We start from the raw sequence: 72,089 nt of genomic DNA, 5'->3' as shown, positions 1-72,089 counted from the left end.
ACAAACACACAAGGGGACGGTATGGCTTTAAACACATTATACAACACAATCAACATTAAAGTTTCAAACTAATTATTAATCAATTACGATTGATAAAGTTTGAATCTTTTTTATCCGAGAATTGATTTTTATTGAAAAATCAAATCTTTGATCGAGGTTAACTTGTAACCGGAAGTTAACCCGGATCACAGTTCTAGAACCTTGCAAAAGCGGCTTTGATACACTGTTGGGATTTTACAAAGCGAGAACTTTGATGCAATCAAAATCCCACCAATGATCCAATTGCAAAAGTTCAAGAAACCCAAAACACAACCATAGGGTGATTAGATGCCATACCTTAGGTTATGATGAATATCACAACTAATGAGTGCACTCGCCTTCGCAACGTGTTATCGATGCGTGAATGAAACAAAGCACACACCCAATCACCATCGGTTTCTCTGTCTATACCAAACAACGTCATCATGCGCTTCTTGTATTGCAACCTGCAAGCATGTGAAAATGGTTGAGAACTCTGTTTAACTATTTAAGCACAATAGACAAGTACGAAAACAATATGAGCTGACAGTTTTCTAAATTAACTAACTTGTCATGTCATGTTGCTTAAAAAGGCAAATGTTGACTGCTTGACCAAGTTCCTTTTGGCCCGATCTCGTAACGACCCTATCCCATGTTGACCCGATCACAGGTTGACATGATCGCCCGATAACCTGGTCCCATGTTGAAATTATCCCCGTTAACCCAATCACCTTGTGGCCCTAAAATCTCTTAAGAAAATAAAATAACAAAAAATTATAAACTTTTACAAGAAAATAACTAGCAGAGATGAATAAAAAGAACGAAAAGGAGACAAACCGTGATAATGACAACCCATATTCTGTAGACCCGAACACCTGATGAACCAAATCCTGTTGCCCCCGATTCCTGTTAACCATACAATCATTAAAATTAACCGTAAAGGTGCAATCATTTTTGCCAAAAACTAATTGCTTTAATAAGTTTTTAAAGATTTATTACCACGGAAGACTTTGTGTAGTCAAGAACGCCCTTCAGTAATCCTGATGCGATAACAAAAAAACTCAAAAGTCTATAGAAGTAAGAAACTTAATCTATAGACTGTGAATGTGTAATTTTTCATTTTTCCTTATTTCAGGGGTGTGTTCACCTACTTTTGTGTCAAAACGGGTTTCAAGCAAAGTTAGTTTGGGTCAAAACGGGCCATTTTGAGAAGGTATCAATTTATTCAAGTCAAACAAGTTAGGCCAAAATGGAATCCAGTTAAAAGTAGTTTTAGAAATATTATAAAACAATTATATGTTTAAATTCATGGAAATCCTGAATATCTTAGTTAATATAATCCTCAGATTATATTTGTTTATTCGGCTAAAAGCAGAGAGGCATGTCAAAACCTCTTTGGGACTGAATAAACCAAAACCGATCCTATCCAGAGCTGGTTTGGGAGAACCCGGTTTTAAACCGAACAAAACCGTCAGTTTGTAACCGATTTGGGAACTCCTCAGTTGAAACCAAACCGAACAGGATTCAATGTATCTAGTGTTTATTCGGCTAAAAGCAGAGAGGCATGTCAAAACCTCTTTGGGACTGAATAAACCAAAACCGATCCTATCCAGAGCTGGTTTGGGAGAACCCGGTTTTAAACCGAACAAAACCGTCAGTTTGTAACCGATTTGGGAACTCCTCAGTTGAAACCAAACCGAACAGGATTCAATGTATCTAGTGTGTAATCTCACATGGAATTCGAGATTGTTACCTGATTAGACGAATCAGAGATGAGGAACCGAGTGCTACTGTTTAATCGGCAGCTTCATTGTGTCACGGGGAGGTATTTCATGTAGAGTTCATGTCGGAAAGGTGTTTTAGAGCAGTAACGAATTGCCCTGAGCCTGCAAGAATGAAATATAATAGTCAGAATGAAATACAATAAAGGTAGCAAATGAACAGATTGAGCAGGTCGGGTAACACTTCAAAATGATCGGGTGAATATACTACTTAAATTAGTACATTACAAAACCATGTAAGTCATGTATCTAAAGCATTCAGTTTTATTTGAGTCCAACCACACATAACATAAACAACAAATAAACATTCAATAGTTTCAAATATTCAATTTTCAAAAGAAATGACCAAAATCCAAAACAGATTAATATTTCTTGGCCATCAATCAGAAGCACGGAGTTTAAACAGAATACCACACAAGGCAATCTATACATGAAGTTGATCTTGGAAGTTGAAATCTAGATCTTTAGTGGTGCTTTTATGATAGATAAGAAACATACGTAATTAGTAACTAATAACTTCTACAATTCAGATTACTCACTTTTGAGCAATATATGTACAAACTCACTCAAACAGATTACTACTTTTGAGTTCCAATGCAGGCATGATTAGGATCAATATCTTATTGGTTTATTTGGTTATCACTGCAAAAATTGAGGTGATATGATCATGAACCTATAACTTCTACAATTCAGATAGTCATAGTTGTCAATAGCGAATAGCGGTAAATAGCGACGGGTCACCTATATGCTACATAGCGAATAGCGGTAAATAGCGACCGCTATTTCATATTTAGCGATAAAGAAGTAGAATTTTTTAAGCAAATAATTAGGCTTTATATGCACAAAATAAGCTTTTACGGTGGAACTTGTTGAAGGTGCAGATGTTTGGTCGATAAACAAGCCTTAAAAATAGGTTTCTACAACTTTTTATATTAAAAAATAAAATAAAAATAAAATAAAAACCCTAAATACCGCTATAATCACGCTAAATGACCGATATTTAGTATATAGCGGCCTATAGCCGCATCGCTACATAGCGCGCTATAGCGCCCGCTATCACCGCTATTGACAACTATGCAGATAGTAAAGCAATTGTCACAGTAATTAATAGCGACAACAAAGCAAATAGATTCGATTCATATAATTAGTAGGAGAGATACCTGGCAAACTGCGAATGAACACTGAAGTGAGATCCGAGATTCGACTTAGTTACCACATCCCAGCAGCACTTTCTTTCTCTGATTCTGAAGCACATAAACAACGCAAAGAATATTAACTCACCTAGACGCGCATTAACTGAAAAAAAGAAAAGAAAAAACAAAAAAAGAAGCTAATTATAAAGTATTTGCAGGCTAAACCAAAGCAGCCTTCTGTTTGGAACCAAACGATTATAACCTGTTGTATTATTCAAAAGGTCTGCTCATCTCATTCTTTAACACCTTGTTGTCTTTTCCAGTTTTGTGTTGTATTCTCCTGCTAATCTGTCAAAAACATTTAAACAGATTAATTGCATAAAGATCCTAGTTTTTATTGTAACACTACGATAATTTTCATTGAATTTCAACAAAACAAAAGAGCTAATAATGCAACTTTCAAAAGAAGAAATGTACCAACCTCAAAGGCAAACAACCTCTCAACTGCGAAGAATATCACAACTAACAAGTACACACACCGTGGCAACGTCTTATCAAAAACCGTACAACTTCTTCACGTGTTTCTCGTATTGCAACCTTCAAGCACACTAGACAAAGCTTGACGATTAGTACAAACAAAATTAACTGTCAACTGCTTAAACAACATATCAAGACAGCTGATTAATAAAATAAGCCTATAAAATTGAATCTAATATCATCATGTGATTATAACATGAAAGTGACGTTAATCTAAGTGAATATGTAACTTCTCATTTTTCCTTATTTCAAAATTTTTAATTTTTCCTTATTTTAGGGGTGTGTCCACCTGGGTTTTGCATGTGGGTTCTAAGCAAAATGAATTCGGGTCAATCCAGGCCATTTTGAAAATGTATCAATTAATTCATGTCAAAACAGATTGGGCTAAAAGCAAAGGGGCATGTCAAAACCTCTCTGGGACTGCATAAACCGAAACCGATCCTATCCAAAAACCAATTTGGGAGAAACCGGTTTGAAAACGAACATAACCGTCAGTTTGTAACCGGTTTGAGAACTTCCAAGTTAAAACCAAACCAAACAGGATTCGATGTATCTTGTGTGTAATTTATTGGTAATCTCACATGGAATTCGAGATTGTTACCTAATTAGATAATTGGAGATGAACCGAGTGCTACTGTTTAATCGGCGGCTTCATTGTGTCACGTAGAGTTCATGTTTGAAAGCTGTTTTAGAGCAGTAACGAATTGCCCTGAACCTGCAAGTATGATAAAGAAAATGTACTTAAAAAAATGATTAGGATGAAATATATTAAAGGTAGCAAATGAGCTGGTTGAGCGGGTCGGGTAACACTTCATAATGATAGAGTGAATGTACTACTAAAAATTAGTACATTACAAAACCATGTAAATCATATATCTAATATAGTTCATTACCTAAAAATTAAACTAAAAACTAACTAATTTATTTTGAAATATTATATAGCAACTTTGTGTAAATTCACAAAGATCCTAATTATCTAAACTAACTTTATACTCAATTTTTAAATGTTTCCTGGGCTAAAAGCAAGTAGCTTCTTGGTGAAACCAAATCAAACCGGATTCGATGTATCAAGTGTGTAAATTGTTGGAAATATCAAATGGAACAAAATCATACTAACAGAATGTTTAATTTTGTTACCTGATTGGTTGAATCGAAGATGATAAACCGAGTGATTCAGTTTGATCATTGTGTCGCCCGGGAAGCGCTTCGTGTAGAACAGTAATGAATTGCCCTGAACCTGAAAGAATTGGAAAACTGAACAATAATGTAATCTCTCTAAAGGTTATGTTTTTATTTGAGTCCAACCACACAACATTCAATAGTTTTAAATTTTCAATTTTCAAAAGAAATGAGCAAATTATCCTAAACAAAAACTTTATATTTCTTGGCCATCAATCACAAGCATGGAGTTCAAACAGACTATCACACAAGGCAATCTATATATGAAGTTAATCTTGAAAGTTAAAATCTAGATCTTTAGTGGTGATTTCAAGATGATAAGAAACATAATTAGAACACACACAGATTCAAATATATGTACAAACTCACTCAAACAGAATACTACTTTTGAGTTCCCCTGCAGGCATGATTAATAAGTAATTACTACTAGCATCAATATCTTATTGGTTTATTCGTTATCACTGCAACAAATTGAGGAGATATGATCATTGGCCCATAACTTCTACTATTCAGATAGCAAAACGATGTTCACAGTAATTAATAGCAACAACAAAGCAAATAGATTCGATTAATATAACTAGTTGGAGAGATACCTGGCAAACGGCGATAGAAGTGAGAGATCCCAGATTCGACTTCCTTCTCTGATTCTGAAGCACATAAACAACGCAAAGAAAATTAACTCACCTAGACACGCATTAACTGAAAAAAAAAAGGCAATTATAAATTACCTGCAGGCTTCCCAAATCAGCCCTCTGTTTGGGACTAAACGACTAAAATTGTTGTGTTATTCAAAAGGTGTGCTCATCATGTTGTCTTTTCCAGTTTTGTGTTATATGCTCCTGTTTTCATGATTTCAAAATCCCTTTGGCTAATCTGTCAAAAACAAACAAACAGATTGATTGCATGAAGATCCTAGTTTTTGTTGTAACACTGCTACAATTTTCAGTAAATTTCAACAAAACAAAAGAGCTAAAAATGCAACTTTCAAAAGAAAAAATCTACCAACCTTGAAGGCAAAGTGGCAAACAACCCATCGACCGTGAAGAGCATGGCCATCCTCCACCGCTCCGATGTGTTCAAACCCGATACATGTTACAGAAACATGGCAATGCAGATTAAAATTTATCATTAGGAGCATTAACATAAAAGCGACCTTGAACTAAGTTAATGTGTTATTTTCGTCTAGTTTAATCAAAAATTAAACATCTTATCTATTCACATCAACTTTCTGTGTCATTTATCATGTTTTTGCAAATTTTATTCATATAATAATAGACATCACACTCAAAAGATATTAAGCAACCCACTTTCAAGATAAGGTAAGGATTCACCTTAACACACATGATGAACTATTTAATCACGAATATAAAGTGCTTGGTCGTGAGAGAACATAATAAAAATATTTTAAAAAAATGCCAAACTTTTTGTTTCTCCAAAATTTAATTTCTCTTATTTCTAAATCTTTTTCGAAACAATATCTTATTCACCATTTTTTAAGATACCTAAAATACTCTAGTCTATACGCAAGCAGAACAAAAGAGATCAAATTATCGTTAATTTAATATAAATAGATGATATACACGGTCTTTTCGACTATTTTTAAAGGTACACAAGATACTCTAGGTCTATGCGCAAGCATAACAGAAGATATCATGTTATCTTGTTTACTTTTAAAGATACACGAGATACTCTAGGTCTATGCGCAAGCATAACAGAAGAGATCAGGTTATCTTGTTTATTTTTAAAGATACGCAAGATACTCTAGGTCTATGCGCAAGCATAACAGAAGAGATCAGGTTATCTTGTTTATTTTTAAAGATACGCAAGATACTCTAGGTCTATGCGCAAGCATAACAGAAGACATCAGGTTATCTTGTTTATTTTTAGAGATACGCAAGATACTCTAGGTCTATGCGCAAGCATAACAGAAGAGATCAGGTTATCATGTTTATTTTTAAAGATACGCTAGATACTCTAGGTCTATGCGCAAGCATAACAGAAGAGATCAGGTTATCTTCTTTATTTTTAAAGATACGCAAGATACTCTAGGTCTATGCGCAAGCATAACAGAAGAGATCAGGTTATCTTGTTTATTTTTAGAGATACGCAAGATACTCTAGGTCTATGCGCAAGCATAACAGAAGAGATCAGGTTATCTTGTTAATTTAATATAAATAGATGATACACACGGTCTTTTCGACTATTTTTAAAGATACACAAGATACTCTAGGTCTATGCGCAAGCATAACAGAAGAGATCAGGTTATCTTCTTTATTTTTAAAGATACGCAAGATACTCTAGGTCTATGCGCAAGCATAACAGAAGAGATCAGGTTATCTTCTTTATTTTTAAAGATACGCAAGATACTCTAGGTCTATGCGCAAGCATAACAGAAGAGATCAGGTTATCTTGTTAATTTAATATAAATAGATGATATACACGGTCTTTTCGACTATTTTTAAAGATACGCAAGATACTCTAGGTCTATGCGCAAGCATAACAGAAGAGATCAGGTTATCTTGTTTATTTTTAAAGATACGCAAGATACTCTAGGTCTATGCGCAAGCATAACAGAAGAGATCAGGTTATCTTGTTAATTTAATATAAATAGATGATACACACGGTCTTTTCGACTATTTTTAAAGATACACAAGATACTCTAGGTCTATGCGCAAGCATAACAGAAGAGATCATGTTATCTTGTTTATTTTTAAAGATACGCAAGATACTTTAGGTCTATGCGCAAGCATAACAGAAGAGATCAGGTTATCTTGTTAATTTAATATAAATAGATGATACACACGGTCTTTTCGACTATTTTTAAAGATACACAAGATACTCTAGGTCTATGCGCAAGCATAACAGAAGAGATCATGTTATCTTGTTTATTTTTAAAGATACACGAGATACTCTAGGTCTATGCGCAAGCATAACAGAAGAGATCAGGTTATCTTGTTTATTTTTAAAGATACGCAAGATACTCTAGGTCTATGCGCAAGCATAACAGAAGAGATCAGGTTATCTTGTTTATTTTTAAAGATACGCGAGATACTCTAGGTCTATGCGCAAGCATAACAGAAGAGATCATGTTATCTTGTTTATTTTTAAAGATACACGAGATACTCTAGGTCTATGCGCAAGCATAACAGAAGAGATCACGTTAGCTTGTTTATTTTTAGAGATACGCAAGATACTCTAGGTCTATGCGCAAGCCTAACAGAAGAGATCAGGTTATCTTGTTTATTTAATATATAAATAGATGATATAAACAGTCTTTTCGACTATTTTTAAAGATACACAAGATATTCTAGGTCTATGCGCAAGCATAACAGAAGAGATCTTGTTATCTTGTTTAATTTTAATTATTTAATAAGATACTTTAGGTCTGTGCGCAAGCTTAACAGAAGAGATCAGGTTATCTTGTTAATTAAAAATAAATAGAGGATAAACACAGTCTTTTTGACTATTTTTAAAGATACACAAGATACTATGGGTCTATGAGCAAGCATGACAGTAGAGATCAGGTCATCTTGTTTATTAAAAACAAATAGATCTTGCATAAAGATCATCACTTTATATTCAATGATTAAATAGTGTGTGTACATGATCCACCTTACTTTACTTATAGGAAAAAGTAGCACATATTAATGACATCTTAACTATTCACAGAAAAATGTATATTTTCAGTCATAAGCTCATAAAGTATTGGGTAATGAGACATTTAATGGCAATACACACAAAAGAATTACCATGCAAAAGACAGTTGGTAAATAATTATTAGAAACTAAAGTTGGTATATGCAGAACAAAGAGTCAAAAGACAAATTTACCTTTTGAAGCAAGAACATGAAATTGACTTTGATCTATGTTTCGTTTGGCTTTCCACATTTGGTGTTGAAATGAATAATCTTTCACATTCAGACCTCCATGTGCGGTGTGTTCACCCATATGCAAGTAAAAAAGAAACTCGATTAACACGTATCAATACAATAAAGTATGCTGATTAATTGCACTAACTTAGCTGTTAAACACTTAAACCTTTAGGAACTATTTTTACGAAAATAATTTATGTTGTTTTTTCAAAGTTAAAATAGTTTTGTTTTATACTTTTTATGTTAAGATAAACATGAATTTAACTTCATATTATATTGTTTCTTAAGTATATATTTTACTAAAAAGTATATAAAACCTATAATAATAAAAATGAATAAACTGAAATTAAAATAAAATTATAAATGTTATTGTACTTATATATATAATATGTTACATATTGTAAGATTTATTATAGAACAAAAAGCTATTGCAAGAACATCAAAAAAAAACCTAAATCGTTTGATTTTGTATTAATGATTCATAATTTTTTTTTAAAAAATCATACATCTTAGATGCAAACACATATGTCATATGCATAAAAAAAATCATCACACTAACTCGCAAAAAATTGGTATAAAACAAATTAGTATAATGATTGTAAATATACATAACATACATATTTGCATGTATGAAGTAAGAAATTTCAAAAAAATTTATAAACCACTGATTGAAAATTAAACAATCTTGTTTGTTTTTTGTTCTTGCATTACTTAGTGTTCTATAATGAACCTCACAGTATATATATACAACTTCAAATACGGAACGGAATTTTGCAAAACTTAACATGATGAAATCAAATAGAAAGAGATGTTGCAGGGAAGAAAATAATAAATATTTTTCATAAAAAAATAAATGAAATAAAATAACTACTTTAGAGGCTTTCTCCTTTTGTATGAAATGGAAAATGATTAGGCAACAGGATGATATATACAAAAGATAGAAAATGGACTGGTTGAGAGGATCGGATAATGCTTTAAATTTAGTATATTACACAACCGGGTATCTCATATATAAGATAGGCTATGTTTTGTCTGTGTGTGTGTTAGACAGAGAAAAGGAGGGATAGAGGTATAACCTCATCAGGAGTCTGCTACTTTGTTCTTCGTCCAGAGATTGTCGATATTCGATTACCATCCTGGAAATGGAAATGCAGTTAATACTTCAAACCAAGACGAGATGATATCATGAAAGTTATGACATTGTTTTATCAACACAAAGTAGACATCTTACATCAATTCAAACTATTTTTCCCCAATCTCAGATCCATATATCCACCTAAAACTTAATATTCTATATAGAACGTTAAAAATAAGTCCCAAAAAGCCACTAGACAGCAAGGGCAGAGTAACTACATGTAGCCCAATACTTAGTATATACTTGTGACTTAGCAACAATCAATACTCTTAATGACCTAACGAGCTGAAACCTTTTGTGTATTATCCAGATTACTTATATTCCCCAACAAATTAAAACAATATCTATTTTCACATAAACTTTCAACACAAGTTAAGAACCGATATGAATCTCAAAACTCGTTAATTTGACACGTAACACTTCCAGAAAACTTAAACTGAATAGAAGAGATCCTTAACTCAGGCTTATATAACCTAGCGTTAGCAATTTGAGTCCAGCTCTATTCTACTTTATAGCATGAGAGTCAACATAAATCTCCAACTAGATATACCAACCTAACTTACTTGCCAAGTTCCTTTACAAACCTAACTCTTTAGCCAAGGCTTGATTCAAAAATCAGAATTCTAAATCAAGTTATTAATTATTTATAATGTGCAGAAACTAGAGAATGACCTCTTTAGACAACATCTATTATAAAAACTAGTGTATGTACATGATCCACCTATCTTGCTCTATGTAAATTTTCAATCATAAGCTTAGTTTTGAGTTATTGGCAATACACACAAAAGAACTACCATGCAAAAGACAGTTGGTAAACAATTAGAAACTAAAGTTGGTATATGCAGAACAAAGAGTCAAAAGACAAATTTACCTTTTGAAGCAAGAACATGAAATTGACTTTGATCTATGTTTCGTCTTGCTTTCCACAATGGCACCTCCAAGCGCGGGGTGTTCACCCATATGCAAGTAAAATAGGAAACTCGGTTAACATCGTATCAATACAATAAAGCAGGCTAATTAATTGCACTAACTTAGCTGTTATACCTTCAGGAACTGTTTTTACAAAATTATAATATATGTTGTTTTATCAAAATTAACTTAGTTTTGTTTTATGTTAAGATAAACATGAACTTAACTTCATAATATGTTGTTGCCTAAGTATAGATTTCACTAAAAAGTATATAAAATTTATAATAATAGAAAAAAGATATAACAAAAATTAAAATACAATTATAGATGTTATTGTAATTATATATATAATCGTGAGCTTTATCATACATCTATATAGTGAGATTTATTATAAACACAAAGTTATTGCAAGAACAAAAAAAAAATCTAAATCGTTCAATTTTGTACATCTTAGATGCAAACACATATGTTATATACATAAAAAAATCATTACACTAACTCGCAAAAAAATTGGTATAAACAAATTAGTAAAATGATTGTAAATATACATAACATACATATTTGCATGTATGATGTAAGAAATTTCAATAAAAATTATAAACCACTAATATAGAAATTAAACAATCTAATTGTTTTTTTTGTTTTCGCATTAATTTAGTAATCTATAATGAACCCTACAATATATCTATATATATTTACACACAACTATAATAAGGAACTGAATTTTGCAATACATAACACAATGAAATCAAATGGAAAGAGATTTTGTTTGGAGGAAAATAATAAATAGTGTTTCATTGAAAAAACCAACTTTAAAGGCTTTCTCCTTGTGTATGAAAAGAAAAATGATTAGGCAACAAAATGAATTATATATTAAAGGTAGAAAATGACTGGTTGAGAGGATCGGGTAACACTTTAAAAATATAGATGCTATTGTAATTATATATATAATTGTGAGGTTTAGTATATATAGTGAGGTATATTATAAACCACAAAGTTATTGCAAGAACAAAAAAAATCTAAATCGTTTAATTTTGTATTAATGATTCATATTTTTTTTTAAATCATACATCTTAGATGCAAACACGTATGTTATATACATAAAAAAAATCATTACACTAACTCGCAAAAAAATGGGTATAAAACAAATTAGTATAATGAATAAAAATATACTTAACATACATATTTGCATGTACGAAGTACAGAATTTTAAAAAAATTATGAACCACTAATTAAATTAAACAATTTAGTTTGTTTTTTGTTCTTGCATTAACTTAGTGTTGTTAATGAACCTCCCAATATATATACAAATTCAAATAAGGAACTGAATTTTGCAAAACTTAATATGCTGAAATCAAATAGAAAGAGATGTTGCGGGAGGAAAATAATAAATAGTTTGTAATAAAAAAAAGAAAGAAAGAAAATCTAGTTTGGAGACTTCCTCCTTTTGTATGAAACAGAAAATGGTTAGGCACAATGGACTGGCTGAGAGGATCGCGTAATGGTTTAAACATATATTACACAATCGAGTATGTCATATATAAGAAAGTTTAAATTTGTTTACCTCATCTATCAGGAGTCTGCTCTCTTCATCAGGAGGTTGTGGATACTTGATTACCATCCTGGAAATGCATCAAACCAAGACAAGCAGTTAATATTTCAAACCAAAACGAGACGATATCATGAAAGTAGAGATACTGTTTTATCAACACAAGGTAGAGATCTAACATCAATAAAAACTAATTAGTCCTAAAACTTAATACTCCATATAGAAGACAAAAAACTATGTCCCAAAAAGTCACTAGACAGTATATGTAGTCCAATACTTAGTATATACCTGAGACTTAGCAGCAATCAATACTCTTAATGACCGAACGAGCTGAAACTTCTAGTATGTTTTCCAGATTACTTAATTCCATACGCCTCCCCAATAAAATAAAATAATTAATTAAAAAAAGACTTCTGGTTAAGAATCAATTCCCTAACTCGGTTTATACAGCCTAGATAAATTTACATAAATTTAAACTAATTTTTGTCAATCATAGATCCATGTATCTATCTAAGACGTAATACTCTATATGAATGCCCCAAAAAGCCACTAGACAGCATAAGAGCAATACCTACCTGTAAAATAGGTGTTGTGAATAATTAGAAAAGGACATCCGATTATCTATTTGTCACATAAACTTACAACACAAGTTAAGAATCGATACGAAACTCAAACTTGGTTAATTCGGTTTATAATGCCTGGCATTAGCAATGAACTGTTCTATCCTAGTTTAAAACATAAATCTCCAAGTAGATATGGTAACTTAACTAATTAATTTCCATTCCAAGCTCCTATACAAAGCTAACTAGTTTACCGAGGCCTAATTCGAAAATCATCATCAGGTTATTTATTAAAGTAGAGAATGTTTGAGGAAACAACAATACAGAAGATGAAAATCATACTACACATGGCAGATTATTATTATTATTATTATTATTATTATTGAGATCTGATTTGGAATTAACGATGATTAATTGGTTAAAGTTGGTGGTGTATACCATTACCATACCTTCGGAAGAGAAAGAGATACATAGTGGCGTTGATTCATTCACAGCTACATGACTGACTCAAAACCCTAACGATCTGATCGATATAATAGTAATAATAATATTAATATTAATAATAGATTTGATCGTGAGAGGGGTTTTAGGGTTTATGAGACCGTTGGAATTGAACTGAAACGACTGACTTATTTATTAAGCAACGGATAAATAAAATAAACCTTTTATTATTATAAATTCCGCGTGAAGCAACCACTCAGTTAACGTTTCACACCCTTCGGGTTTATTTATTTAACTATTTCACAAGAGCTCGAGGGCCATGAACTATGCACGAGTTACAAATATAGGCTTTAAAAAGTTTAATATCATTAATTAATTTGTTTTTTAGTTATAAAATTTATAAAAAAATATACATATTAATTTGAATAGAGTTAGTTTTGATACTGGGCACGGTATTCGATGAAGCTCAGTCCAGCCCAACCAAAAAATTAGCCACTTTTAATAGAAACACAGAAAAAAAAGGTGTAAAGAGGACTAGAACCTGAGCTCTACAGCTATCGTACCCGAACCTTACCACTGCATCAAGCCAGATTTCTTGCACGGTGGCCTACCTTGCACATGCTCTGGGGCGGGCATATAAGTGCTATGAAACGAAACTGGTTTTAACGTTTATTTTCTTTCTAAAATCTTCTAAGATCATATGTATACTCCATTAGGGACACGTTGTGGCACCTAAACTATGATTAACTCATGTCTTACACTAAAATGTATATCTGATTAAAAACCTAAGTAACAAATTAATCTTAATCACCGTATTATGTCCACGTGATAATGACATGATTGGCTTTTCCAATTTGTTATAGATCCATTACGAATGACATACGTATTAATTTAATTGAATATCCATTTGAGTCAAAATAGTTAAATGATCCGAGAAAATGTAGCTAACTAAAAATATTGTTAAGCATTTTAAAGATATAATTAAACATATGATAAAACTAACGGACTGCATCCTTTTAATATGTTGAAATAAACAAGTTTCAATGTTGAATACTAAAATTTAGGGTGAGCTTTATAGTGCGAGTAACTCACACTAAGGTTTGGTACCATCCTAAGACTAATAGGAGATACAGATTTTACTTCTTACTTCTCACTCACATCATACTACAATTTACTCTAATATCTAAAATTGTCACAAATTCACCACTTCCCTCTTTTTTCAAATTAAATAATAATATAGCATAAAGAATTTTTTTTTCTTTAAAAGGGACCCAAATGTCATTAATATTTTCAGCAACAAATAATTGTTTTGAACAGCAAAAATTCACTCTTGAACTCATTTTCAGCAATGCCAATATGAGTGTGGTGATGTACACCACTGGCACCACTAGCCACATCATCATATTCTTCATATAATTGGCTTCCATACCAGGGCCGGCCCATAGGGGTGGCGGCAGTGACGGATCTAGACTTGAAACCGAGCCGGAGCGCTCAAAAAAAAATTCCTCATATTTAATAAAATTGTAACGAAACAAATATAAAGACACACGACAACAAATAAAATTAAACTAACCAGGTTAACGAACCAACGGTAGCGGATCTAGGTTGGGCTGTAAATATCTCCTCTTCGGATTTCGATAGCTTGAAACCGAGCCATTACGTCTTCTTCATTTACTTTATCAAACGTTTCTCTTTCGACCGCACAAACTAAAGCATTGTTCAAATACTCATTACACATTCGATTGCGCAAATCCGTCTTGATAAGCTTCATTTTAGAGAAACATTTTTCAACGGTTGCAGTTGCAACCGGTAAAACCAATGCTAGCTTCAATATCCGATAAACCAAAGGAAAAGTTGTGTGGTTTCCGGTTTCCACCATTACACGAGCAAGATTACCCATTCCACCAAGTTTTGCAAATTTATCATCTTCCTTTAAAGTGTAATAAAATGTCGTAAGATCACCCGGAATACACCCTCTTTCTTCGTTAGTAAAATCATTCGGATACATCTTTGAAAAAACCACTATATTAGATATGTCAAACTTGGAAAACAAATCACAAGGATTTAAACCCGACATATTTTCTAACAAAGTAGTTGAGACCTCACTAAATCTATTTCAAAGTTCTTGAATTTGCATATCCAAGACCGTATTAAAAACTTCAACCTCAAAATGATGTCGATTAGTAATGACATACTTCTGGTTTTTTTGATAACCATAACTTTCCTCCATATCTAACATCTTAATTTTGGTTTTTTCACAAAAAGGTGTGCGTATGATTTTTTTTGTTGTGAAAGGTAGGTTAATGGGTTGGTTGGGTTGGGTTAATAGGTTTTTTTTGTTTGGGCTTTATCTTTTGATTGAGTTTAAAACATATATTAGTTGGGCTTAAAATCTTAGCCTAAACTTTATTTTTTTCCAGCCGTAACGAAACACGAAAATTGACCAATTTTTTTTTACACTACCCGTAAAAATTTGAGCCGTAGCGTAGGCTACAGCTCGGCATAAGGTATGCCCGCCCCTGGGTGGCGGGGTGGTCGACGGCCATAGGCCCGACACCCCATTAGGCCCGAATTTTTTTAAAATTATATTAATTTTTATTAAAAACGATATGTATATTTAATGTTTAAACTTAATTATATGACCACTAGCTTGGTCTAGTGACAAAGGGGTATTACTCTCAATTAAAAGGTTATGGGTTCAAGTCTCATTTGAGACATGTTTAATCATATTTTTATACAAAAAATTTTACACAACCCAAATTATAACCTGGTAGACCTATATAAAAAATTAATTGTTTAAACCAACAAAATATTCCTTTTTAATTAAGACCCAAAAAATATTTCACCTTCGGCCCGAATTTTTTTTTTTTTTTTTTTTTTTTGCTTTATCGGAGCCGGGTCTGTTCCATACCCGATAGCCTAAATATATGGTCTTTATTAAATAAAGAATTATATAGATTAATTAAACAAGAAAATAACTTTTTGATGCAAACACCCCCTTATAAAAATAATTCTAAACACCTTTTTAACTTTTCAAAAAGTTATAAATAGATAAAAATAAGCAAATTCTTAACACCCTCAAAGAATCTTTAAAAAAATGTTAGGATTATATGTTACGAAATTTTTATAATTTTATAGGCAGGTCATTGAAGAAACACTAACCGGACCCCGGGCAGATTACTGGTAACCTGGGGGTTAGATAGATGTTTCCCACGAGGGGTTAGACCCTTGGAAGATGGTTCTTCTGATAACCTGCAAAACAGACACCGTGAGCTCGTCACTGAGAAGGGGGGGGTTCCTCCTTGTGACCACCCTCCGGCGTGAGAATCAGACTAGATTGCTCTTTAAATATAAAAGTATATTAAGAGATTGCTAGAGCAGATATCAGGTATATTATGATGATAATATGATAATGTAATGTTATTGGATAATACCAGATAAGATCAGATGGTCATACCATTTGGGGTATTTATAGCCGAAGGTAGGTTTCCAAGGAGGTATGGCCGGCTGCAACAGTGTTCCTGTTCACCAACAGTAGCCTACGCACGTGCCCTGCTGGTAGTTGGTGGGTAGGCAGTGGCTGATAGTGACCAGGCCTGCTGCACACTATTCCCTTTCCACCAACTGCCGGCTACGCACGTGGTATGACAGTAGTTGGTGAGTAGGCAGCGGCTAATAGTGATACAGTACAGGAGCATGCTGCTCGCCATACTGTATCAGTGAGCTGTCGTATCTCTGATCAGATCTTTCGCCCATACCTCGTCAGGTATAGTAAAAGATCCTTCAGTATACGGACTGGCTTGGCGGGAGTATTCCCCCTCCCGCCTCTGTGCGGGATTGCTCCCGGCTTGGCTCATTCCTTCAGGTGACACTGAAGGATCGAGAGCTAAGTGCCTTGTGCGTGTAGCCATGCTGCGCGGGTGGCCTTCCCTAATGGCTTGTATCCGAGGCTGCGGGAACAGGCGGAGTCCTTCACCATTGGGAGGCATTTCCTGCGGGACCAGCTTGCGTACTGCGCGTAAGGACGTCACGTCTCTGAGCATGGTTGGTCCTGCGGGTGCAGTTGGTCTCTGCGCAGACGTCCCTGTTTAAGGTGAGTCTTGCGGGTCCAACTGGGCTCTGCTGGGACCTACCTCTTCAAGTCCCCCCAGTCCAATGTTCTTCTCATGCGTGTTTAATAAAGTGAGGTGAACTTTTGGACTTAAGCAAAGGGTTTTGAAAAGGGTTTTGTAAGGTTTTCCATGGGGATTCTTTCCGCGGAAGTCCTTGTCACTTGCGGAAATGCCCGAGTTTCCTGCTTGATCTTTGGGTATGATGCGGGTAGGTCTGTAACTTCCTCGCAAGTCAGGAGCATTGAGTTCCAGTTGTATGGATTTTCCATGAGGTTTTGGTAGGTATGAACATAGTGATCAATTATGTTTAGACCACCAATTCCGTCCTGGAGCTTCAAACAACGTAGTTCTCGACGTTCCTGTTATGCGGGGATGTTATTTCCGTTTCCGCAAGCATTGCCCAGAAGATCCTTCTTGGTTTCAATTCTCAGCGGAGCGCTAGGTATGTGAAGGGTTTTGCCTTAACACTGTACCTGCGCTCGTCTTACGGTTACTTTACTTCCAAGGTATTCCTGGCGTCAATTCCCTGCGGGTGCTAGGTATGTGAAGGGTTTTGCCTTAACATTGTACCCGCAGCCGTCTTATAGTTAATTGCCGAGGTACTTGGCTTCAATTCCCTGCGGGTGCTAGGTATGTGAAGGGTTTTGCCTTAACACTGTACCCGCATCCGTCTTACGGTTACTTGTTCAAGGTTTACTTGGCTTCAATTCCCTGCGGGTGCTAGGTATGTGAAGGGTTTTGCCTTAACACTGTACCCGCATCCGTCTTATGGTTACTTGTTCAAGGTTTACTTGGCTTCAATTCCCTGCGGGTGCTAGGTATGTGAAGGGTTTTGCCTTAACATTGTACCCGCATCCGTCTTATGGTTACTTGTTTGCCAAGGGGTAAGGGGTTTTTTCCCGCTTATTTTTTAATATTTTCGAATTTTGAATTTTGAAATTCGAAGAGTTGGTAAGGATAAGAATAATCCAAACATCTGAAACGTCGTGCGACAGTTTCTTCTGACTGTGTCAGGACGTGCAGGAAGTTATGGTGACGTGACAGAACATGGTCATTCCATTCGCTTTTTCAGGCGCGTGGGCGTGATTTTTCGGGCGCGTGGCCGCGAAATTACTGGCACACGTCCTTTCAACAGCTGTTGCCAGCCTGCTTTTTGCCACGTGTCATAGTTTCATTGCACCTTTGATTTCTCTCTCCTCCGCATTAAATTCACCGCATTAATTGCGATTACTATATAAAGGGGGAGAAGGTTATTTGCAATTCACACTTTCACCTTTCTTCTTCTTCTTCTTAGTGATTTCCGGCAAATACTCCCCTTTTTCAGGCAAGCATTTTCCCGAAATCACTTCTCTTTCTGCAAAAAATGTCTTCTCATGATGCCGACGATCAGAAGACTGCTGGTGAGTGCCAGTGTTCTCTTCCTGTCGATCTGTACCAGTATATCGTCAGGAAGTTCATGCTCGAGTCTCTCGAGCCTGAGTTTCCTGAACCCCACCATACTGTGTACGATGCCCCCAGTGGCAAGATCGGGGTTTATGCTGCATTCTTTGTCTACGGGAACCTTAGGTTCCCGTTGACAAAGTTTGTGTACCGTGTCCTTGAGAGGCACGGCGTTCATTTGACCGAGCTGCACCCCATGGCGATCGCCAAGATTCGTCATTTTGAGTGGGTGTGCCGGATTCTGGGCATCGAGCCCCATGTGGACCGCCTGATGACCTTCTACACTTGGAGGTGCATCCAGGGGTGGTACAGTCTTACAACCCGGATTAAGGGTTTAAAGATTTGTACCACCGAGCGGAGTCTTCGCTCGTGGAGAAGAGAGTTCTTCTTCATATCCGCTCGCGCCATTCCCATTGCTATGAAGTTCAAGAACGGCCAGGCACTTCAGAGCCTTCACGCCCCCAACTACGAGGAGGCGGAATGGTTCTCGAAGATATCCCGGGTCCAATCCCCGGTTTTCCGTTTTCCGGAGTCAGCGATGGTAATGCTGGGGATGAGCCGAGTGTGGAAGGCGGCGAATGCGCAGAAGGTTCCGATCGTCCTTGAATATGGTTCGAACTCTGTCCCTTATGGTATGTCTTGTTTCTTTCTGTTGATTTTGACTTTTTTCTAACTTTCCTGTTTATTTCAGAGGGGAACGACCTACAGTCGCTCCTGAATCCGCGGGAGGAAGATGGTCCCGCACGGATGGGTACTCGTGCTCTGGACGAGAACGAGTTGCCCATCCTAGAGCAAACTGCGAGTCGGTTCGTGGAGGTTTACCCGCCGGGCCAAGAGATCCTGAGCCACCGACGGCCAGGTAAGCCTATCTTCTACCCTGAACCCCTCAATGCTGTGCCTGCTGCTGGAGTTCTTGACATTTCTTCTTCTGAGGAATCCGCAGAAGGTCCTCCTTTGGTGCGCAAGAAAAAGGCTGTTGCCGGTGTGAAGGGGAAGGAGAAGGCCTCAACAGCTGATCCGGTTGTTCTATCTGACTCGGGGTCAGATAGTGAAGAGGTGGCGGGGAAGCCCGGTGGTGAGAAGACCACTGCTCCGGAGGCTACGACCGTTACCTCCGGAGAATCAACGAAGACGACGGTGGCCGGTACCAAGAGGCCGGCTCCATCGGGTTCCTCCCCGCCCGTCCGTACGTTCAAGGTCAAGAGAACCCGTAAGTATAATCAAAATGCCTTCGTAGATGTCACTATAATTTTATCTAACACTTTCTTCTTTATGCAGGCGTGGATGTTGACGCATTCCGGGGTGAACCGCAGGGGAGTATCTCCCCGCCAATGACGGTAGGCTCGGTCAGCCTTCCTGAGGCGTCGACCCAGGCGCCTACGCCTGCATCCGCTGGTCCAGTTCGTTCCTTCGAGCCAACTGTTCCGGCCGAGATGACGTCACCACCGGCCGTGAGTGCGATTTTTGCAGCATCCTTCACGGAGCCGGCGGTTACTGCTGCTGCTAAGGAGGCGGCGACTGCGGCGGCGACAACGGCGACCACGGCGGCTGCCACCATGCCCGCGCCATCGGTACCGACAGCCGGACCATCAGGTACGCGCAGGGCTTCCCGCCGATCTTTGCCACCTTCCCATCTGCCTGACCTGTTGGATGGATTTCCTTTAGGTTCAGGTGATGGGTTTGGCGGATATCGGCCTGCCATTGACCCTACAGGTGCGTAGGGTTCTTCTTTTTCCTTGTATTTTTTTTATCATCTTTTCCTTACTGTCTTTGTTTCTTTTGCAGTGTCGGATTCCAATGAAGTGTATGTTCCACGATGGAACATCCGCCGAGGAACAACCCTTCGCACCCCTGGGGAGTGCGTGGACTGGGCTCGCCACGCTGCTCCTCATGGTGCGTTGGGGGAAGCCATGGCTAGCTACCAGGAGGGTAGGCTAACCAATGAGCTTCGGGTTCTCCAGGCCCGGATGCAGCCCCGCGTCGAGCTGCTTTGTCGTGAAAACGACAAGTTAAAAGCAGCTCACGCCAAGCAAATATCTGAAACGCGGGCTCTGCGGGAGGAGAACCAACTGTTGGCCGCGGCTGCTGCCAACAAAGAGAAGGCCTTCAAGGCCCTCGAGGTTGAAGTTCAGGCGCGACTCGAGGCCCGCTCTAAGGCTGCCCAAGCTGTTAATGAACATCTTCGGCTAGCTAAGGAGACTGCGCGAAACGCAACCGAGAGGGCTGCCAAGGCTGAAGCTGTTGCTGAGCCTCTTCGCGAAGAGAATGAGCAGCTTAAATGCAAATTAAAGGCTCTTCAGCATGCTCATGACGCCTTGGCAATGGAAGATGCCAAGAAGCTGCAGGAGATTCTTGACCAGAGGGGGGTGCTTGACCAAACCGAGCGGAAGCTTAAGGGCGTCGAAGAGGCTGCCGCAAAGGAAGTATTACTTGCCAATCTGAACCGAAGCGAAGCCGAACGCGCCCGTGATGAAGTGCAAGCTACCCTCCAATGGCTACTTCGAGAAGCGTTGCCTCAGGTACTTTTAACTGTCTTCACGCTTTCTTTTGTAAGAAAAGGTTCTAATACTTGTATTTTTTTTTTTTTCTGTAGGTTGTGCGTCGGGTCTTTTCGGAGACCTCTTACGATGATGCAATGACCGCAGCCCTCAACGCTTCTCATGAGGATGGGGAAAAGGCCGGCTTCATGCTTGGTCTAGGGTTTGTTGAGAAAGGCGTCCCGCCTTCCAACTTCCCTTTGTTCGATGTGGATACCGAAACCATTTATGACCAAGCATTGAACCAATACGCCGCCTTCCCGCATCCAGTGGTGGAGAAGGTGGACGAAGTAGCTGCTGCTGATGATGGGTTAGCTGTCCTCAAAGCGTTCCTCGAACCACCCCGTTCTTCTGACGGAGCGGGTCCAAGTGGAAGCGGCCCTGAAGCTTGATCTTGAAGATCCCTGCTTAGACTTGTATAGTTTTTTCTTTTAGGCGGGTAGTTACCCAGCCATTCTTGTAATAGATTGTGATACTAATCTTTTTGCGTATAAGATTGTTATTTCCTTCCTTGGGTTCCTTGCTTTATAAACTTATGACTTGCATACTTAGTTTGAATTAGCAATTTTCCAAGTGTTTAGAATAAGAACCTTTGAACGTGGTTGATGATGGGTTAAAGTTTCGCCTCCTCCTTCATGATTGTGCGGGTAAAACCATCACTTGCACTTGGTAGGATGGCTAATCTTTAACCTCTATCTGACCTGCGTGTAGGTTTTTCTTTTTCGAAATTTCTAAGGCATTAAGTTAAACCTTTGAACGTGGTTGATAATGGACTAAAGTTTTCGCTTCCTCTCTCGTGATTGTGCGGGTAGAACCGTCACTTGCACTTAGTAGGATGGCAAAACTTTACCCTTATCTGACCTGCGTGTAGGTTTTCCTCACCTTTTGAGGATAAGTTAACCTTTGAACGTGGTTGATAATAGGTAAGTTTTGCTTCCTCTTTCGTGATTGTGCGGGTAGAACCGTCACTTGCACTTAGTAGGATGGCAAAACTTTACCCTTATCTGACCTGCGTGTAGGTTTTCCTCACCTTTTGAGGATAAGTTAACCTTTGAACGTGGTTGATAATAGGTAAGTTTTGCTTCCTCTTTCGTGATTGTGCGGGTAGAACCGTCACTTGCACTTAGTAGGATGGCAAAACTTTACCCTTATCTGACCTGCGTGTAGGTTTTCCTCATCCTTTTTAGGATTTTTGTTTTGAACCGTTTGACGCGCAATTGTCAATAGGTTAGTGCTTTCCTTTAATGATTCGTGCGGATAAACCGGCACTTTCATTTAATGGGATAATTGAACTTCCCTTCAACTGACACGCGTGAAGGTTTGCAACGTTATTGGGTTCGTGCGGGTAGAACCGCCTTCCCACGCAACGACTTCACGTAATGTGAATGCCGTCACCAGTGTTGCATAGTTTAACCGTTCGACGCGCGGTTGTTGATAGGTTTTTATTCAGTTTCCTTTAATGATTCATGCGGATAAACCGGCACTTTCATTTTTGGGTGCTGAACTTTTTTCCCCTTCAACTGACCTGCGTGAAGGTTTTCCACATTATTGGGTTCGTGCGGGTAAGACCGCCTTCCCATGCAATGACTTGACGTAATTATGCGGTGAAAACCGGCATATTAGTTCAGAAAAGTGTAAATGTAAAATCATCAGCTTCGATGTTCTTAAAGAGAATCATTTCCATTAGAAGTGGCTCTTTGGCCTTTTCTTTACAGATTGGAATTGATTTACATGCAAACTGTGTAAATGAGCTCCCTTCCGTGTTGTTGGGATGGGAGCGCCATCGAGCCGATACGCACCTTGTTCGGGATCTCGTTCTTTACGCAGCATGTAGTCTCGATTTTGAAACTGGAATTGATTCGTGTTTTCCCCAGCTGGGGTTCTATACGCACCCGCCTGCTCAGCCTTTATTGCGCCACGAGGTGCGCGAGCGTCCCATCTCTGACAAATGCTTCGACCATGTCTTTTACGTCTATGCATTCTTCAGTGTTATGGCCTTTTGTCTTGTGAAAGTCACAGTATTTGCTTCGATCAGCATCGTGACGATGTCGAATTATTGGAGGCTTTGGCCATGGGAGCTCTTCAGTGGCGAATATCTCAGTGACGCTTTTGGTGAGTGGCGTCCATCTGGAGTTCCGGTGCGACTGTACATTATCCCTTCCGCCCAACCGATGTTGTAAGCCGGATGAGGTGTCAAAGTTTACCCTTGACTGCCAAATGCCTAGCTTTCGTTTTTTATTTAGTCGGGCGGTGAGGACGTTGTCTTCCCTCGTCCTCTGGGTGTAGAGGTTTGTGCTCTGTGGGAGATCTCTACCCAGTTGCTTCTCCGTTTCCGCATAGCGTTTTGCTGCTGTCATGATGGCATCCCATGTGGATGGCATGCCATCTTTACCCGTTAGGGTGCGGATGAGCTCTGGGTCATGCGCGCCCTGGATGAAGGCAGCGCGAACAAGATCTTCGCTGATATTGCCCAAACTTAGCTTCTTTGAGTTGAAGCGAGTGATGAAGTTTGGCAGAGATTCATCTTCTTCTCGTATGCATTTGAGGATTGTCCATTGTTCCTCGGTATACTTCCGTTGCTGGCTGAAGTGTTGGCTAAACTTCTGCTGGAAGTCTGCCCAGTCGTAGATGTGGTTGACCGGTAGGCGATCAAACCAAGCTCTAGCAGCCCCCACCAGCGTCATTTGGAACATGTAACACCACGTGGGTTCCGTCCAATTGCTAACGGTTGCCCCCGCTATGAACCTGTTCAAATGATCGTCTGGATCAGATAGGCCGTCATATGTGCCTATGTTAGGCATTTGTTTGGCACTCTTCGGGGCAATTGCTTCAGCAATGTCCCTTGCAAATTTGGACGTTCCTGCATTTGCAACGTTTGGTCTGAACGTTTTGGAGAAGTCTCGTGGACTTCCACCTGTGCTTTTTGGTTTGTAGGCTTGTCCAAAATGCCTTTTCGGTTGGGGTTCCATTTCCTTACGCTTCCCTTTTGCCCTATGGCGAGGGTTCGCGTCGGAGTCGGATTCCTCCGAGTCATCCTCCCAGTATTCGAATTCGTCGGCCTGTTGAACGGAACGCAAGCGTTCGTCCAACTCAGCCTGGAATTCCTTTTGTCGTGCCTCCGCCCATGCCTTGACTTCATCGAGAGTCTGGCGGGGGAGTCTTCGTTTCTCAAACTGGGTATCGGTGGATCCCAGTAGGCGGTCATTTACTGCACTTGCCCCTGCTTTAGTAAGTGGGGTAGTGTTCGTAAAATTTACTTCACTTGCTCCGGCTTCGGTAGCCGGAGTAGTGTTTGTAAAAACTGTATTGCCGGTATTCCCCCCAATAGCTGGGGTTGTGGTTACCGGAATTTCTCTAACCATCTTTTGTAGAAAGTTTTGAAAAAACTGGAGAAAATTGTAGTTCTAGCTTTATGCACGGATGGCGCCAAGCCGGCTCATCCCCAGCATTACCATCGCTGACTCCGGAAAACGGAAAACCGGGGATTGGACCCGGGATATCTTCGAGAACCATTCCGCCTCCTCGTAGTTGGGGGCGTGAAGGCTCTGAAGTGCCTGGCCGTTCTTGAACTTCATAGCAATGGGAATGGCGCGAGCGGATATGAAGAAGAACTCTCTTCTCCACGAGCGAAGACTCCGCTCGGTGGTACAAATCTTTAAACCCTTAATCCGGGTTGTAAGACTGTACCACCCCTGGATGCACCTCCAAGTGTAGAAGGTCATCAGGCGGTCCACATGGGGCTCGATGCCCAGAATCCGGCACACCCACTCAAAATGACGAATCTTGGCGATCGCCATGGGGTGCAGCTCGGTCAAATGAACGCCGTGCCTCTCAAGGACACGGTACACAAACTTTGTCAACGGGAACCTAAGGTTCCCGTAGACAAAGAATGCAGCATAAACCCCGATCTTGCCACTGGGGGCATCGTACACAGTATGGTGGGGTTCAGGAAACTCAGGCTCGAGAGACTCGAGCATGAACTTCCTGACGATATACTGGTACAGATCGACAGGAAGAGAACACTGGCACTCACCAGCAGTCTTCTGATCGTCGGCATCATGAGAAGACATTTTTTGCAGAAAGAGAAGTGATTTCGGGAAAATGCTTGCCTGAAAAAGGGGAGTATTTGCCGGAAATCACTAAGAAGAAGAAGAAGAAAGGTGAAAGTGTGAATTGCAAATAACCTTCTCCCCCTTTATATAGTAATCGCAATTAATGCGGTGAATTTAATGCGGAGGAGAGAGAAATCAAAGGTGCAATGAAACTATGACACGTGGCAAAAAGCAGGCTGGCAACAGCTGTTGAAAGGACGTGTGCCAGTAATTTCGCGGCCACGCGCCCGAAAAATCACGCCCACGCGCCTGAAAAAGCGACTGGAATGACCATGTTCTGTCACGTCACCATAACTTCCTGCACGTCCTGACACAGTCAGAAGAAACTGTCGCACGACGTTTCAGATGTTTGGATTATTCTTATCCTTACCAACTCTTCGAATTTCAAAATTCAAAATTCGAAAATATTAAAAAATAAGCGGGAAAAAACCCCTTACCCCTTGGCAAACAAGTAACCATAAGACGGATGCGGGTACAATGTTAAGGCAAAACCCTTCACATACCTAGCACCCGCAGGGAATTGAAGCCAAGTAAACCTTGAACAAGTAACCATAAGACGGATGCGGGTACAGTGTTAAGGCAAAACCCTTCACATACCTAGCACCCGCAGGGAATTGAAGCCAAGTAAACCTTGAACAAGTAACCGTAAGACGGATGCGGGTACAGTGTTAAGGCAAAACCCTTCACATACCTAGCACCCGCAGGGAATTGAAGCCAAGTACCTCGGCAATTAACTATAAGACGGCTGCGGGTACAATGTTAAGGCAAAACCCTTCACATACCTAGCACCCGCAGGGAATTGACGCCAGGAATACCTTGGAAGTAAAGTAACCGTAAGACGAGCGCAGGTACAGTGTTAAGGCAAAACCCTTCACATACCTAGCGCTCCGCTGAGAATTGAAACCAAGAAGGATCTTCTGGGCAATGCTTGCGGAAACGGAAATAACATCCCCGCATAACAGGAACGTCGAGAACTACGTTGTTTGAAGCTCCAGGACGGAATTGGTGGTCTAAACATAATTGATCACTATGTTCATACCTACCAAAACCTCATGGAAAATCCATACAACTGGAACTCAATGCTCCTGACTTGCGAGGAAGTTACAGACCTACCCGCATCATACCCAAAGATCAAGCAGGAAACTCGGGCATTTCCGCAAGTGACAAGGACTTCCGCGGAAAGAATCCCCATGGAAAACCTTACAAAACCCTTTTCAAAACCCTTTGCTTAAGTCCAAAAGTTCACCTCACTTTATTAAACACGCATGAGAAGAACATTGGACTGGGGGGACTTGAAGAGGTAGGTCCCAGCAGAGCCCAGTTGGACCCGCAAGACTCACCTTAAACAGGGACGTCTGCGCAGAGACCAACTGCACCCGCAGGACCAACCATGCTCAGAGACGTGACGTCCTTACGCGCAGTACGCAAGCTGGTCCCGCAGGAAATGCCTCCCAATGGTGAAGGACTCCGCCTGTTCCCGCAGCCTCGGATACAAGCCATTAGGGAAGGCCACCCGCGCAGCATGGCTACACGCACAAGGCACTTAGCTCTCGATCCTTCAGTGTCACCTGAAGGAATGAGCCAAGCCGGGAGCAATCCCGCACAGAGGCGGGAGGGGGAATACTCCCGCCAAGCCAGTCCGTATACTGAAGGATCTTTTACTATACCTGACGAGGTATGGGCGAAAGATCTGATCAGAGATACGACAGCTCACTGATACAGTATGGCGAGCAGCATGCTCCTGTACTGTATCACTATTAGCCGCTGCCTACTCACCAACTACTGTCATGCCACGTGCGTAGCCGGCAGTTGGTGGAAAGGGAATAGTGTGCAGCAGGCCTGGTCACTATCAGCCACTGCCTACCCACCAACTACCAGCAGGGCACGTGCGTAGGCTACTGTTGGTGAACAGGAACACTGTTGCAGCCGGCCATACCTCCTTGGAAACCTACCTTCGGCTATAAATACCCCAAATGGTATGACCATCTGATCTTATCTGGTATTATCCAATAACATTACATTATCATATTATCATCATAATATACCTGATATCTGCTCTAGCAATCTCTTAATATACTTTTATATTTAAAGAGCAATCTAGTCTGATTCTCACGCCGGAGGGTGGTCACAAGGAGGAACCCCCCCCCCCCTTCTCAGTGACGAGCTCACGGTGTCTGTTTTGCAGGTTATCAGAAGAACCATCTTCCAAGGGTCTAACCCCTCGTGGGAAACATCTATCTAACCCCCAGGTTACCAGTAATCTGCCCGGGGTCCGGTTAGTGTTTCTTCAGTCATATATATAGAGGAATAAGGTAAGATACTAAAATAAAAGTTGGTGGCTAAAATCAATCCACAACAATGCTATCTATCCATTCCAAATCAAATTACTGGTCACTCATTCAACACCACCAAAACATAACAATATTTATCTTCTATTTCAACTTCCATAACCACCTCATCTATCCACATGCTGATGTCATAATTATTATTATTTTAAACAGCCAATTGCATAAACAAGTGTTTCTTTCTTGGACACAAGTCTAATGTTTTGGACAACATTCAATTATTCACTTTCTTTATAGTTTTGTCTTGTGTTTTAAGCCAACCATCTTCCTAACAAACCATAATTAAATGATCATTTCATCAAAAGAACAACAAATTTATGTTCTTCTATAATCCAATACATAGAAATTGGATAAACAAGTGCAAGATTTAATGAAGACAACCGGAATCGAACCCGGTTTCATGATTCATGCTTGCTATGCACCAAGAAAACATCTTAATCCATGGATAATCACAATGTAAGTTTCTTCAATCACATATTTTTGTACGCCGAACCAGGGAAGGGTCAAGAGGGTCCATTGACTCCTTGGTTACCGGAATATGTCCATTTATTATATATAGAACTTTTTAGTTTTTTCAAGTTAAAAAGATAACTTTACGATGACCCTCCGACTAAACAGTTTTGGTTCCGCGATGATTAATCTAATCAATTGTTTTCTTTTTCAGGACAATGAATTCACCTGATATAAAGAGACAAGAACTATCACTACACCTTCATAAAAACTCACCACAAATAACAAGTCAAACCCATCTTCGGTTTGACCGGAAACAGGATAATCAACTATCTGTTCAAATCAAGAAACATGATTTTGGGCAGTTTGTTGCACGCGAAGCCGTTCTTGATGAAGAATTCTGGGTAATATTAATATTCTCTTAATAGGGGTTTGCATGAAACAAAAAAAAACGATCTGTGAAAACTTAACCGAAATAACTATCCAAAAAAAAACTGACGATTTGGTTTTATGTTTTTGTAAAAAACGAACTTTCAATTCGGTTTAGGTTTTGCGTATAACTAAAACCGAAGAAACCGAACTTATAGATTTTTTTTAAACTAAGTAATTTATAATAAATTAATATACGGTTTAACCTAAATATTTTACCACAAATGTATAATAATTATTAATTATTAACTAACAAAAATAATAGACCCAAATGCCTTATTTTTTGGCCCAAATGGCAAAACAAAAACAAAAAACCGGAACCAAACCTAAACCAGACACTGAATAACTGAAACCGAACAGTTTTAAAAGCTCAACAATCGACATTTCGGTTTTTGGTTCAGTTTTAGCCCAAAATCGAACCGACCCATGCGCACCCGTCTCTTAATGCAGTCTTTAAGTTTTAGTGGTAACTGATAATTTGGGTCAGACTGCAGCATGGTTAAGAGCAGAAACACACTTGGAAAACAGGACAGATGATAGGTATAACTAAGCATCCAAATTCTCATATTATTTTAAGTAACATACTCAAATAATAAATGCAACTGATGCTAAACTTTTGTCAAAAACACAGATTTGCTGAGAGCTACAAAAAGAAATTTACAGAACAGGTAGGATAAATAATAATAATAATAATAATAATAATAATAATAATAATGGCATAACTTTAACCCTTGATTATTTACTCTAAAAATTCCTTTTTTACCATTGATCAGGAGTTTAACGCACTAAAACGCCACTCCGAAACAAAACTTGGACAAAAAGCACCTGCATTGTCACGGTATAAGTTTTAGCCCAATATTTTATTATTCCCACAGCTTATATTTTTTAAAAATATTCTATAATGAAAAATATCTAAACATTCATTAGGTTAAGAAAGAGCACACGAGTGAAAGACATACCGTCTTAAAGAGTGTAGTCGGAACACTTGATGTCAGCATCCGACCCTTCTTACACGGAGAAACCTTTCCAGGGGTATATTAGTAAAAAACCATCTTGAAACTGTATTGCGACTGAAGATGAACTACCTAACAAAAACTGTTGTTGACTCACAGGAGAAAGTCAAAGCACCTATTTTTCACACTACAGAGCCTAAAATCCAATACGGATACATTGCAAACTTATGTGTAGCCAAATCCGCACGCCGACAGGGTATTGCAAGAAACATGTTAAATTTTGCCATCGATTCTGCTGTTTCAGATGGTAAGATTTGTATTTAGTACATGTTTGACCGAAAATTTGGCGGTTGACCATTATTTTTGTTTGCAGGCGCAGAACAAGTGTGTGTGCATGTACACAGAAACAACATAGCTGCACAAGAATTGTACTATAAAATAGGATTTAAGGTTGTCGAGTTAGCAACCCCTCAACTGTCACGCGATAAACTGTATTTACTTTGTTACAAATCATAATATATCATATGAAATGTGTATATTTTTTGTGTACCTAATTAAACTCAGGAAGGATAAAATAGTCATTTAACATGCTTTGAATCGCTTATTTCCCGTCCCGTGTCCATAACATGCGTACATATTAATAATTGAAGTCCACGAAACCACACGTTTATGATCCAAAATTATTAAACTAGTAATAAGAGAAATGAATTCTAAATTATTAAACTAGTAATAAGAGAAATGAAGAGAATTCACACCAAGTTTAATCCATTATTGGCGACAAAGAAACCGCCTTACTGATGAGCTTGGTTGATACGAGACGACTTTTTTGGGATGCATTGGTGAAGATGAGAGCATAGTTTCGTCCCAGATGTGAAAGACGAACACGAATTCAAAAGATGGTTGAAATGAAAAAGGGGTTGCATGAATACAGAACACACAAACCTAACAGCGTATCATCGTCATCAGCTAGATCTATATGGTCAGTTAATCTGTCGAAATTAACGTATATTTAACTTGTGTTGATAAAAGCGCATTCGTGCTTATCTTACATTTGTTAAACATGTCAGGAGATCAAGAGAAATGTAACCAGAATCAAAATAACATCCATGATATCATTCAAAATAGAGAAACCATGTTTTAAAAAACAAAAGTGAAGTTACAGAGCAGGCCAGCCTACAAGTGGAACAAACAAACAAAAAATGTTTCCATTTCCAATGCCTGATACAAAATTCCATATGCTGCCTGCAACTCAAACCGATGAGTACCTTAACGGTAACAGATCAGGAACCACAACGTTCTTCAAAATTTGGCTTTCTTGCAAACCAACAATCTTCACATACTCATTCGAGTGTCCATGTGTAAACACGTTTGTAATCTGAGTGCACCCGAACAGTTTCACCATTTTCAGTGATAAGCAGCTATCTACAATCAATCCTAGGGCTTCATCCGTCATCTCCCGACACCAAGATAAATCCAAACTTTGCAATTTCATTGCATGTTTGGCAAGTGATAAAGCAGTGTGATGAGCAACCTGGATAATAACCAACAAATATTACAATATATGAAAATAACAACCTTTATATTATAGTATAGTATAATATTCTAAGATGACGGTCGGTACAATGAACAAAAAGAAAGCACCTTATCAACATGGTTTAGAGATAGTTCTATTAAAGTTCCTCCACGTGCTTCAAGATATGCAGCTACGGCTTCATCACTGTCACATTCAAGTAATTATCAAAACATAAAGATGGATATAAGCAACTTATTCTGATTAAGAACATAAAAGATTAAACAATTAACAAACCTGAATGTGTTACGAGAAAATTTCATTGTTTGAATTGTTTCACAGCCATTAGCAAGATGGCCGAGTGACGCATCAGTCAACTTACACACATTCGTCAAATCTATTGCATATAAACCGGGACAACTTTCTGCAATGACTTTTATCGCTCTATCTGTCAACCTCCTGGTCAAATTAAAAAACGATTAATAAATATAAGTTAAAACAAAAATCCTGAAACAAAGTTCCAAAAACAAAAACAAAAACCACACACACACACACACACACACACACACATATATATATATAAACTCACGTGCAATCTGCCAAAACGAGCTCCTTCATCTTATGACCTTGGACAGCCACAAACTGTGTGATGAAAGAATTATTAACAGATTCGGACCGAGACATAGACAGTACTTCCAAATGTTGTAGGTTCAACAGTGCAGGAAGAATACTCTTAGCATCGATACCAAAACACTCATCAATGTACAACTCCTTAAGAACCGACCCTAACTTATCAGCTAAGATAATAATAGCATCAGAAGTAAGCAACGAACAGCATCCGAGGTTAATCGATCTTAATGCAGATGCAGAAGTTACAAGAGCTTTTAGCCCAGCATCTGAAAGTCGACATGCACCTTTTATCGATATGTTAGTTAAAGCAGACAGCTTATTAGGTAAATTATTCAAGATAGCATATAAAACATAGTCTGGTAAACATCTCCCACACTGATCCAGTTGCAGTACCTAAAACAAACATTTAAAATACCTATTTTTAGCAAAACAAATGTGCCAACAAAATACATACACAAAAAAATATGATGAATGAGAATCTTACAATGAGATTACTAGCATCAATTGATTCAAAAGTTTTTGTAAACTGGTCCTCGTTTAACCATGAACAATCTTTTACACGTATCTCAGTCGGAGACTTGCTTGCAAGCAGGTTAAGAAAATGGTGATTCATCTTTCTCGAGTCACAAAGTGCTTGTGTAAGCTTGTGTCTAAGTGCATCAGGCACGCTTTCAAGTGATGTTATTGCATCCACATTTTCAGCCATTATGTTCACGCATAACTCCTCTAACGATGGTGGCGTCTTCATAAACCGAGCACGGTCGTTTTTCTTGGGAACCCATATCAATGGAGTAAACTTGCTTTTCTTTTTCTGTCCGGTTGACATGTTTGACTCTCGATCTTTAATAATTTTCATGGCGGTTGAGAAGGGACCGGGCCAATCCTCCACGCCACCATTTGCTTCCGGTTGTGGTTCAAGTTCATCTTCATCTACATCTTCTTCTTGAATGGAGAAATGTGCAAACCTTGATGCATTCTCTTTGGCTACACTCTTAAACCTTTCTTTCGGGTCCATTTTATCGACAAGCGCAACTCTGTTAATAGTTACTTCATCCGGGATCACAGCATCAGTCATTGCAGTGCCCATTAAACCGTCTTCTTCAGGCTCACCATTTATCAAATAATCAGTAACACTAAAATCTGATTCTGATGATGAACTAACCTCAACCACTTTCCCTTTCCCCTTATCTTGTACGCTGAATCGCCTTCTATCCCGTCCAATCGTACCATTAACATCAACATCCTTAATTATAACACCTACTTCACTAACTCCATTAATTTCCGGTTTCAAAAGCTTCTTCCTCGATCCCAATCTTAAACCTTTAACCGACTCCGAGCACGATTCCTCAACCTTTTTCACACTCTGCACATCTTCTTCACCACATTGTTTAGTACCAGTATCATTATCCAATTCCATCGGAACCCTAACACTACCAGATTCTTTTTCTACCTCATTCACAACCTTCGCACAGGAATTATCAACCACATTTATAACATCTTCTTCTGTTTCCTTTTCATTCTTATTAATTTCTTGCTTCAAAACCTTCTTCCCCGACCGTGTTCTTAAACCTTTGACCGACTCCGAGCACGATTCCTCATCCTTTTTCACACTCTGTACACCTTCTTGACTAACTCCATTAGCATCCTTATCCTCTTCCGTTCCGTTTCCACTTTCGTTAATTCCTTGTTTCAAAACCTTCTTCCCCGACCGCACTCTTAAGCACTTAACCGACACCTCATCCTTATCCGTTCCCTTTTCACTCTCGTTAACCTCTTCCGACTCCGCTCCCAATTCCTCTACCTTCCTCGCACTAACTCCAATATCAACATCCTCTTCCGTTCCGTTTCCACTCTCGTTAACTTCTCGTTTCAAAACCTTCTTCCCTGACCGCACTCTTAAACACTTAACCGACGCCTCATCCTTATCCGTTCCCTTTTCACTGTCGTTAACTTCTTCCGACTCCACTCCCGATTCCTCAACCTTCCTCGCACTAACTCCATTAACATCCTCTTCCGTTTCCTTTTCACACTCGTTAACTTCCCGTTTCAAAACCTTCCGCCCCGACCGCACTCTCACACACTTAACCGTCTCCGCTCCCGATTCCAATTCCAATTCCTCACCACACTGTTTACCACCACTACCACTACCATTATCCGAATCCAACGAAACCTTAACCCTAACACTCCGCTCAATTTCCGGCTTCACCGCCTTCCGCTTACCACTACAACCTACACTCTCACCAGCATTACACAAACTCCTATTCAACGACAGTCTAGCACTCCTTCTCAAGCCTTGATTCGTACCAGACATTGAATCCGTACAAACTACTAACCCTAAGTTCTCGGAACTCTGAACCGGTTTCGTTTCAACTTCCTTGGCCGGTGTAACCGGTTCGATTTCACCGCCGGAGTTAGGAGACGATGATGATGATGATGTTGATGAACCGGGTTTTCGAGACCGTAAAACCGGCATATCTATGTGAATAATATCGGTTGATTGATTGAGGACTTACTTGATTTGAAGAAAACGACGACGTTTGATGATCGTAATAATAATAATTATTTATTATTATTGTTGTTATGGTGAAGATTGAAGAAGACGACGGTTAGGGTTTGTGTTTTGAAAGAAAAGAGGGAAATGAGGAAGCTTGTAGGCTAAGACAATCGAATTGCCGCCAAAGTTATTATATCATTTCTAGGGTTGGTTTGTTTGTTTGCTTGTTTGGACAATCATTGTATCAAATTGTTATAATAATAATCGGCCGATAAACGAACCAAACGAACCAAATGAACATGAATAATGATATGTTCGTGTTTATTCGTTTATTAAGCAAACAAACTTTTTGCTAAATGGTTTATGAACTGTAACATCCCGAAATTTCTAAGAATATTATAATTAAATTAATTAATATCAGTGGGAAAGTTTACTCGGGTTAGTTGGGAAATAATTAATAGAGTAGAAGCTAGTATGGGTCGGACTAGTGTTGGGTAAATGGATATGGGTTATGGACTTGGGTTATGGAGGAATAAAGGAAAGATCATGGGCTTATATACCCTTAATCCTCCATTTAATTCATTTACACATATCCCTTACACCTCTCAAACACACACTTAAGCTCTCTCTCTCTCTCTCTAGCCTCTCTCTAGCCGATATATAGAAGAAGAATCGGATCCCGACCCAAGGTATGATAGTATTTTGTTGTATGAGCTTAAATCCGTTAGTTATGATCACGAAACGACGAGCCGACACCGTTAAACCGTTTAAATCACAAGATCCGGGTGGAATCGGGTATAAACCGAACCTACGATGAGCTTAGGGATCACCCTAGCTCAGACCTGGATCGAACGGGGCGAAAAACGGTGAAAAACAAGTTAAAACTCGTTTTTCCGATGAGTTCGCGTTTTTCCGGCGGCTTTCCGGCAATGGCGGCGCCGGAATAGTGGTACGAGGTTAAGGAATGTCAGGGAATATTCTGACATTCCCTGACCTAACCCTAGTTCGCTATGGGGACTTAACGAACTGAGGGTGATTCGCTAGTGATTCGCTAGTTGATTCGCTGGTCGATTCGCTAGTTGATTCGCTAGTTGATTCGCATAAGGAGGCACAGTGAACTAGCTCTAGTTCGCCTATGATTCGCCTCTGATTCGTTAAGGGAAAAGGGTAACGAATTACCCTTGATTCGTTATAGCCAGTTCGTTAAAGAGGATAATGAATTACCTTTAATTCGTTATAGTCATTCGTTAAGGAAGATAACGAACTAGAAGGGTTCAATTCGCTAAAGAAGGGCCATTCCTCAAGGGTCCCATTCGTTATAGGGTTCAATTCGTTAGAAAGGTCAATTCATACTAAGTAACGAATTAGCTAGAGATGGAAGTAACGAATGAGATCCAAATCGTTAAGGGACTGTAACGAACTAGAAGGTTAACCTAATGGCAGAAATGGTCCTTGTACTTAGAAAGGAATGAGATAATTACATAGTAGCCCTTGGACCTTGATAAATTATGAGAGATACCTTTAAAAGGTTAATGAGTAACGATTAACTAACCGGTAATGATTCAATGAAGTAAAACCGGCTTAGACGCGTAAGACTGATTAAGTAGCAATGAGGATGGCTAGAGTAGTATTTGATATTCAATTATTAAACAGTTAGACGCGCACAGCTCGAGAAGGAATAATCAGTAGCCGAAGAAGTAACCAAGTTCAGGTGAGTTTCTAGCCCCATTCCTTGTTATGTTTTCGGGGCTGTGTGCATACTCGATGTGTTGTTAATACATTTATCCTAAGTGATAAGTGTATGCCATATGTGATATATGTGATGGATATGAATGATTGCTTGTCGGTGCGCGAACGATCTTCGGATATTCCGCGTACTGTCAGGTTAAAAATAAAAGTACGAATATTATATATCGAAGATGTATGAACATTACAAATGAACACTTGTCGGGGCGTGAACGATCTTCGGATATTTCACGTATCGACAAGGGGTATGGTTGTTAAATGAATGATGTAAAGAACGCCTAGAGTGTTCTTATGCTATAATGTAATTATTGTATATGTGAAGTATGTGTGTACAGGTACACTAATGGTATGTGAGTAGAGGTGCACAAATCGGTTTTTTTAAAAAAACCGGTTCGGTTATTAACCGGACCGGTTTTTTTGGCCCGAAAAAAAACCGGTTCGGTTAATAACCGGACCGGTTAATAACCGGTTTTTGTATGTCAAAACCCTAACCGGTCTAACCGGTTAGGACCGGTTTAGAAACCGGTTAGAACCGGTTAATAACCGGTTAACCGGTTTTTTTTTTTAAATAACCGGTTAATAACCGGTTTTTTTCATAATAACCGGTTTTTAAAAAAACCGGTTTTTCCATTAACCGGTTTGTTAACCGGTTTTGGCTCTAAAACTTGTAACCGAAATACGAACCGGCGGTTTGTAAACCGGTCAAACCGGTTTTTTAAAAACCGGTTTCCGGTTTAAACCGGCAAACCGGTTCCCGGACCGGTTTTTTTGACCATCTCTATATGTGAGTCCTACGTTCGACATAGTAAGTTAGGATGGCGAATTCCTCTAACTTATGTTGGACATAGACTTGGCAGGTGATGGCGTAGTTAAGGACTGCGGGCCTTATACGTGAGGTAGACGATAGATGTAAACGTAGATAGGGACGGTGGGCCTTATACGTGTTATAGGAGATAGATGCCAACGTAGATAAAGACTGCGGACCTTATACGTATTGTAGATAGGCATCAGCACAGGAAATGACTGCGGACCTTATACGTGCTGTAATTGTATTGTGGTAGCATAGGGGAGGACTGTGGACCTCGTACGTGCTATGAATTAGGTTGCAACATAGGGAAGGACTGTGGACCTTGTACGTGTTGTGGATGTAGGATGGTACAGGGAAGGACTGCGGACCTTGCACGTACCATAACTAGTGAACATAGGTAAGGACTGCGGACCTTTACGTGTTCACGATCTTGAGTACAGGTATAGACGGCGGACTATGAACGTACTCTCGGTAGACTGAGGTTAGTGATTGTAGATATGTATGTATGTATGGTAGTAGGGTAACAGATTAAGTATGGATATGTATCTTCGGATATGTATGTATGTGTATGTATTGTATGGCGTCTAATGAACTAGAACTCACTCAGCGTAGCTGACTTTTAGTATGCACACAGGTGATCAGACTGAAGAGTTAGCATGAGGATGGCATGGGCATGGACTGAACGACTGGCATATGAAGATGAAAGAAATGATTTTTAAAAGTAATGTTTTAAGTTGGTTTTAAGGAAAAAATTAAATGTTTTGTAATAAACGGTTAAGTTTTATATTCCGCGAAAGTTTTAATTAACTCTGATTTGTAAGAACTGTGTTTATGAGTAAATCTGACGCTAAAGTAGGGCTACCGGGTTCGGGGCCTTACATGAACTCTCAGTTTGTTTACAGACCTAACTATCACTAGATTTAAAATGTGGTTAAAGAACTTGGAGATGGTTGAAAGAAGTGGTAACAACACTTAGAGGTGCATAAATAAGTTTAAAACTCAAAAACCTGGTTGGGTTGAAACCGGTTTGATTTGGTCAACGAAAGTAAAAACTGGTTTATGATCAGTTTCGATTTGGGTTTCGTTTGGTTTAGGTTTGGAACCGGTTTTTATGGAGAAATTACAAACCGGTTTTTACATAATCAAATTAGAGTTGAAATTAGGAGATCATGTTTTATAATTAGAGTTGAAAGTTGGTGTCATTGGATGATATATTTTCAAATTTCGGTGCTTGAACTATAAATTAACAAAAATCAAGCTGTTTGGAACACCATTTCGAGGTAAGTATAAAATCAATCGATGTGTATACTCATTTCGAGCAAAAGCCCTAAAACATAAGTTTGAAATGTGAAAAAAATATAACGTCGTTAAGATTTTTTAACAGGAGTCCAATGAAAACAATTAGTGTGAAAGGTGGGACCGATGACAGCTATTTTATAACTGTGATTATTAAAATCCAATTTGCCTAATAATTACATTGATATTCGTGTTTTACATGTTATGTGTCTACCTTTAACATTAGCGTTTATCAATGAAAGTAAGTATTATCAAACATAGCATACGTAGTAATAAAGTCTGAAAAAAACCTAGTGGGCGAAGTCAATACATATAACGAAGGTGTTAGAATTAGATTAGAAAGGTGGTTATACTTATTAACTTATGGGATTGTTTATTTAAGTACAAAAAAGTGACTTATTAACTTACGATTTTTTTAAAAGGAGTTATTAAAAATGTTTGGATTAGCTTATGTGTTGGGGAAAACCAAAATGATTAAAAAAAAACACTCTTTTTTAAAAGAAATGTAATGGGTTTTGAGGGTTAGAGATGTGTAATAATAAGTAAATCAAACTCATTAAGTTAATAAGTTACATATTCCTAACTTCTCAAAACTCATTTATTTTGTCTTCTCCATAAGTTAAAATTCATAAGGCCTTATGGTTTGCCAAACACCTTATACACCTTATTAACTTTTCAAAAAGTTTATAAGTTATAAGTTGATAAAAATAATAAATCCCAAACACCCCTTAAGGTGATATAATGCAATGTTTTATAGTTCTCGTGTCACATATCGTTTGTGTCACCATTAACTATTGTAGTTCTTATAATTCAAGTGTGATTCTTCATTTCTAGATCATGCAAAATGCAAAAGTGTACACGTTCAAGATTCTAAAAAACTATACTTCTTGAGATGTTCCAATATATAGGTTTTGAAAATCTTGAATGTGAGTAAGGTGATAATGGGTCGGGTTTCGATAAATTCATTCTCTTGTATAAGAATTGGGCATGCCACGTGGTTCGGGTACATACATTATTGGGCTATAGTATACCGTATATGCTTAAAACAAAATTGGGTATATTATTCACCGTATATATTTAAAATAAACCAGGTTGGTAAATATAAATGTTATCGTCTTATATGCTCGTATACCTGGGTCGAACATGCCATACATCAAGTTTAAATTTCATTATCATCTTTAGTCAGTCTTTTGCTTGTTTGTTTTTTGGTTTTGTTTTATCATATATATTGATTTATTAATGGATAAAAAGATTAAGATTTGTTAACTTTTAGATTTGTAAAAAAAGAGTAAGTAGGGTTGTAAGTGAACCAGACGTTTGACGGGAAGGGAAGTTCATTTATGTCTGTTCTTTTTTAATAAACGAACCGGACAAGAACAAAAAATCTTCGTTTGGTAGGCATAATGTAAGAACATGGTCACCGCATTCGTTCAACCGTGTTGGTGAACGTTAGGTAACATCCGCCCGATTACGTCCAGTAACGTCCATTTAATAGATGAACCGAACATGTTTTGGTTAATAAGTATTTTTGATATGCTGTGATGCAATCCCGCATTTATTGGTGACCTTTTGTGGATTGGTGATTGTACATTTTGACTTAATATGTAATCGTTTATCTTTGTTTGTTCGTTAGAGTCATTTCTCTTTGCTTGTTCACTAATGTCCACTAGCGTCCGTTACTGTTCGTTTCTCCATCGGTGTTTGTTAGCGTCCGTTTACCATACTAACGAGCGGGCACGGACACATTATGAACCTTTCGTTTGTCCGACAAAAGCTTAGCGGACGAACACGGTCCGGTTAGTAAGTAAAACGATTATTTTTCACTCCTTACTTAAAAGTTTTAATAATTAAAAACCTTGAAAAAGGACCTTTCCCCAAATATTAGGGGGTGTTTGGTAGAGAGATTTGAGGGTGGAGAATTAGGTTTCTCTTGTTTGGGAGAATTAGGCGGAGAATTGGTTTTATCTGAGAATTAGGTGTAGGCAAAAAGTAGAGAAATCCAATTCTCTCCATTTGGAAGAGAAATGGAATTCTCTCTGCTTCTAAATCGCGTCTCTGCTCTACTCCGTTCGCGTATGATGATGATGATGCTCCGACCGGCGATGGTGATGATGATGCCGACGTCCGGCACGGCGGCCGACGCCGCAGCCACGTCCGTTCGCGTCTCTGAGCCAAAACGAAACCCTAAATCGCGAGGCGGTGTTGCGAGGCGGAACCCTAAATCGCGGTGTTGATGTTGCGCGGCGATGATGATGACGCTCTACTCCGTTCGCGGTGTTGCGACGCGTCTCTGAGCCACCATTTCTCCACCATGATGATGCCGAGGCGGAACCCTAATCACGTCTCTGCTCCCGTTTCTCCACCCATTTCTCTATTGTACCAAACAAAAGAAATGATTGTCAATTCTTCACCCATTTCTATTTCTCTCCGATTCCATTTCTCTCCCATTTCTATTTCCATTTCTTCCCATTCTTTTTCTCCGTACCAAACACCCCTTAGGGTTTTTCCGTGATCGTAAATTGATTCAATCAATCAATCAATCATCATCACGATGCCAATTAAATGGTAATTACATATCTGATCTATCGTTGCACATCAATTAGTATTGGATTAATCTAATTATTACTAATGTTTTTTGCATATATATATATATATATGTATGTATGTGAAATTAGGATATTGCACTGGCAGCCTGCAGCAGGACATACAGTGAACAGTCAATTACTAGCAGAAGTAACGCAGTGTGTTGAGAGCATTAACGGTGTCAAAGACGGTAAATGGGAAGCTTCAATCAGCTATTACAGACCTGTTCTTAAAGGTATTATTATTATTATTATGGTTGCTGAATAACATAAATTGTATTATCATCAATTGTTTTTGTTCTTAGAGGTGTACAAAACCAGGTTTAGGATGAGAAATGTTTGAACCTTGGGGTGACGATAAAACCAAATGAAACAAAACCGACCGTTTGGTTTTAAGTTTTGATAATTTGGTTTTGCGTATAACTAAAACCGAAAAAACAGAACTGAACTTGTAGATGATCATTTTTTTACTTTGAATCTCATGTTATTTAAAACAGTTTATATTATAGTATAATCCAAATATTCTAGCACAACAAAAAAAACTTAGGCCCAAAATTTTCAAGCTTAAATGTAAAAAACTCATAAACCAAAATTTTGGCTTTTTGGTTTGGTTTGAGCTCAAACCGAATCGAACCGACCCATGCACACCCCTAATCGAACCTATCAAATTCAATTCGGTTTGGGCTATAAACCAGTTTGGGGGCAAAAAAAACTGGTGTTTTTGCATGGTTTAAAACCAGTTTCTGTGAATGAGACGACGAATTAGTGTACGAACGAACTGGCGAGTTTGGCCGGGTTCAAACCTGTTTTGTTCATACCAATTTAGCCCCTGTAAAACCTAATAACTAACCTTAAGAGGCTGTAAGTCCCAAATCCAGATCTATACAATATGATATCAAGTAAACACAATGTTTGTGGGGAAACCAAACACCGTGGTGAATGGTGATTCAAGAACAATATAAAGGAACAATAAGAACAAGATGAACTTCATTGCACACGTTTATTATTACCAAAACATCAGGTACATAAGTTATCCCTGGAGAGCCGATTACAATGATTAGAATGAGAACATCTAATCCTAATAATGACAAACAAAACAATACATAGGGTGTATATAAGCCACAAGCGGCCAAGCCCACATCAAGCCCAAGCCCAGGGATTTCGGTTACATTACATCAAACCGGAAACGTACATACAAAAGCATAAACCACAAAATATCTTCTAACAGAGGCTGGTTTTTTCTTGGTTCTTATTTTTCTCAATTCACATGCAATTTAAGGGGCAGTGTAAGAGTGAATAATTTAAAGTTAATGAACTCTTACCAGTCTAGTTAGTTTTCAGAGTTTGTTTTAAAAGCTAAAAGGTTCTTGTTGTAAACAACTTCAAATGATCGTTGGTTGATTCACTGGAGATTTAGCAGCATGATGGAGCAGAGCACAATATTTGTTTTGATATTTCTTAACAATCAAGATTGTATAAACTATACATACAGATCCGCTTGCAATGCTTATATTCATAAGACATTGATACGAAAGTCGATTCAAATGCTTAAGAAAACTTAACTCATGATGCGTCTTCGTGTTTATTTAATATTGGATAAGTGGAGTATGTCTGTGATTCTGTATATGTGTATTTATGTATGTCATGTGCATAAAGGGTATCTAATTGTTTTGTATATAATTGTTTTGCGATTGCTTCTTAGAGCAAGCAAATCCAGCAGAATTCCCACGCGATTTTATGGGAATATCACTGCCAGAGCAGCCCAATAATATTACTTCGTTTTACGAGGACAACGGTTAGTCGCTGAAGCAGAATCCACAATCCAAACTATAATGGAGAAACTTCAGTCTTACAAAACCAGAGTGACACTCACTTTTGAGGTCAGCAATTTCACTTTCAAACTTTGTGTGTGTGTGTATATATATATCTTTAGGGTTTGGATCAAATACAAATGAAATTAACGTGCTAAACGTGAGAATCAAGTAGAGTAATTATATATACAAGTAGAGTAATTATGTAATTACCATAGAGTAATTATTATAGAGTAATTACATAATTACTCTACTTGTATATATAATTACTCTACTTGATTCTCAGTTTAGCACGTTAATTTCATTTGTACGTTAACGTTCCTCTATATCTTTATTTATTTATTTATTTTTGTGTAATATTAGGGATTTCAATATCAGCTTGGTGTTAAGGGTTGGTAAAGTTGTTTCAATGCAATCCGAAAGCTTAAGGGGAATTATTATGGAGGTATTTGAATTCAGAAGTTAGTTTTAAAGTTTTGTTGTTTTAACAAAAACAAGTATTAAAACGAATACATGTTTATTTTTGTGTGTGTGGGACAATGCAGATGGAATACAAGCCAAGTTCATCATGGGAAAAATCTCACAAAATCATGGGTGAATTTTTTGACATATGGCAAGAAGCGTTATCCAAAAGACCGTTGCCAGGTCATTTTGTACACATGGAACCAAATTTCGCGGAATACGGGCTATCTGGTCAATACACGCTGCAGCACACAGCTGTTGAGTATGCCATAATTATGGTTCAGACGATTGCTACTGCTCAAACAGTTAGAAACTAGAAACGAATGATGTTACAACTTACAATCGCTTGGTTAAACCTTTTAAGAGTTTTATTTATTTGTTTATTTCTGAAACAATTAGTGTGTTGTTTTAATTATGTAGTCTGGTTCAGTTATAAGCTCATAAATTTGCAACTTTTTTAACCAAGCAGTTCTGGTTGTTGATCCTAAAGATCGACTAGACCATACGAAGCGAATATGCCATTCCTGTCTCCCAATTAATATTTATAACTTGAAATTACATATATCATTTTAAGAATAAGAGAGAGTAATATCCTGTAGTGAATAATAAAGACATAAATTAATTTGTACATGGTGTTACATTATTAATATGATTATAATTATTACATTATTTGTAATAACTATAAGTAACTAGCCTTTTATTAATCCAAGGATGATCATATGCTCTTTTAGACCCCCTCTTCTGTAATTCATAACGAAGACAACCATTCACCCCCAATTTCAATTTCGGGAATCGAAGTAAACGAATGCAGAATTTCATGGGAAAAGTTATGTGTCGGGTCCATATCAGTAGTAGTAGTGGTAGCGGTAATAGTTGAAGAACCCGACATCATATCATCTTCTTTCACTAGTTGATCCGATAAGTTAAACAAATTAGTGAAATCCGTACCAAAAAGACATGAGAAAGAATCCCCTCCCCCATATGCACATCAAGATTGAAACTTGATAGATTATTGTAACTATTATTAGGATTTTCTTCATGATCAAGATTGATACTTGATAGTTTGGTATCATAAGGGTTTTCGTCATGACCATATAACCAAAATGTTGCAGCTGGTTCGGTAGCTTTAGCCGGATGGTTAATCTCAACAACACAAGATGATCTTGGTGGCTCTACTTCTTGTGGGTGAGAGCTAAAATTGGTTCTTGAGCATCTGGCTGCCTTGGTTCTAACCACCTTTGACTCGATCTCATTTGCGTTGTATTCTTTCGATTTCCTCTTTGTATGGTCTTGTTCTTGAGATACATGATTGATGACGTGGTTGTTATGTTGAAGATCATGCACCTTTTTGGCAAGTGTGGTATTCCAGTAGTTCTTTATTTCATTGTCTGTTCGCCCCGGGAGCCTCCCAGCGATAAGCGACCATCTACATTTACACCCCACAAATTAAACCACAACTAATAAGATATATATGATGTTTTCATGATATTTAAAACATAACAATGAACCTGTTTCCCAAGAGTTTATGAAGCCTGATGATGAGATCTTCTTCATCACATGAAATATTACCCCTTTTGATATCCGGTTTCAAGTAATTCAACCATCGCAATCTACAACTCTTCCCGCACCTCATTAATCCTACAATAATCATACAAAGTGTAAGTCAAGATCATAGAAGAACCACATACATCATGAGAATATATATGAATATATAAACCTGCTTTTATAGGAATTTGTCTCCATTTGCCTTCACCATGGAGAGTAATATAATCAGTGAGAATCTTGTCTTCTAAAGCTGTCCATGAACCTCTATTCAATCCTATCTTTGAACAACAAGGGCTTCTTCCCATGTTTCTTGGATACTCTAAACAATTAACAACATATGTTAACACACACATATATATACATACATATTTATTTAAATATTAATACTGACATGAATATGGATGCATAATGATGGTAATGGAATCTAAAGGGGTCCCTAGGTAGCATGCATTTACAAGAGTGAACGTGACATTTGATGAAAAGTGAAGCATGATAAGAAGTTAGAAGAGTAGAAAATTTTGCTTCAAACAGTTTTGTGATTTTAATGCATGCATGTGGTAGTAAGAGGGACCCTAGCTAAATATTCACCAATGTATCACTTTCTAATTTGTTAAATCAAATCTATTCATAAAACCAGGGCGGTCACTTTTTCTTGAAACCCGACCTGAAAAACCCAAATCTAAAAAAGGCCAACTGGTTCTTGGGTCTGATTTCTAAGTATCGGGTCAAACCGAATAAACTGTTTGTTTAAAATATGATATTATTATTAGGTATGTACAGGGCCGGCCTTTAGGGAGGGCAGGGTGGTCGACGGCCCCAGGCCCGACACCCCGTTAGGCCCGATTTTTTTTTTTAAAGTTATATGTATTTTTGTGAAAACCAATATCTATATTTAATGTTTAATCTCATATACATAATAACTAGGTTGGCTTAGTGGCAAAGAGGTATGATTACCAACCAAAGGTTATGGGTTCTAGTCTCATTCGAGACATGTTTAAGCTTATTTTTATTCAAATGTTTTTTATACAACCCAAATCATAACCAAATATGCCCACTTAAAAGTTAAATTGTTTAAAGTCAACAAAATACTTATTTTACTTGAGGCCTAAAATATTTTTCGCCTTCGGCCCAAAAATTTTTTTGTCTTCTCGGAGCCGGGCCTGGGTATGTACATTGTATACGGAACGCTCTACACATCCCACCTATTATGGTTGACCTACTATTATTGTTTATATATCTCTTCTATTTATAGCTAATAACAACTGTAATCGAAGAATATGTTGCTTTACCGGGTTATGTTTATTTATTATTTAGTTATTACGTAACAAGTAAAGAAAAATATGTTGCTTTAGTTTTCGCTTTGTAGTTTTTCTTTACTTTCTTTTTGTTTTCTTAGATACCCGATTAACACAACCTAACAAAACTCGAACCCGAAAAACGTGAGAGATTTGAATTGGGTGCGAGTCTAAAATTAAAACATTAAAACCTGAAAAACCAAAACATGAAAAGCAAACCCGAATAACACCCCCTGCATAAAAGTAAATTATGAATGAAAATAATGAAAGCAATACCATAGCAACTCATGATAGATTTAATTTGTTGCACATGCATTTATATATTGGACTTTTATGTGTAGTTATAAATAGGTCAAGCTTGGTCGATTTAGTTTATTTGTTGATGACGTAGTGCTTGATGACACGCATATATATAATGTCCTTTAGGTTCTTTCGTTGTCGGGTGATAATAAGCAAAATCGTGTTATTCCTTCTTTACTTAAAAACCTTATCACTAGAAGAATTATTATTCAGTAATTACCGACAAAACCCAATAAAAACGTATTAAAATATGTCGGTAATTAGTTGTCCACTGTTGACATGTTACCGATGAACACTATAATCCGAAAAAAACGGACTACCACAATCGGAATCCTGATGAGACCCCGATACAAGTATATATGCTAGTTGTTTTGTGGGAACTCATTGTTAACAGAAGGTCTGCTAGTGCAGTGGCGAAATTTATCCTTAAGTAATAAAAATGAAACAATTTAGCTATAGAAAAAGAACATGCCAAATGAGATTGAAGTGGTCGGAATATTGCTTTATTATTATTTTTTTAAGAATTTTCAGGTATATAAAATAAAATTCAGTTATAATACTTTATTCCTTAACAATTTTCATTATATACATAGACTACTTTCTCATAAATTTGTTTATCGACATATTAACCATTTAAATTTATTCTTTTGGTTTATTTTGGAAAGTTAGAATCAAGAAGTTCTTTTCTTAGCTATCATATATATAACTAGCTATTATTCCATGTAATACGGGGTTGTTTTATATTATTCGTTTCTAATATTTAATATATTTTTTTTATTTTAATTTTATTTATTGTAAGGAAGTTATTAATATACTTAGGATTTGATGATGAAATAGTTTCACAAATAAATGAGATGTTATAACCCGTTTTAAAAGTTATTGGGTTTGATGAGACCTATGACCCGTTTTTTTTACTATAAAATTGTTTATTAATTATAAATAATATCTTCAAAAAACGGATACTAACTTTTAGTATATCACTATTTTATATGATTTTCATATAAAATATTTGATGAGATTACTTTTTAATATAATGAGATGTTATATAACCCGTTTAAGAGATTATCTGGGTTTGGTGATGTAACATCCCGAAATTTCAAGATAATATTAATTATATTACTTAATAATAGAGGGAAAGTTTACTCGGGTTATCAGGAAATAAATAAAAGAATAGGAGTTGGTATGGGTCGGGCTAGTGTCGGGTAATGGACGTTGGTTATGGATTTGGATTAATAGAGATGGGTTAAATAAGAATGGGCCTTAGGTCCATGGGATTTCAGGGATATAAATATCCCATAAACCCCAAAATATCTTTCATATTTCACCAAACTCCTTAACACACACTTACCCACTAACTTCGCCGGAACCGGCTGAGCCAAGGGAAGAATCGGGCAGGTCCGAGAGAGAGCGATTAGTTGTGTTAACAAGTTAAACAAGATCCAAACAAGCTCAAAAAGGTATAATTCTTTACCTTTAAGGTTTAAAGATCCAAGCTTTTTAGTGTATAAGCGACCGAAGATGGTCGGGAAGCGTAGTGGGTGATATTGAACCATAGCAAGGGTGTTAAAAACGCTCAAAATGCTGGAAAGAAACCGAACAGCGGCTGTCTGGGTAACTTCGCCTTCATCTGGGCAACTTCGCCTTCAACGCGATGAACTTCGCCTGCAAGCTAAGTTCGCCTGATGAACTTCGCCTGCAAGCTAAGTTCGCCTGATGGCAACTTCGCTGTAAAGTTAAGTTCGCCTAAGGTTCAACTTCGCCTGAAGCCAAGTTCGCCTGATGACAACTTCGCCTGAAGCCAAGTTCGCCTGATGGCAACTTCGCTGTAAAGTTAAGTTCGCCTAAGGTTAACTTCGCCTAGAGCTAAGTTCGCCCGAGGGTTAACTTCGCCTAAAGCCAAGTTTGATTTGAAAATAAATTATAAAGCGATAAGTTAAAGTAAGCTAATACTAGGCCACCAGATCAGATCAGACGAGTATTGATACGTGTAACTTGTACAGTCAGCCGAGCTCAGTTAGAGAAGGGATTTACAGCTATCAGAAAGAGAAGCAGAATTCAGGTGAGTTTCTAGCCCCATTTATGTGTTACGTTTTCGGGGCTGTGTGCATATTCAATATGTTTGTTAATACACTTATCCTAAGAGATAAGTGTATGCCTTATATGGATAATGTGAAATATATGAATGATTGCTTGATGGTACGTGAACGATCTTCGGATATTGCACGTACTGTCAGGTTGCAGCGCTAAGAATAAGGTAAGTATGTTATGTATGTTTATGTGTATGAACATGATAGAGATAATAGAAGAAAGAAATGATAACGTATGGTTGTATGGTTACGAAGAGGGTTCCGAGCCCTAGTAATACTCGAGGAATGTAGGGCGTAATGCTCTTTATAACGTAAGATATGAAAGTAAGATAATACAAAAGAAAGTAAGAAAGTATGAACGAAAGTATATAATTTTATGTGTATGCCGTGTATGGTATATGTGATCGATATGATTGATTGCTTGACGGTACGTGAACGATCTTCGGATATTGCACGTATCGTCAAGGGAAGTGACTAGCTCCTCACATGGATATTAAATAATAAGGTATAGTGTTCCTTTTATGGAAGGTATAGTGTTCCTTTTATGGATAGTAAAGTGTTCCTTCTATGGATAGTATAGTGTTCCTCCTATGGAAATTATATATGGTAGGGTAATGGTAATGGTTCTTTTAATAAATATTACGTGACGATCCTCCTATGGATATTTATACAAGGTTAAGGTAGTAATATGTGTCTTCGGATACGGGAAGTAATATATGGGAATAAATTGTATGATACCTGATTAACTAGAACTCACTCAGCGTAGCTGACTTTTAGTATGCACACAGGTGAGCCGATTACAGAGCTAGCAAGAGGATGACGCATGGCATGGATTGAACGGCTGGCATCTGAAGAAAGAAGTAAAGATGTTTTAAATATAAAGTTTTGTGTTATGGTATCAAAGAAAAAATTTAATGTTTTGTAACAAATGATTGATGTTTTATATTCCGCGAAAAGTTTTAATAAACTCTGATTTGAAGGACTGTGTTTATGAGTAAATCCGACGCTAAAGTAGGGCTACCGGGTTCGGGGCCTTACAGGTGAGACCCACACCCGTGTAATCGCTAAAGTAGGGCTACCGGGTTCGGTTTAAATGCATGAGAAACATTTATTTACAAATAAAGCAATCTGGTAGCTTGAGAGAATTTAAGGAGGTTTTGTTTTTGTATATTTAAGATTAAGATTTAATACCTAATCTTGTTTTATTATTTATGGTTGGCTTGTACTTGAAAGAACTCGTGTTTTCACACGGACAATTTATAGGTCGCTTTGTTAGGATTTACAGGCAGGCATTGACTAAAATTTTTGATTATTTATAAACTAGGGAGTGTTTGGGATTTCTTATTTTATCTCCTTATATTTTTTCATTAAGTTAATAAGTTACAACATTATAACTTATAAAAATTTTCTTCTCACAATATAAGCAATTCCAAACACCTTATTACTTTTAAAAAAGTTTAAAAGTTATAAGTTGGTGAAAATAAGCAATCCCAAACACCCCTATGTATATTGACCAACACAACCGCAAACGTAGTGTACAAGGAATTTTTTCTTATTAGTAAATATTTTCTTAATGTTTCTTTAGTTTATAATTTTATTAACAATATATGATAATTGTGTTGCCAGTAGTATTTTGATTAATGTTCAAATTTTAAAATTTTCATCAATTCCTCGTGTAATACACGAGGCTCAAACTAGTATTACATATATATGTGTATTGGTGTTAAAAATAAGGTTATTTGCAATGGTTTATGAGATAATTACATGCTCAGAATGGTTTATGCTTATAATAAATCGGTAGATAAAAATTTTATCCACGTACATTAGCGAATAAAAATTTTTCGTGAAGGTCTACTGGCCTTTTTTATTTTGGTTCGGCCAAGGTATTTAAATTCTCGGAGACGGCCCTGCTGAACACCCCTACATATAAGTAAGATAACATGTAATAATAACATGCTTAAATACGTGCATGCTTCTTCCAAACACATATTAAGCAGCCGTGCTACCACTAAACACGTAAAGCCAGAAAACCCGTGATTGTAATTTACATTCAAAACAGAGAAACGAAGTAAAAGACATCACCATTAAATAAGTTAGTTAATTGTACTACCTTACAAGACAACGGATTCCAGTTACTCCACCGTTTCTGCATTTATAGAAATCCTGGAAATTAATTTAAATGATTAAAAACTATTGAAAGTTAATTCAAATGAACTTATTATAATAATAATAATAATGTATTAATTTATACGGGTTATGTGAAGAATAATAATGTATTATCTTTCAAAAATCAAAACCACTTAAGAGAGTGATGGTTTAGCGTCCGAGATCTTTAAGGTTTCAAGTTTAAAACCTGACTCAAAGAAGGGTTTTTCATAATATTGAGTTAATTTCTTGAAGGTGTTTTTGATTGAGTCAAACTTAAACTGACAAAATCAGTATAGACGGTTGACATCACGTCTTATGAAGACTCACTCAAGTGTTGAAGATGGTTTCAAACGCTATAAAAAAAGAAAGAAAAAAAAAACAAAAAATGGGAGGTGACAGAATTAATTAGAAATTGGAATAACAAACAATTAAACTTTCTATATCCGTGTTAACAATTGCAATTTTGTGGGCAACAACTACATATATTTTTCTTTATCAATTATGAGCATTCAAAGTTAGTTCTTTGTAAATATGTTAGTGTGTTTTGTAAATATAGTAAGGGTAAGATTTTATGTGTTCCAAACCACAAAGTAAAGTCACCCACTTTTATACGGGATAGATTGTCAAAATTACAATTCAAGACAAACATTTGTCATGAAGACTATGTTGGAAGTAATTTCAGACTCTCTAAGTCACAAGTCGGTGAACTTAAGGGGCTAATAATGACAAGTCGGTCATAATTGGTTATGTTTCATGATTATAGCATGTTTCCTAATTGTATTGTAATTATAATAAGTAATTTCTTGGCTAGCAAGTTAGGTTAGTCCTATATAAACCTATGTATGGTTTGACATTAAAGAGTGTGATGTGTGATGTGTAACCGAGTTAGGGTTCATCTAGAGACACACACGAGATGTAACCGAGTTAGGGTTCATCTAGAGTGAAGTTGGTGTAACCGAGTTAGGGTTCATCAAGAGTCAAACCGAGTTAGGGTTTGAGAGATTTGTAATCAGTTTTTTGAGTTATATTTTCTGATTAATATAAACGAGAGTTAGTCGTTTAGTTCGTGTTTAATTATCGATACGGGACTTGAATTGGTATCAGAGTCAAGTTCAAGAAATCGATAATTGAGTTAACTTTGATCGGCGGTGAGGCGGATCAACGGTATCTTGAGGAGGAGCTATTAATCGGCGTATATCGGAACCCAGTTGGGTTTCCGAATCGGGGTCTAGTACGGTGAACGTGGAGAACAACCAGGTTACTTCAAGGCATCGGCCGAATTTTGTGCAGGGGTAGTTTCCGGCGAGAGTGAAATTACGTTGGTAACGTTTTCGTTTTCGTATTTTGTAGTTTCAAACTTTGGTGATTAAAGAACTAGAAAAAAGGGCCTTCCAAAAAAAATAAAAAGAACTAGAAAAAGATGTCTTAAAAGTCCAAGGAATTTGTTTTTTTGTAACTGAGGCCAGCAGTGGTTACGAGTCAAAGTGGAAACAAGAATTTATTTTCTTTTTTTCTCCTTAAATCGCAAGCACACGAAAGGAAAAGAAATCATTCTTGTTTGAAGCAGGGTGGTTCATGTTTGGTGTTCAAGGAGGATTTTAAAGAAAAGATAAGTTGGTATAATTTTGTTTTATTGGTTTAACACGTTTGGTTTAACCGAAACTTTAAAGAACGGGTTGGATAAGTTGGTTCAATTTAGAGTTTGCTTTACACGGGTTAAACGAGTTATGTTCTGACCTAAGGGTTTGATATGTTGGATCGAACCGGGTGCTCACTAAGAAGATCAAGAAGATTGTTGTTCACTCGATTAGATGACCGGGGTTGCAGCCAAAGGAGTGGTTATGCGTTTTCATACGACCGAGTGAATGGTCAGGGACAAGGTCACAGAGGTAGTCGAGTTCGGGGGCCGAAAGAACACAGTCATGGATCAAGGAGAGTTCCGGGAGATCAAGACAGAGATGATGAAGACCAAGATGGTTGTGAAAACCGAGAAGGTCAAGTTCATTGATCAAATCAGACAGGGCAAAAGAGACATGCTCGGTGTTGAAGTTTCAACTATTTCGAGTCGGAAATTAGGGGTGATTGTTGGAAGTAATTTCAGACTCTAAGTCACAAGTCGGTGAACTTGAGGGGCCAATAATGACAAGTCGGTCATAGTTGGTTATGTTTTATAACTATAGCATGTTTCCTAATTGTATTGTAATTATAATAGGTAATGTCTTGGCTAGCAAGTTAGGTTAGTCCTATATAAACCGATGTATGGTTTGACATTATAGAGTGTGATGTGTGAGGTGTAACCGAGTTAGGGGTTCATCTAAAGACACACACGAGATGTAACCGAGTTAGGGTTCATCTAGGGTGAAGTTGGTGTAACCGAGTTAGGGTTCATCAAGAATCAAACCGAGTTAGGGTTTGAGAGATTTGTAATCAGTTTTTTGAGTTATATTTTCTGATTAATATCAACGAGAGTTAGTCATTTAGTTCGTGTTTAATTATCGATACGGGACTTGAGAATATATGTTTCGAAAACATAAACGTGTAATTAATTATTATTACATATTAATATCACTAACTTTTCGTCATTTTATTCACTCAAGTCTTCCATCATTTTTATTCACCCAAACATTCACCATTTTTATTCCCTCAGACGCTCAATGAGTAATTTCTCAAACGATGATATTGGGATACTCATACTGCCGAACGATTCTGATAACGACATTTTTTTTCAATCAAAAGGGCATACAAATTTTCAAAGATCTCATCGAACAAGCCAAAGATAAAGACACGACAACATCATTAGGATTTATGGTTTGTGGGTACATGAGGGGGAACATGAGATGACAGTGCGGGATTGACTGATACATGGGTAATACCCATTAGTGTCTCTTCCCCTCTAAGAGCATCACCAATAGTGAAGTTTTTGGATGGTGTTTTTGTGTGTCCACATGACATTTGGCCACCAAAAATGCATTCTCTCTCACACTTCTCTCTCCTTCATCTCCTCTCACATACCAAGTTCTTTAGAGATTCTTCCATATGAATCTTACCTCTCATTCTCTCCTCCACCTCATCGTCTCTCTCTTCCACATCACAATCTCTTTTTTTAAATACACCTCATATGTGGTTTAAGTAGAAGAGAAAGGAAATGTTGTGGAAAAGTTAAATTTGAGTTTATACTATTTACACCGTATAACTTTTTAAAAATTTCTAAAAGGGGTTGTGAGTGGAGAACAAAACGATAATAGTATATGTATAAAATAGTATTATTTAATTGAAAACGAGAAAAAAAAATATTTTTGTATAATTATATGAATATGGATATGGAATTGACTGAGAATGCTCTAACAAGATTAATAACCTTTGTACTATACAAGCTAAATTAGGGATATAATGTTTTGTTCATATTTATACAACATGTAAGAAAAATGATAGAGACAAAAATAAATTTATCAAGAAATATTAAGCTTTTAAGTATTATGGATTGTTACATATTTTTCCTTCTTAATTTGCGATTACTTTCTACTTTCTCACTCTATAAATTTGTTTGAAATCACAAAGTCTGTAACTTGCGATTACTCCAAATGCAAGCTTTGAGGATTAAATTTAGAAATGAAACTTAAAGCAATCCAAGATACCAGTGCATGTTTTGAGGATTGATTAAAAATGGTTATTTGAGCTTGTGTCGTTAGAGGCATGTGTAGGCCTGTATAATATTTATGTATTATTCAACTGAATTGTGTTTATGGTAATTAAACAAAAGTTTGATACATGGCTCGCTACATAATATGTTTCTTACAACCAAATAAATACATTATAATTATAGGTTTGATTGTCATGAAATAGTAGTCAACATATCAATATACAAAAGAATAAATAATAAAATATGAAGTAAGGGTATAATAGTCATTCAATTAGTTTATCTTAATGAAATAGATATATATGTAATATATATGTTTAAAAATGGAAAATATGTAATTGATATTTTTTTTAACTTGAGGAAATATGTAATTAGTGATCTTATGAAGGAGAAAAATGTAAATATCCCTAAGCATTAACATTAAGATAAAAAAGAAGCCACATCTAAACTATGGAACTTTGAAAAGAATAAAAGATAACAAATCCATCTACTTGATACTTGTTGTGAATGCTTGATTTGCTGGATCTAGTGTATGATTAGGCTCAGATAGTGGTAGGATCACTATACAAATGATATCTAGATCATGATTACTTGATATTGATGATCATTTAAGCTTAGTGTGTGTTTTTGAAGAGATTTGGATAGTAACGAGAAGGAGCAGATCAATTCATATAGGTTAAGTTGCAATACACTTATAACTACAAGCGTATGGCCTCATCTATCGTATGACATCATTTTGTGCATTTTGGGCTCTATTAGTGCATCTGGGCTCCTTTATGCCTTTTGGGCCCCGTTTGTGCATTTTGGGCTCCCTTTGTGCTTTTTCGGCAATGTTTGTGCTTTTCTGGCAACTTTTGTGCATGTTCGGCTCCGTTAGTGCCTTTTCGGCTTCGTTTATGCCTTTTGGGCCTTGTTAGTGCCTTTTGAGCTCCGTTTGTGCCTTTTGGGTTCCGTTGGTGCCTATTGGGCTCCGCTTATGCCTTTTGGGCTTCGTTAGCGCCTTTTGGCCCTGTTTGTGCCTTTGGTTCTCCATTTATGCCTTTTGGGCAATGTTCGTGCTTTTGGGAAACATTTGTGCCTTTTGGGATCCATTAGTGTCTTTTGGGCTCCGTTTGTGCCTTTTGGGCTCTGCTTGTGCCTTTGGGCTAGGGATGAGATCGGTACCGTACTCGTATCTATACCCAAAAGTACCTGTACAGAAAACCAGTAAATCTGGGTACCCATACTCGTACCTCAATATAAGGTAAGGGTACAATTACTTTAGGTGTGATATTTACTTTGGTACCACTTTTTTCTATTTTTAAAACATCTCAACTAAACTTGGTATCGTTACCGGTACTGTACCGACAATTATCTATAATACCAAAACTAAAACCATATTACCACAACCAAAATATAATACCAAAACTAAAAATGAAATAAATCAACCATAATATAAAATCTAGTCATGATGGTTGTTAATAGTTATTGATTGGAAGAAGAAGAAGAAGAGAAGAGAACCAGGGTTTGATTAAAACTGCTAGTACTTTGTATTTTAATTATCAATGGTTTTGAAAAGCCTGCTTGAATTCTTGAGGATATCCCAATATAAACACAGTTAGAGTCATGAATTTTGGCTCAATAAAAACCCCTACGTATTCCTAACGGGCACTGAGTACATGTAATACTCGTACATGTTCCCGTACATATACCTGAAAGTACCGGTACTTAAAATCACTAAATCTAGGTACCCATACCCGTACTGAATAGACAGGTACAAGTACAGGTACCGATACAGGTACTGAATGAGTACGGGTACGAGTATTCACGGAAAAGATCTCATCTCTATAAGATGCGATCCATCATTTGGCACATGGAATACTAGCATACTTAAACAAGATAAATGATACAATACAGTAGCACATTTAAAATAAATCTTAAATATATATAAACGAAACATTTAAAAACTTTCTGGTTGTTCCATACATTTTATCAAACTATCAGATTGCTTTATTAGTAAATGAAGGTTTATCATGCATTTGTTATTACTCTCATTAAACCCAAATAACTCTTAAACGGGTAATAACATCTCATTATATTAAAAAAATGTATCACCAAATATTTTAATAAGAAAATAATATAAAATTGGTATGTATCCGATTTTTTTTTAAAAAGATTTTATTCAAATTAAGAAACAATTTTATAGTAAAAAAAATAACCAGGTTAAATGGGTCTCACCAAACCTAAATAGTTTTAAAACCGGTTATGACATCTTATTTATTTGTTAAACCATTTTATCATTAAATCATGAGTATATTATTAACTTTCTTACAATAAATAAAATTAAAATCCAAGCAAATATACAAATATTGGAAACAAATAATGTAAAACAACCCCGTAATACGAGGAGATAAAACCTAGTATACTAAAATTTAAATCACCACAAGAAGTGTTTCAACACGTGAAGTTAAAACTTTATAGAAGTTTAATAAATCTTAAATATATATAGACGAAACCTTTAAAAACTCTCTGGTTTCTCCTCACCCCCTCTCAAACCATCAGATTGTTTTATTTATAAATAGAAACTTCCATGCATTTTACCTGAATTCATGAGTATGAGTCTCATCAAACCTAGATAGCCCTTAAATGGACTATAACATCTCATTATATTAACAATTAATGTCACCAAATATTTGATATGAAAATACTATAAAATGGATATACTAAAAATTAATATCCGATTTAAAAAAAGATTTTATTTTTTATTAAAAAACAATTTTAGGGTGAAAAAATAAACGGATCATTGGTCTCACCAAACCCAGATAGCTTTTAAACGGGTTATAATATCGCATTTATTTGTGAAACATTTTCATCATTAAACTCCAAGTATATTATCAACATCCTTACAATAAATAAAATTAAAATAAAAAATATATAAATATTATATAAAACAATCCCTGTAATACAGGGATACAAGCTAGTTTTATGTATTATATAGAAACTCTAAGTTTACCTTTTTTTCCCTTTTCAAAAGTGTGTTTTTGAAAGAATAAAAAACTTACTAAAATATGTAATTTCACTAACATGAAGACTTATTTTAGTAAATAGTTTTTTAGTGTTTGGATCAAATATAAATAACTTTTTATTGTGATAAGAGCAAATAATTAAATTAATTATGTTAAGTAATGTACAACATAATTAACACATGGTACAACTCCAATGCATGATAGAAAAAAAAGGCAAAATTGACTTTCAAACATAAATTGTAGACGTTTCTTTTAATATATTTATAACTTTTTACCCTCAATCTTTATTAAATGAAATGAAAATTACAATTTTGCTCATCATCTTTATCCATTTATTACTATTTATTTAATTTTAAATCAACTTCCCCCATGATTTATAAACCGACATAATTTTTTCATACGCTAATAATTTTAAAAAAGGTTTATAAGGCCCCGAACCCGGTAGCCCTACTTTAGCGTCGGATTTACTCGTAAACACAGTTCTTACAATCAGAGTTAATTAAAACTTTCACGGAAACGTTTACTTGAAGCATTCGTTACAAAACATTCAATCTCTTCTTTGATACCATAAAACAAATCATTATATTTAAAACATCTTTTCTTCCATCTTCAGATGCCAGCCGTTCAATCCATGCCATGCGTCATCCTCATGCTAGTTCTTTGGTCTGATCACCTGCGTGCATACTAAAAGTCAGCGACGCTGAGTGAGTTCTAGTTAATCAAGCAACTTATCATACAACCACTACATGCATCGTATACGTATCCGAAGACACGTAGTCCACTATCTAACCTGCTCACCTTACCACTTAGCCTCTTATTTACACCTACCACCTTGCCACTTTAATAACGTATAACGTTATGCCACTTTGCCACTTTGTCACTTTAATAACGTATAACGTTATGCCACTTTGCCACTTTAATGACGTAGTCACGTATAGGCTTACCCTACCACGTACTATCGTCATGCCACTAACACTCTTACTAGACTCTTGCCACTTCTAACACGCTCTACCTCTACTTGTCTACAACACACTTCATATCATTTACATAATAAGCAAGTCACATCATAGCATTCATACACACTAATAACCACTTGGCAATCACTATCCTTGGCGATGCGTGCAATATCCGAAGATCGTTCACGCACCGGCAATTATTATATATTAGCTACCTCGTATAACATCTATAGCATACACTTACCACTTAAGGTAAGTGTATTCACACTTCATATCGAGTATGCACACAGCCCCGAAAACATAACAAGGAAATGGGGCTAGAAACTCACCTGATCTCAGCTACTTCTTCTGTTAACGGTTACTCCTTCTCGAGCTGTGCACGTCTGACTGTTTAATAATTGAATATCAATTACTACTCTAGCCACTCTCATTGCTACTTAATCAGTCTTACGCGTCTAAGCCGGTTTTACTTCATTTAATCATTACCGGTTAATTAATCGTTACTCGTTAACCTTTTAAAGGTATCTTTCATAAATTGCCAAACTCCAAGGGCTGTTATGTAATTATATAATTCTTTTCTAAGTCCAGGTACCATTCTGTCTTTATATTAAACTCCTAGTTCGTTACTTTGCCCTTAACGAATTGGGTAAAGAATCATCCTCTGATTCACTAAGCTCCCATAACGAACTAGCTAACGAATCACCCTCTGATTCGCTAAGCTCCCATAACGAACTAGCTAACGAATCACCCTCTGATTCGCTAAGCTCCCATAACGAACTAGCTAACGAATCACCCTCTGATTCGCTAAGCTCCCATAACGAACTAGCTAACGAATCACCCTCTAGTTCTCTAAGTTTCCTTAACGAACTAGCTAATGAATCACCCTCTAGTTCTCTAAGTTTCCTTAGCGAACTAGCTAAAGAATCACCCTCTAGTTCTCTAAGTTTCCTTAGCGAACTAGGGTTAGGTCAGGGAACATTCCCTGACACCTTTATCTTTTCCGGCGCCGTCATCGCCGGAAAACCGCGTTTTCGCTGGAAAAACGAGATCTCATTCGTTCTTCCACCGTTTTCATCGTTTTTCGTCCCGTTTGATCCAGATTTGAGCTAGGATGATCCCTAAACTCATCTTAGGTCCGGTTTATACCCGATTCCACCCGGATCTTGTGATTTAAACGGTTTAACGGTGTAGGCTCGTCGTTACGCGACTATAACTAACGTTTTAGGCTGGTACAATATTAAACTATCATTACCTCGGGTCGGTGCTCGATTTCCTTCTTGATTTAGGCTAGAGATAAGGAAGAACTAGAGAGAAATATTAAGTGTGTGTTTTGGTGGTGTATGGAATATGTGAGAATGAGGATTAAATGGTGATTAATGGTATTTATATTTAGGGATCATGGGCTCAAGCCCATGGACTCTCCTTTCTTCTTTCATAACCCAAGTCCATAACCCATATCCATTACCCAACATTAGCCCGACCCATACCAACTCCTACTCTATTTATTTATTTCCCGATAACCCGAGTAAACTTTCCCTCTATTATTAAATAATATAATTAATATTATTTTGGAAATTTCGGGATGTTACAAGGTTGCGACATAAAAGCGAGCATTTATTTTAATTTGAGTATGATTTTATTCTATTTAATTTGAGTATGATATTGTTTGGAGTTTTTTTTTAATTAAAAAATTAATATGTTGTGTATGGTGTTCAAGACCAGTGTTGATGGTTTAAGTTAAACATGTGAGCCAAACTGTTAGTAATGATTATTTATCATCGAAAATAGAAACTAAACCGTTGACAATTAAAATCGAACGTTAAAGAAAAGCCCAACCGTGAACCTAACCGATGAGCGATTTAAATGGTTGTAAGGTTTCAAACTGAACCATGAACTTCCATAACTGTTACGTGATTGCCATAGTTTATGTTCAAACAACTGTTACATCACGCGAGTACTTGTCTAGTTATTAATCTATAACTTTTGATCTAGAATAACTATTATTACACTATTTTATTTTTATATAACATAATCATCTAGTTTAAAAGTGCAATAGTTATAACTATATATGTAAGCTTTATGGTTAATTTTATTTTTACCTAATCTAACCTTAATAGTTTTCTATCTACACCTATGTGAAAAGTTGCATACATGTTGACATCACTAGTAGTAAAATGATTCACACGCAAACCAAATACCTTAGAGTCAAAACTATATAATATACACGTAATAATATCTCAAGTTTAATTTATTCACTATTAGAGAAAAGTCGTGTACACACCTAGAGTTCTACTAGTAGCAATCCGTGCCACAAAGAATTCTGAACAAAAATTAAAATGGACCCATACTTACTTTTAACAATTTATGTATCCTACACAATTTCATATTGCTATTCATACAAAACAAAACCATGTTATACACTACTTTAACAATTTGGGTTACACTACTTTCGATGATATAAATATAGAAAACGGAAACAATTACAGCTTTAGTCGTCAAACTGGCCCTGATAAAAGCATACCAATACTATCCTTTCCAAAGGCATGCTTGCATCATATTCTTAGAGGCGGACATTAAATCGAAAAAAAAGATGATTCGTAATCGAAAAAAGTTGAATCGAAATAACCAAACCAATATAAAAACTGAACTTTTGGTTTGGTTTCGCCTTACAGTATCTTAATCGAAGATAACCAAATGGAATCGAACTTATAGTTTCTAATTATTATTTTAAAGGGATTACTCTGTAGAATAGTAAGCAACTTTGAAAAATGTTTTAATCAGGTCACTGGTAAAAACTTTTGTTTCAATCAGGTCATTGAACTTTCCATTTTGTTTCAATTCTTGATATTTTACCTGTATAGCAGGTAATCTAAGTTTTTTTTTATTTTCAATGTTATTACTTTGCATAATAACTTTTAAAGGTTGCGTAAATTAGTAAAAATGCAAAATATAATTTTAAAATTCTGAAAATTTGCAAACAAAGTTCGGAAAATTGCAAAAATTGAAAAAAAAAATGTTCAAAACGGGTCGGAATGGGTTAGGGTCAACATGTTCGGGTTAGAACGTGTCAAGATCGGAACTGGTCAAAACGGGTTTCGGGTTAGCCTTTTTTTTTTGGACCAACGAATCAGCGCGTTTTCAACACGTTACAGCTCGTTTTAACAGCAAAAGCTCGTTTAAGTGATTTTTTCAGCTCGTTTAAGCACCTAACAGCTCGTTTAAGCGATTTTTCAGCTCGTTTAAGCACCTAACAGCTCGTTTAAGCGATTTTTTAGTTCGTTTCAGCACCTAACAGCTCGTTTAAACTATTTTTCAGTTTGTTTCAGCACTTAACAGCTCGTTTAAACGATTTTTCAGTTTGTTTCAGCACCTATCAATGATTTAAGAACGGGTTTCGGGTCGGAACGAAATGAAATATCGCTTAAACGAGCTGTTAGGTGCTGAAACGAACTAAAAAAATGCTTAAACGGGCTTTTAGGTGCTAAAACGAACTGAAAAATCGCTTAAACGAGCTGTTAGGTGCTGAAACATGCTGAAAAATCGTTTAAACGAGCTGTTAGGTGCTGAAACATGCTGAAAAATCGCTTAAACGAGCTGTTAGGTGCTGAAACGAGCTGAAAAATTGCTTAAACGAGCTGTTAGGTGCTGAAATGAGCTGAAAAAAATCGCTTAAACGAGCTTTTGCTGTTAAAACGAGTTGTAACGTGTTGAAAACGCGCTGATTCGTTGGTCCAAAAAAAACTAACCCGAAACCCGTTTTGACCAGTTCCGATCTTGACACGTTCTAACCCGAACATGTTGACCCTAACCCGTTTCAACCCGTTTTGAACATTTTTTTTATTTTTTTTTTCAATTTTTGCAAGTTTCCGAACTTTGTTTGCAAATTTTCGAAAGTTTAAAATTATATTTTGCATTTTTACTAATTTCCGCAACCTTTAAAAGTTATTATGTAAAGTAAAAACATTGAAAAATAAAAAAAAAACCTAGATTACTTGCTATACAGGTAAAATATCTAGGATTAGAATAAAAATGAAAGTTCAATGACCTGATTGGAACAAAAGTTTTTATCAGTTACCTAATTGAAACAACTTCAAAGTTGGTTACTATTCTATGGAGTAATACCTATTTTAAATTTAAAGGAATTGACAATAGTTTAGTGTATAGTTATTAGACTAAGGGGTGTGAGGGCTTTAGTGGGGGCAAGAACCAATAATATTATGACGTGTGGCAGAGAGAGAAACTGGATAAGGGGGTGTTGGAGCCCCTGGCCCCTGGTGTGGAGGGGCTCCAACGAAATTTTTTTTTAATTTTTTTATAGATATATTCAAACAACGTATTATTAATAAAACTCATAAGTTATTAAAAAAACACACATTAATAAAAAAACACATAAATATCTAAAAATAAAATAAAAATTAAAGTACTAAAAAGTAACATTCTTCTTATTCTTCGGCTTGGTCTTCTTCGATTAACCTCTTTCGGATACGTTCCTTTTGCTTTTCCATTAGCATTTGATCGACCGGATTTAGGTTACTGAAGTCTCTAGTAATAAAGTCCAAATCTCATTCGAGTTTTTTCCTTTTTGTCATAAGAGACCACCTCCATGGTTTTGTTGAATTTATTGAGGGATTCAACAAGATTGGCGATGTTTACGGCTTCCCCCTCAGCCGGTTTTTTCCCCTTGGCGTCCCTTCCCAATAGCCGCCTCCTCGATGGTGAAGACATTTCCTCCTCTGCAATGTTTAGGTCGAATCTAACGCGGCAATCCGACCCGGTTGAAGTGCTATACGCTCCAGACGAATTAGTTTTAGTCCGTTTCGGCCCTACTTCCGCATCAAAGTCCGGCGCCACCAGCTCAACCCACTTGGAACACCTTTTCAACCTATCCCACAACTTTAAATCGTCCCACGTCTTCACCATCCCATACCTCCGCAAACACTCCTGCTTCCACTATTCGATCGTGAAATTGTAAACCGCCAAATCATCACTGCCACTTGGTCTCATACGACCGCTGTTCCTGTTGAAAAGATTAGTAAACAAGCCGACAAATTTTCTGATTTCGGACCACCGACCCGAAATCATATCGGCGTTCCGCTCTGTACTCCCAACGAGCATGTAGAACGTCTCCCTAACCTTTGTCCAAAAAATCTTTCTCTGTTGGTAGTCGGCTGCAAAATGAATAAATAAATTAGATTTCCATTTAACTTTTTTATTAAAAATCTTTTTTAAAAACGTTAAAACAACCGCAACGCCGATCCTCAGAAATGACTATCCAAGCCCGACACAAGGCTTCTTTCTCATCCGATGACCACGGAGTGGCTTTCCGTTTCGTCCTCGGAGTCGAAGCCGGTCCCGACCCGTCCGTTGCAACTGGTTTTTTCCGGTGGACGCGTCTTTTTGGTCCCGTAGCTTCACCTTGTGATTCTTGTGTCTCCGGAACAACAAAGTTAGGAGACGGTTGTGTGTTGGATGGTTGAAAGCCGGATGATTCTTGCGGCTCCGAATAAAACATCGGTTGGTGCGGTGACGACCATAAATCGTTGTCAAGATAATCTGAATCAAGGTTTGGGAACCAATCTCCAGCAATTTTTTTTAAAAAAAGTTGAGAAGATGAATTGATTTTGGGTGAAGGTTTGAAGTTTTGGTATAAAAATGGATGAAATGGAGTATAATTATATAGAAAATATATATTTTTTTTGTTTTTTTCGACTCCCCAACGGTCCAAAAAACATCAAAAGGTGTGCCTCCTCTCTCTCTTCTCCCGCTAACCAGCTCACGCCTGCCTTGTTTTTCCCTCTAGCGCCCCTGGTGATGTGGTGTTAGCGCCTGGGGGCACGAGCGGAGGGGCTCTAGCGCCCCCGTTGAAGCCCCACACCCCTCAGTCTTAGATAGACCCAAATACTTTAACTTAAATGCAACTAATAAAGAATTAGCTTCAAATTCATTACTTTTTGTCAGTTTTCTTTCCCCTGTCCAAAAGTTTTCAAACTCTAAATAATAAAACCAAAAAACTCAAAGGCCGATATTTTAGTCTTTGGCTCGGTTTTCCCTAAAACCGAGCCCGAATACTTATGAAAAAACAATGGGCAAAATGGTAACTTCAGTTGATTCAACGCCTCTCCGATCATAATACCGGTAGTAGGCCTTTTGCCGTGCCTTCGAAACCAGCTTCCAATCCAATAATAATAATAATAATAATAATAATAATAATAATAATTATTATTATTATTATTATTAGAATCTTTCTTGAGAAAAATAAAAATAAACCCCCAAATCAAATTGATTTTCGATCAAGCTTCCATTCTTTCTTACAATCGACCAATTTCACACGCAATTACCACTTCCAATTCCATCTTTAGGTAAATTAATCTTCAAATTCGTCTCTTTTATCCTTCAATTGATCTTAATTTACTCGTGGGTTTTTCAAGATTTGATCTTAATTCCACTTTTAGGGTTTCAATTTCAAGAAACTAGGTCTTTTCAGCTGCTTAATTCATCCCAATTTGTTCAAGTTTTGATTTTACACAAACCCAGATCAGAATTATAATTATATGTATGGTATCTAAATAGTTGTGTTTGATCAAGATCCATTGAGAATTTGTGTGTTTAGTAATAAAGGTTTATGCTTTTTACCCTAATTTGTGGTTTTGTGGAAACTTGCCCCAATGTAGATGTAATATGGAAACATTTGTATTAACTGGAAGATAATTTAGATATAATAAATTTTAAATCATCAGGTGTTTTAGTGTTACTGTTATGTGTAGTGTTGTATCTATCTATTTAACTAGGGATGTAAGTGAACCGAACGTCTGACGAACTGTTTGGCGGGAACTGGGAAGTTTGTTTAATAAATGAATAGACATGAACGAGGAATGTCGTTCGATTAACTGAATGAAGGAACACGGACAGAGGCCGTGTTCGTGAACGTTCGATAATGTGTTCGTTTACTTTCGTTAATGTTTGTTCATTAAAGGTTTTTAATACTTTTTAATGAATTTTATAATCTTATTGTATATATTTAAGCTTAATTTTTTACTATAAAACAAAAATACGTATGAGTATTATGTGATTAGTTTATGTGTAAAAGTTAACATAGGAGTATGAATGTTAAAAAAACACAAACACAAACTTAGCAGCCGGACCGAACCGTTGACAATGATCGTTCTCGGTTAGCCAAATCAAATAAAACGTTGTTCATGTTCATTTGTATTTGTTCGTTTGTGTTCGCGAACCTTTCACAAACAATTTCATTTCCTTAATGAACGAACACGAACAAAAAAATCTCTTTTGGTAGCTGTTCGTGAACCGTTCGTTTGTTCGATAAAAGCTTAACAGACAAACATGAACAAGGCCTGGTTCGGTTCGGTTCGTTTATAGATGTATATTCATCTATGCATCTATCCATGACACTTGTCATGCACAACTGTATTGGCAGGGTTTAAGACGCAGATAATGCGTACAAAGTGGTGCAATGGGATCATCTGCTAAATTTGGGAAGCGTGGGGCGCGTACAGCTGTGTTAATGGACAGGTCAGCAAGTTTTCGTGACAACATGGAAAATCCAATATTATCTTCACTCCCAAGCATGTCTAGAAGTACTGTAAATGTAAGTCAAGAGGATGTAACTAGTTTTTTACAATGCTTGCGGTTTGACCTAAAGTCAATGGCTGCTGAATATAAGTGTAATCGGTTTGGAGATTTTAAACAACTTGCAAATGCTGCACTTTGTGCATCGGATGAGTCACCGTCTGGTTTGTTTAAAAGCAAGCTGCCTTTTTATTCCCCTGAGGATCTTAAACGACTTAAAGTCGGTCTTCGCGAGTCAACTATTAAAGCCAGGTAATTTTTTAATTTTTTTTTTCATGTATACGATTCAGTTCATAATAATCTTTCACTTGTCAGGGAGAGAGTGAAGGTTTTTAGTGATGTATTGTCGGTGATCAACAAATGTTTTCCAAGTATACCCTCGAGGAAACGGTCTCGTCCCGATGCTTTTTCTGGTACTCAAACCTTTGAGCAGAAGGTTGAAGAGAGGGGTAAAAATGTCATTCCCAACAAACGAACCAGAACGTTTATGGTAGATCAAAGGGTTTGTATAACTGTATCTTATCTGTTAATCACAAAAATCAAAACTTAAATTGTGTTAAAGATTATATCTTATTTAGAAAATATGCAATTCATCAGGGTCTGGATGGAACATTGCCAATGAAGAAAAAACGGACGGTTATAAAAGCTGACTGGTCACCAGGTACGAGCTCAGTGTTGGCAAAACCGATGCTTTCAAGGAGTCTTGCTGATTCAAGGCCTAGGTTAAACGATGAGTTCAGGTAATTATTTTTTGTGATTATTGGTTATACTTAACGTTGACTTTTAGTTAAAAGTCAATATTTATGATGCAGGTCAGGAGCTGCAAATGGCAGTATGCGTTCTTCCATCCCAAGGCCCGAGCAGGATAACACATCAGTTCTGCATGATAAACGAGATCAAACTACGACAAATGTCAGACCTTTTAACAAGTATGTGGCTCATTTCTACCATAACTTATAGCCTAAAACTTGTTAAAATGACGAAAATGCCCTTAAATTTTTCGGGAAGACAAAAAATACCTTTGATGAGGTTTCAGCGTATTCTAGGTTAAACTTCTATTATCGATGAAGTTAAAAGGGCATTTTTGTCATTTTGCGTGGTTATGGCTTGTATTGGTATCAATGAAACAAAAGACATACTTGGATGGTGTACCAAATGCATGTTAAATGACAAAAATGCCCTTACGAGTTTGAAAAGACAAAAGTTTCTTTGATGAATTGTCATCATGTTATAGGTTAAACCTATTGTATTTAGAAAACAATTGAGGGCATTTTCGTCATTATGCATGTTTTTAGCCAGATTCGGTAACGATCAAAACCGGATACATAAATCGGGTGGTCTATAAAACAGTTTCAATATCATGTTAATCAGGGTCAATATTCGACAAGACTTCATTTCTGGTACCCCCTCATCAACCACTAAACCACAAGCAGTTGCACGCGGTCCAAGATCAGGGCCAAGTGGGGTCCCTAAGTTAACCAACGGTCAACCCGCAACCATTTCCAACGGGTCAAACCCTGGTCTTATTAACTCAACCAACCGTAAACGTGGGCCATCAACACGGTCTCCATCTCCACCTGTGGCCCAGTGGGCTGACCGTAGGCCCCAAAAAATATCACGCACAGCTAGACGAACCAACCTTACTCCTCTTTTACCTACCAACGGCGAACTCCCCCCTTTAAATAATGGTGACATAAGTGAAAATGGTCGCGGGTTTGCAAAAAGATTTCCCGCCAATTCTCCTAAGCAGTTTAAATCGAAAGGTGACCATGGTAATGTTACGTTATCAGAAAGTGAGGACTCGGGGGCTGCTGAAATCAGATCGTTTGGGAAGTCGGAAGAATTTGTACATAAAGATAGAATCAATGGTCAAAAGAAGCCAACTTTGGTCGGTCCCGCCAGAAAAAATAAGTTTTTGAACGCGAAACATCATAGAACAACCACAAGGGGTTTAGCCTCTGCACGATCCGACAAACAGCTTAGAAATGGCAGACTTGGTTTTGATAAGCCTGAAAGGTTTCACTTTCACGTCTTTTGTTAATTATAAAAGTTTGAGTGAACTGCGGTTTTCGTCCCTGTGGTTTGTCCAAATCTGCGGTTTTAGTCCAATAGTTTGAATTTGCGATTTTCGTCCCCGTGGTTTCATTTCACTTGCAATTAAACCCGAATTCACTAATCCTGTTAAGTCTGGTCGTTAAACCCATCAGCGTGCCCTTCACGTGAGGGGCAATTTTGTCTTTTTTTCTCCAAATAATACACCCCAGCCCCTCACATGAGGGGGCTTGCGAATTAGGATTGGGGTTTATTTGGGGAGAAAATGACAAAATTGCCCCTCACGTGAGGGGTACGCTGATGGGTTCAACGACCAGACTTAACGGAGTTAATGAATCCGGGTTTAATTGCAAATGAAATGAAACCACAGAGACGAAAATCGCCAATTTGAATCTATTGGACTAAAACCGTAGTTTTGAACAAACCACGGGGACAAAAACCACAGTTTACTCTAAAAGTTTAGTTTATATAATAAATAATATTAATAAAACTCAAATGTTGATGATGTGTTGACAGTAAAACAGGTCGTCCTGCCACACGAAAACTCTTGGGTCGTCAAGCGTATACACGTCAAAAGCTTTCTGAATATACTGCTACTGATTTTTTGGGTATTGGAATTGTTGACTATTCAGTTATTGATTTTTAACCCTCTTTTAATCATGGTCAACTAATATTTGCTACTTTAGATGATGGGCATTCGGAGCTTTTGGCTGCTGCTAATGCTGTTATGGATCCTGGTATTGTTCTGTTGTCTTTTTCATTAATACTTCTCATTAGGATATTGTTTTATTTGGTTCTAATTGGTAGGCTTGTAAACGAACCGAAAGTTCTGTAAATTGTTCGGCTGGATGTTCATTTATTTAATAAACGAACGAACATGAACAAAAAAATTGTGTTCATTTAGTTAAAACAAACATGAACACTAGTCTCGATCGTTCATTTATGTATGTGAATGTTTGTTCTATACGTTTATTTATGTTTGTTGGTGTACGTTTGTTTAAGTCTGTTCGTTTATGTATTATTGCATTCATTTAATTGTTAGGCCCATTAAAATTTAGTCTAGTTTTGTTAAATTGTCATATCACCTATTGCAATCTAGTCTGGTTTTACTAAATTTTTAGGCCCAGCAGATTGATATTCACGTTTACTTATAATTGGTGTTCGCGGAGTTACATGGTCATATATGTTCAGTTATACTCGTTTGTTTATGTTCATCAACGTTTGTTAATGAACAACATGAACACACTCATATTTTATCGAATAACATGATTAAGAAAAGCGTATTCGTTTAACCGCTCATGTTCGATCAACGAGTTTGTGTTCGTTTGGTTCATTTATAAACTTGCTAATTGGTGGATTGGTAATTGCAGTTTATGCATTTTCTAGCCCTTTTTGGAAGCAGATGGACCCACATTTTGGTTTTGTATCGGATTCAAGTGTGACATACTTAAAGCAAGAGGTAATGGTTCGTATTTAGACTCTAAATTATATATAAAAACATGTAACTAATTAAATGTTTGATTCTTTTATCCTTTCGCAGGGAAACATAGGATCTACTGCTAACATCACAAACCCTAAATATGATACAAATAATGGAACCGAAAGCGGTTGTGAATATTTAACATCGGGAACATCTCCTAGGGGAATTACTCTATGTCAGCGGCTTCTTTCGGCCCTAATTTCAGAAGAAGATAATAATAATGATGAGTTAAACGATAATGTTTTTGAGTCTGCATTTGAGCCTGAAATTAGTGGAAGATTTTCAAGCGGTTCTCGGTATCAATATGATGGCATGTCATCAATGGATGAAAGACTTTTAACAGAAATTCATAGTCTTGGACTCTATCCGGAGCATGTGGTAGGTGTATATATTTACACATATATGCATGTATGCATGTTTTAAGCACACAATGCACATACATGCATCAGTTTGTGTGTAGAATCTATTTCATGATGGTATTTTTGTACAGCCGGATTTGGTACACACGGGAGATGATGACATCAGCAAAGATATTAGTAGGCTGGAAGCAAAGCATCATCAACAGGTAGAAGTCTGTTTTGACTTTTGACTGAATTTTTATTATGGTCAACTGTTCTAATATAGTTGATTAACAGGTTTATAGGAAGAAAAGTTTATTCGATAAGCTTTTAAGGTCTACCGAGGAAACAATCGCGCTGCAAGAGACGTAAGTGATACTTTTAATTGTATTCATTTTTTAAAATTTTCGGTTCTTGAGAGTATTTGACTATGCGTTATGATAATATGATTTATTATTTGACCATTTGCTTTTAGGGAATTTGAACAACTTTCTCTTGAAAAGCTCACACGAATGGCTTATCAAAAATACATGGTATTGTTATTGGTGATCATATTTTCATAATATTTTTTTATCTTTCTTAAAGTTATAAATTTGATTTACGTGTTAAATAAATATTATGCAGAGTTGTTATAGTAAAAGTACAAGTAGCAAAACGGCTAAACAATCCGCATTAGATTTTGTCAAACGAACACTAAACCGATGCCACGAATTTGAAACAACCGGGAAAAGTTGTTTTAGCGAGCCCTTGTTTAAAGACGTATTCCACTCGGGATTGTCTCACCATAATCACGCAGAAGATGATGATGTCAATCATGGTCAACAATCTAGGAAAGTCAACGGAACTTTTATGCAAGATTTTTCAGGTAATACATTAAAATGCTTAAAATGTTTGTAACTTTTTTTTTTTGCTTTCTAGTTAATATGTAAGTGAGTTGACTATGTTGACCAACCAGGTACACAAGTAAGCGGTATGTTGACCAACCAAGACATAGTCAAAGATGATGTATGGTCAAGCAGGGGTAAGACTCGAGAATTGTATCTTGATGATGTGGCTTGTACATCTTCAGGGGTAGAAAGGGTAAATATAAATAGCGTAAAAGGAAAAAGAAGCGAGCGGGACCCAAGAAACGGAGGTCCTAAAGTAGGTCGACCTGCAAAAGTCAAAGCAAAACAAAAACAGAAAACAACTGCATCAGTCAATGGCAGTCCTGGTAATTTCTCGGATCAACAAAGGGCAAAATCGGCTTTTGCTCCAAACCCGATTGTCAATGAAGAGGATGAGTCAACATTACTGGAAACCTTCGAGGAACCGCTTGATTTGTCGCACCTGCAACTTCCTGAAATGGTTGACTTTGGTGGTCAAGGGGAAGATATCGGCTCATGGTTGAATATCGATGATGATGTTTTACACGATGACGGAGATGATTTTATGGGACTTGAAATACCAATGGATGATTTAACAGACTTGAATATGATGGTTTAAACTTTAAAGCTTGTTATAATGTATAGTATACTCGCTTACAAGATGACACGTGTCGTATGAAGGTGACAAAACAGTTGGTAATTAGGGTTATGATTCTTTTCTCAAGAGCAAAAAGAAAAGTTGATTTGAGAGAATTTAACAATTGTTTTAGATTTTTTATGTGAGTTTAAGGTAGTTTGATTAGGTTGTAAAAATCTTTTTTTTTTGGTACTTAATATAGCCAGGGTGTTGCATACTACTATATTGTAGCAGTTATTGATTATGGCACAATGCCTTTGTACATGTGAACTAAGTTTCTAATAATAATATTAATTCATTCATATTAGACCTTGAATATTTGATGCAATCTGTACAATTATATGTTAGTCTTCAAGTATTCTCTTCAGTTTAGTTACTTACATTATTTTTTAGTCTTCAAGTTATTGATTTTATTTTTTAGTATTTATTTGGTATTTCTATGGTAGTTTTTGGTGGAGCATGGTTCTTTTTTTATTATTTTATTTGAATTATTTTTTTATATATATACATCTTTTATTTTTCTATTTGTTTTAAATAATTTAACTTGAAGAGTTTATTAATTGGGTTTATTTTCAGAATTGAAACAAACCTATCTGATACCGGCCAAATTCACATCGGTTCATCGCCGAAATGCCCAGATTTTAACGATCGAGTAAACATCATTTTAAATATGTTACTTGCGAGTTCCATTATCGTTCTCATGTTCTTGTCATATTGATCATAACTTGTAGGCGTGTCGTACTATTTTCGACATTTACATTTTATTTTTTTTATTAGTGCTCTGATGTCGTAATGAACTTAACTTATACCGACTGAATTCCCGTTGTTTCGTTGCCGCAAAACGGCGTGAGTATCAGTTTTTCGATGCACTCACTAAAGTAAACAAACAAGAAAACCAAAAGATATAGTCATAGAATTAGAAGAAAAGGTATCTAAATGTGTTCGTTATGTTGGTTTTTATCATGTGACGTTCAAAGTCATGTCAAATGTAATAAGGCTGTTTCTAAACTTTGTCAGCCATGTGTTTTGGGAGAGAGTACTAGACTTCCTTTCGTTCAATCTAATACTCATGTTTATTTACCTTTTGATTTGATACATAGTGATCTATGGACTTCACCGGTAATTAGCACCGTTGGTCATCGTTATTATATTTTGTTTGTGGATGATGTCACTAATTTTCTTTGGACCTATCCCATATGCAATAAATCTCAAGTCTACGTCGTCTTTCAAGCTTTTTATAAACTAATTGAAACTCAATTTGAACGCAAAATCAAACAGTTTCAATGTGATAACGGAAAGGAATTCTCTAATAATTCTTTTCAAAAT

At 37.0% G+C, this 72,089-nt stretch overlaps 2 protein-coding genes, 1 long non-coding RNA gene and 3 pseudogenes across 10 annotated transcripts in view; 3 read left to right on the top strand and 3 right to left on the bottom strand.

Moving 5' to 3' along the window:
- Positions 1 to 5,298, bottom strand: part of LOC143594248 (uncharacterized) — a 5,641-nt gene extending 343 nt beyond the window's left edge. The window contains exons 1-8 of one of the 6 annotated variants that reach the window (XR_013146300.1): positions 5,242 to 5,298; positions 4,607 to 4,706; positions 3,414 to 4,184; positions 3,195 to 3,280; positions 2,960 to 3,043; positions 1,772 to 1,904; positions 587 to 1,058; positions 1 to 485 (exon numbers count right to left, since the gene is read on the bottom strand). The exon at positions 1 to 485 is cut by the window's left edge and continues 343 nt beyond it. This is a non-coding gene — a long non-coding RNA (uncharacterized LOC143594248). The other 5 variants (XR_013146303.1, XR_013146299.1, XR_013146301.1 and 2 more) reach the window with 5 other exon arrangements.
- A 22,527-nt stretch (positions 5,299 to 27,825) lies between these two features.
- On the top strand, positions 27,826 to 30,007 carry LOC143594244 (GCN5-related N-acetyltransferase 6, chloroplastic-like; annotated as a pseudogene). The gene is made up of 8 exons (XR_013146296.1): positions 27,826 to 28,115; positions 28,324 to 28,513; positions 29,026 to 29,078; positions 29,170 to 29,206; positions 29,312 to 29,376; positions 29,466 to 29,570; positions 29,651 to 29,798; positions 29,865 to 30,007. The product of XR_013146296.1 is annotated as a GCN5-related N-acetyltransferase 6, chloroplastic-like (transcript).
- A 97-nt stretch (positions 30,008 to 30,104) lies between these two features.
- On the bottom strand, positions 30,105 to 34,326 carry LOC143594247 (uncharacterized). The gene is made up of 6 exons (XM_077073602.1): positions 32,116 to 34,326; positions 31,591 to 32,024; positions 31,299 to 31,460; positions 31,133 to 31,208; positions 30,506 to 31,022; positions 30,105 to 30,179 (listed from the first exon to the last, which is right to left on the bottom strand). The coding sequence occupies exons 1-5, from the start codon at positions 34,102 to 34,104 to the stop codon at positions 30,741 to 30,743; spliced, it is 2,943 nt and encodes a 980-aa protein (XP_076929717.1). The 5' UTR covers positions 34,105 to 34,326; the 3' UTR covers positions 30,105 to 30,179; positions 30,506 to 30,740.
- Positions 34,327 to 40,470: 6,144 nt separating this feature from the next.
- LOC143594243 (mediator of RNA polymerase II transcription subunit 20a-like) lies at positions 40,471 to 43,313 on the top strand (annotated as a pseudogene). The gene is made up of 5 exons (XR_013146295.1): positions 40,471 to 40,540; positions 40,651 to 40,793; positions 42,260 to 42,437; positions 42,732 to 42,813; positions 42,914 to 43,313. The product of XR_013146295.1 is annotated as a mediator of RNA polymerase II transcription subunit 20a-like (transcript).
- Positions 43,314 to 43,502: 189 nt separating this feature from the next.
- Positions 43,503 to 44,840, bottom strand: LOC143594242 (transcription factor MYB1-like; annotated as a pseudogene).
- Positions 44,841 to 63,884: 19,044 nt separating this feature from the next.
- Positions 63,885 to 71,001, top strand: LOC143594246 (uncharacterized). The gene is made up of 15 exons (XM_077073601.1): positions 63,885 to 64,162; positions 65,239 to 65,642; positions 65,706 to 65,892; positions 65,988 to 66,130; positions 66,203 to 66,319; positions 66,762 to 67,406; positions 67,959 to 68,050; positions 68,129 to 68,179; positions 68,813 to 68,901; positions 68,983 to 69,300; positions 69,413 to 69,487; positions 69,558 to 69,628; positions 69,736 to 69,793; positions 69,885 to 70,125; positions 70,216 to 71,001. Exons 2-15 carry the CDS (start codon positions 65,275 to 65,277, stop codon positions 70,743 to 70,745), a joined length of 2,985 nt encoding a protein of 994 aa, XP_076929716.1. The 5' UTR covers positions 63,885 to 64,162; positions 65,239 to 65,274; the 3' UTR covers positions 70,746 to 71,001.
- Positions 71,002 to 72,089: the final 1,088 nt, after the last annotated feature.

Source organism: Bidens hawaiensis, unplaced genomic scaffold (assembly GCF_021521415.1).
Source record: "Bidens hawaiensis isolate Kalapana, Puna unplaced genomic scaffold, B.hawaiensis_p1.1 tig00043404_1, whole genome shotgun sequence".
Lineage (NCBI taxonomy): Eukaryota > Viridiplantae > Streptophyta > Magnoliopsida > Asterales > Asteraceae > Bidens > Bidens hawaiensis.
Note: the sequence above shows the minus strand (reverse complement) of the source record. Positions and strands in the feature narration are given on the sequence as shown.

Coding starts and splice junctions, on each gene's coding strand:
- LOC143594247 (XM_077073602.1), bottom strand. CDS start 34,104: ATGCCGGTTTTACGGTCTCGAAAACCCGGTTCATCAACATCATCATCA. Junction 31,461..31,590: donor CTCGTTTTGGCAGATTGCAC/GTGAGTTTATAT, acceptor TAATTTGACCAG/GAGGTTGACAGATAGAGCGA. Junction 31,023..31,132: donor CTCTAAACCATGTTGATAAG/GTGCTTTCTTTT, acceptor GTTATTATCCAG/GTTGCTCATCACACTGCTTT.
- LOC143594246 (XM_077073601.1), top strand. CDS start 65,275: ATGGGATCATCTGCTAAATTTGGGAAGCGTGGGGCGCGTACAGCTGTG. Junction 65,893..65,987: donor CGTTTATGGTAGATCAAAGG/GTTTGTATAACT, acceptor GCAATTCATCAG/GGTCTGGATGGAACATTGCC. Junction 68,902..68,982: donor TGACATACTTAAAGCAAGAG/GTAATGGTTCGT, acceptor ATCCTTTCGCAG/GGAAACATAGGATCTACTGC.